This window comes from Ostrinia nubilalis, chromosome 7 (assembly GCF_963855985.1).
Source record: "Ostrinia nubilalis chromosome 7, ilOstNubi1.1, whole genome shotgun sequence".
In the NCBI taxonomy this organism is placed as follows: domain Eukaryota; kingdom Metazoa; phylum Arthropoda; class Insecta; order Lepidoptera; family Crambidae; genus Ostrinia; species Ostrinia nubilalis.
Genome location: NC_087094.1, coordinates 16,165,495 through 16,237,583, shown reverse-complemented (window position 1 = coordinate 16,237,583; position 72,089 = coordinate 16,165,495). Strand labels below are relative to the sequence as shown.

General features: G+C 38.1%; 2 protein-coding genes across 2 annotated transcripts; one reads left to right on the top strand and one right to left on the bottom strand.

The window, feature by feature from the left end:
• The first annotated feature begins 26,223 nt into the window (after nucleotides 1-26,223).
• Nucleotides 26,224-48,477, top strand: LOC135073413 (protein O-mannosyl-transferase TMTC1-like). Its single transcript, XM_063967593.1, has 12 exons — nucleotides 26,224-26,354; nucleotides 28,117-28,293; nucleotides 31,941-32,130; nucleotides 32,560-32,681; nucleotides 32,856-33,020; nucleotides 36,658-36,771; nucleotides 39,468-39,611; nucleotides 40,047-40,246; nucleotides 40,690-40,855; nucleotides 41,423-41,546; nucleotides 42,331-43,409; nucleotides 47,427-48,477. Exons 1-11 carry the CDS (start codon nucleotides 26,272-26,274, stop codon nucleotides 42,649-42,651), a joined length of 1,806 nt encoding a protein of 601 aa, XP_063823663.1. The 5' UTR covers nucleotides 26,224-26,271; the 3' UTR covers nucleotides 42,652-43,409; nucleotides 47,427-48,477.
• A 3,847-nt stretch (nucleotides 48,478-52,324) lies between these two features.
• LOC135073509 (uncharacterized) lies at nucleotides 52,325-53,326 on the bottom strand. Its single transcript, XM_063967694.1, has one exon. It carries the CDS (start codon nucleotides 53,324-53,326, stop codon nucleotides 52,325-52,327), a length of 1,002 nt encoding a protein of 333 aa, XP_063823764.1.
• Nucleotides 53,327-72,089: the final 18,763 nt, after the last annotated feature.

The following is a 72,089-nucleotide window of genomic DNA, read 5'->3' as shown; positions in this document are numbered from 1 at the left end:
TTTATACAAAGCGCATCCCTTTGAGCAATATCTTTCGCGCCCTAAACAATGTTTGAGGCAGCTCTAATTCAATAACACTAAAGACCAATACCGAGTTTAATCAGAGTAATTATTCATCCTCGGAATCAAAGTTTGATGCCTTGACTATCGATGTAAAGTTTCAATTTACAAAACTTACTTCTGGCGAAACTACTGAAGTAATTGAAGGCTTAGCCTTTGAAACTAGAAGTAATACTTCAGCTGGCCGAGTAATTAATACGGAGTGAAACAAATTGATGGGCTATCTGGTAAATTGATCGGCTGGTAAGTAAAGCTTTAGCGTAGGTCACCGTTGGAGCTTGATCTTGCTTTTAATTTAAATTGAAAACTTAAGGTGTTTAGTGGAAATAGTTTTATGCTCGTTTTCACCATCAATCCCTAATTTTTAATTGACCGTATGACAACCTAAAACAGGAATTTTGTTTTCATAGGGATCACTTAAAGATTTTATGGATTGATGGTGAAAACGAGCATTACACTCTTTGTCGTGATCCGGTGACTTTCATGGAATATTACATTTGCTGACTTTCATGAAAAAAATATATTTCAATAATACTAGCTGTGCCAGCTAATTTGAACGCGTGAAAAACCCTTATTATCTAGGGGTATGAAAAATAGTCTACGTCCTATTCTTAGACATACTTACCGAATGAATTTTTTACCAGATTTTATATTCGATTACTTACGAGTTTCTACAATTTGTTTACTTTTTCAGATTTGTTTTTAGTCATGAAAAGACATTAATTTATTAATTACAATTAAAAGGCTACATTAATTACAATAGAAAATACCTTAATATAGTCTGCAATATTATGCTGATTGATCTGAAACAAAAAATATTTTCTTTTATTTCATTTCCCAAAAAACATTACTGAGACATCACAAGACTTCGCAAATAAAATCTTCGGCGTGGAAGTTTCCTAAATCTCACTTAACGACCGCGACGCTAGCGCCATCAGTCATTTATAACCGAATAGCCCACGTCATCGCTCATACTCGGTGCCGTTTACGGCCGCGTTCACAGACGGAGATTAGAGCGGAGCGAGAAAATGTTTTGTTTTTGCATTATACGTCCAAGCAATAATGTAGGCGAATTTCAGTGTTGAAATGTCAGATTATGTATTTAATATTATCATACTAATGTATCAGTTCCCATTCCGGCTTACTCGATCAAGACGAATCAGTCGCGCGTTTGCGATAAACACGGTCAACTTTGATATTATTATTATTATTATTTTTTAAGTATTTATTCAGTTTAGACCACAAGTGGCAATTATGAACTTCATATTTTGTATTAGACTGCATCCCACTTAACATCAGTTGCGATTGTGGTCAAATATCTGCCTTATTATGCATAAAAAACATTCGGCTTTCCAACTGTAGTTTTACCCATGTTGTACTTAAACTTCTATTTACCAGTACTAAACAACTGTCCCTCCTAGGTTGTTTGGCAGATCGCTTTATAGCGATAAGACCGCCTATATTGTGCCGTTTCCTTTTTGTATTTTTACTTATAACTAGATACCTACTAGCCACTGCATGTCGAGCAGTGATCGTCGTTGTCGTTCTGAAAAATCTTATTTTGGTCTAATCCGCTTACGCACCGCTTCACGCTCCGCGCTACGCTTCCTCTGTGTGCCAACCCGCTCTAAGTCAACAAATGGGGTGTGGACAAGTGTTGTTCGCCACTTATTGTTAGTGACATGATTTAGAACGCTCGCTTTGACGTATCGGTGGGTGATGGTAGGCGATGTTGTTACAAGATAGTTTGGCGGAGTACGAAAATACGCTTCTATTTGCAGACGGCCTGTAGGTGTGGGCTACAACTACTCATATAAATATTATTTCTGCAAAACTTGTACCTACGAAACATTTGCTTGAAATAGGTAAAAATCGTTTAGTATGTCTAATAATTGTTCTGTTTAATTACATTACTGTAATATGACGTAATTTTAACTGAGTTAAAGTATGTTTATGAACAGAATTGTAGGAATTTGAGCTCGGGGTCATAAAGTAAGCAATTGTTGATTATGTGAGTAACTCAACGTAATTAATTGAGACTTACGCCCGTATTCACAAACATTACTATGAGGTCTCACAGTGCGCATGGACGCACAGGGTGACACACGAATCAATCACAGAGCTCTATTCAACGTTGTGCGTTCGATTTGCTGCTTCACTTACGCAAGCATCGTTTGTGAATACGGGCGTTAGTTATAAGAGATAAATTACATATAAAAGAATACAGTAAGGATGAACAAAACTGAAAGAATTCCCTCTACAACGGATGGAAAGCGTGCACCCCTTTGCATATTTGCCCCACAGCAAATTGACTTGAGACCGGCCGTTGGTTAACAACGCGCCCGCCCGACCGGCAAATTGTATCCACACGTCTAAAACAACGCGCGCTCGGCTTGCACTCGATTCTCTCGATTAAGTTGCACTCGATTCTATCGATTAGGCAATGAAAAAGCTCGCTGATTGCAATTAGAATCGAAACGTTAGATCGTTGTCTTGTTTACGTGCTTTGCCATGTCAATGTTTAAACTGTAACTTGATGCATTTTACTGAAAGAAAGAAAGAAGACCAATTGCTTTGGTATTAGAGTTGGTTCATGGTTAAGTAAATCTTTTAAAATACACCTCGCCCTTATTCACATATCCTATTTACGACTAGAATCATGAAATTAAAGATAATATTCCTAAACAACTAGGTAAGTACGTCTAGTTACCTTAATCTAATATTAAAAATTATTCAAATAAATATAATAATAAATAAATAAATAAATAAATCTTTGGACAATTTCACACAGCGCCAGCTAGCCCCAAAGTAAGCAACTCAATGCTTGTGTTATGGGTGCTAGCTTAACGGATATACTACTTATATACTTTTTTTTTTTTTTTTTTTATTTAATACATACATATTATACATATTTACACCCAGACCCGTCACAGAAATTAAAATTCATCATTTCAATTTCTGCCCGGCCGGGAATCGAACCCGGGACCTCTCGGCATATTAGTCCGTTCTGAACCACTACACCAAACGGCCGACAAAACTGTGTCAATATTCAAGTTAATCTTAGTATCGTAGGCTTGAATCTATGCTTGTTTATTAATGGAGTTTTGAGTGTAGTTTTTCATTAAGAGCCTAAGTAGGTAAAGTAAGTTTATAACCTCTCGCTTATCCCTAAGAAAATTAAGTTCGTAAGCACCTAATCTTAGCTTTTCGTTTATTGTTTATACCTCGGTTACCTATTTCCAATAATACGGTTACAACTTTGAAAGTAATCAGAGCGGCCAGCCACTTATCTTTGTTTGTAGCGAAACTTTTGTGATAAATCGACAAAATTAAAGAAACTTAAAATTAAAACAAACTTCTATGGCGGCGCGCTGGAGTTAATTAAAGTTTATTGGTCAACACCAATTAAAAATTTAAATTGGCCGTTACTAAGTTGGCGAAAGTGATTTTTGTGTCGTTGTGGTCTTGTGTTATTGTGGTGCCGGTCAGAGTGTTGGGTAAAAAACACTAAAATGTTATAATAAAGACCTTTGTGAAAATAAAACCTATGTGCAAACACATTGTTGGAGTAAGAAGGTAATTATCTAGCTCCCTCACACATTGTTCCAAGCTGGCCACAAAGAGACGCGCAATTACACACTGGTTATCTCAAAAGAACAGAGGCAAAGGAAGATATTAAAAATACGCGGCTGTACTGTCTGTAAGTCTGTGCATTTTCAGATTTTCTCGGTACCTACTCATTTGTATCGTTGTGCCGGCTAAAAGACCTAGCAGCCGCCCGCGACTTCGTACGCGTGGATCCCGTTTTATCCCCTTAGGGGTGGAGTTTTGTAAAATCATTTCTTAGCGGATGCCTACGTCATAACATCTACCTGCATGCCAAATTTCAGCCCGATCCGTCCAGTGGTTTGTGCTGTGTGTGTTGATAGATCACTATGTCAGTCAGTCAGTCACCTTTGAGTTATAATTATATTTAGATAGATACAGTTTGAAGAAGATATACAGGTTGTTATGTAAATGGTATATCAAGCCGACACTAGCCAAGTTGACCATGTGCATTAAATCTATATAGTTCTAATTATAATATTATTATACGTAACGTATTTTCAGGTTTATCTGTCACTTTGATGGCTTAATCCAGAGGGACAGTGATTGTTCTCGAACTTATGAAAACCCAGAACCAAATTTTGTAGATTCACTAAAATAACGCGAAAAAAATTCTTGAGTCTTGAGTTGGAATGTCTTATGCCATAAATTTGAGTTATACCTAATTATTCGTCTGCGCACGTTTTTGCCAAAAAACAAAATAAGAAAAATAAATAACTATTTGAAACAATAATAACATAGCATCTAACATGTATTATGTATAAGCTGTTGGTAGACCTTTTTTATAAAAAATAAAATAAATAAAATAGCATAACAAGGGCAAGCCGGCGGCGACGAGACGCGAAGCAAATACATTTGTTTTTTCGACATACGTCTACAAAATGTTGTTGTGGACGAAAAAAGGGTAGATACCAACGTTTACAGGTTTGTGACCTTCCAGGTCTGAATATTAATAGTCACGTCGTTTATCAAGCGAAGCCTCCACACCCCGAAACAGAGCTCCTGCTGCTTAAGCTTACCTTGCCCTGAAAAATAGTTTCGCGTTCGGCCCGCTGCGTTACTCACGGATAGATAGTTTACTTTGACGGTTACCTTATGGTATATCACTACATTAACAAAATCGCTTCGCTGTCTGTCTGTCTTATACTAATTTTATTTTATTACTAATTACTAATTTTATATTTATTTACACTGAAATTATTCAAAATCATCCCACTTTTTCATGTCAAAATGTCTGACATCGTCCAATACCGTGGCGTGCTAAGTGTGAAACCATATTTTCAGGCTAATCTATGTTTCTTTTGAATTTTTCATAACTTTAAATAGAATTATTAGGTTCACATGAAAACAATAGGTACCCTAGACGAAGGAGCTGTAAAACCAATAGAAAAAATGGCTAAATGCTCACAGCGATGCAAAAACTGAACACAAACCTTTTAAAATCTGATGAAACTTGAATCGGAACTATAACACGAAAACTCTATTTTTAGGACAACATTTTTATCAGTATTGCAACTCACTCGAGCGCGGAGCAGCCGAATGACGAGCGGGTTTGGTACCGGACAGCGTTTGACAAATGGCCGACGGAGGCCTGCCCCATGCATAATGCCGCCTTATGTTTTATTTAATGGCCTGACAGATACGTTTGTTTTGGACGTTTTGTCTGGAAGATACCATTCCGACTGTACTCAGTGGACGCCGAGGAGTATGTAACATCGATTCGGCGTCCACTTCAGAATGTTGTAACATCGATTTGATGTGCACTGGGTAGTTAGAAAATGCTAACTCATTTTCTATTATAAGCTGTGCTGTGCTAGTTGTAAGCACGCCCACGCTTTCTCACAATTTTTATCTGAACAGTGTATAATTAAATATAAGTCTGTTGAAATATTTAACTATTACGTCATTATGTGACTGTTTGGGGCAATGAAATTGGGGTCTTCGAAAATTGACAAGGGCGACTTGTAAGCTTGTAAACTGGTATACAAGCTTACAATTATACAGTGTGAGTCACGTTAAAGTGTACATATGAAAATAGATGAAACTAGACCTATTTTTGTCGACAAAAAAGAGGTCAAAATTTTTTTGAGATTTTTTTTTAATTTTTTATAGAATTTTTTTTCTTCCAATTACTTATTGTAAAGAAAACGTAATAACTTTTAAACTAAGCGGTATATCCTGATAAAATAAAAACAGTAATAATGCTAAATAACAGGCGATACTAAAAAAATACATAAAATACACAAAAAATGCCAACAAATAATAAAAAATGATACTTTTTGAAAAAAATCTGCTTTAAAATTCGTGTTTTTTTCGTTATTTGATAAATTTCTCCAAAAAATGCCCCTATAACCGGTGGTTTTTATTACTTTTTATTATTCTCTATCGTATTATCTTTGTAAAAGCAAAAATCGCATGTCTCTATCCCTATCACAACATTTGCTATGAACGTTTGAACAAAGGCCTGCCACAACATTATTCTCCGCTACAGGTAGAGACAATTTTAATTTTAACTAAAATGCTTATTTTTCTTCGAAATCTTTTGTTTTTATTTGAAATCTAACTTGTCTTTATCAAAATTACAAATCGAGAGTCATTTTCAGTTTCGTTGATAACGAAGCTTTGAATGGCGCGCCCGGAGAGGCTTAGTTCAAACGATCATTGCAAACGTTGTGATAGGGATAGAGACATGCGATTTTTGGTTTTACGAAGGTAATACGATAGAGAATAATACAAAGTAATAAAAACCACCGGTTATAGGGGCATTTTTTGGAGAAATTTATCAAATAACGAAAAAAACACGAATTTTAAAGCAGATTTTTTTCAAAAAGTATCATTTTTTATTATTTGTTGGCCTTTTTTGTGTATTTTATGTATTTTTTTAGTATCGCCTGTTATTTAGCATTATTACTGTTTTTATTTTATCAGGATATACCGCTTAGTTTAAAAGTTATTACGTTTTCTTTACAATAAGTAATTGAAAGAAAAAAAATTCTATAAAAAATTTAAAAAAAAACTCAAAAATTTTTTGACCTCTTTTTTGTCGACAAAAATAGGTCTAGTTTCATCTATTTTCATATGTACACTTTAACGTGACTCACACTGTATTTAATTGGTTAAATAAATATGTACTATAGAGCAGCACGGGATGGTGTTTTGTGACGTCAAATGTCAGAAAGACTTCAGACTTGTAAGCTTCGTCACGTCACCCCTCCCCTGCCACATCCATATCAGGCACTTACTCAGATAATGACACAGATTATGACTGACGCATATTATACGCAAAATAGGAACCACAAATTATCAATTCCAATAAGCACTTCAAAGTTCGACTTCAGAATACGGCGGCGTTATTTAGCCTCACAATATTCGTAATAAAAGCTCGTTTTCGTGAAATAGAACAGCATTTCCATCGGGCCATCAGCGCGACAGTGGCTCCGCTCGGTTGATAAATGGAGCGGGCGCAGATAGCGACGGCACTTAGACTTTATAAATATGACTGCCGGCTCATAACTTGAGCCGTATTGACGAAAAAATGGCCGGCCGTTGTCTTGGGACGTAGAGCGATTACGGTTCGGTGCGACAGTTTTAATTTGTTTTTTCCGTCTATTGTTACAAGACCAGATAAAATAGGAAAAGTTTTGAGGAACGATTTATTTTTATAGCAAGTAATGTAAAGGCTAGGCGATTTTGATCGCATATAAAGACAGCACATCAATGTAAGGACTACGGCATCTTACTTTGTGTCGTGTGTATGTGCTGTTAACTATGATTGTTCACCTGGGAACTTTTTTTCTCTCATATAAACTCGGAACCATTTCACCCAGGTGATATCACCCAGTGGCCTAATTCACGTATTTTGACACAGTCAAAATCTCGTTGACGTTTAGAAGTCGTCCTATTGAAAAACAGTTCTAAATTCACGAGGGTCATTTCGATAGAACGATTACTCGATAGGATTGCAACTCAGCGATTGGTTGTCGTTGAAGTTTTGTTACGTGAATAAGGCTACAGGTGAATTGATCAGACTAAAACGGTCGCCTTACATGAAAATGAAAAATAAACTTTGTAAACTTCGCCTTTAACTTTACTAACCGACTGCCCTGGAGAAATGCTTGGAACGCAGCGTTTCCAATCAGCCGTAATATTGCACTCATTGTTTCTTCAGTTAATATTTTGTTGCTTCCTCGGTCGCGAGTTCCGATTGAAATCAATGGCAATGGAACTGTGCTACTGTAAATCGATTGTTTGACATTGAAAAGAAACTGTACCCTTCTTTAGTTATTATTTTTTGTGAACTCTTTTCCATGTTTTTCCGCCTCATAGCTTTTAGAAGTTAAATAACACCTGAGCACTCTCTTAGAAACCTGCGTGCAAACTACTTACTCTACGAGTATCTATTATTAATATTTAATACACATTTTGTCAACTAATGTTTAATATTGTACTTTTGGCATAGAAGAGCAATTTCCTTCTTGTTCTTGTCGTGTCGACAACAAACCTACACAACGTCGGCCCAAAACTCCGCCACAAGAATGGCGTTGTCAGTAGCATTTTCCTATCAGACAATGTTGACCGTCTGGTCTGACTCTCTAATCAAATAGTCCTGCCATCCTAAACATTAAATTAAGTGCTATATTCATAGTAATAAAGATATTCTTATTCAGTGCAGCTAACAACGCGTCGCTAACCCGACACCGGCTAATTCATCAGAGCTTGCTAATTGGCTGTAACCGAAGAGCATTTTAATTCGCCCGTCTCGCCATGGCGAAACGACCAGTAAAACTTCTTCGCAAAACGCCATTTTCGTAATGCAAACACTGCACCAATTTTCGCGGCATTCCGTTACCAAAAAGATCAAGTTGCTAAGAGACAAAGTGGAATAAACCTAGTGCGTTCACACAAACGTTTGGGTAAGAGGAAAATTGAATTATCAATGTAAACGTTAGATGTTTTATTATTCGTCTTTTACTACAGTTTGCTGTAGACCGTAGAAAATATGCAGGATTGAAACACTGGAAAATAAAACAACAATTATAACATGGTCAGTTTACTTCTAAACTAAAGGCAAACTTAGTAGTTTCCTCATCAGCCAGAAAGTTTTGACAGTTTCAACTCCTTGCCAATCTTTTTAGGGTAGCTGCCAAAGCCACGATGACCCAAACTTCATGATCCACCAACATTCTAACCTATATTGGGAGCATACGCTGAAAAACTTTCAGCTTTTATAAAATGACGTAGGTCTGGCGTTCATCAGCTCTTAGTCTCATTATTAGCTACATGGCTACGTATGCTACAGTTCTCGTAGCAGCCGTAGCACTTCTTGCTACGATAGAAACGCTACGAACTACGAAAATATTCAGACATTTTCGTAGTCGCAGAAAGTTGTGATTCCAATTTCATGTTCACAAATATTATGAGAGCAGTCAAACAGCATCCATGTACAAAAAACAAGAACGATCAGAGTTGAAATTGTAAAGCAATCGTTATCATTTGACAGTTCATAACGTACGATTATTCTGTCAAACGCTTTGTTTAACTGACTTTATAGAAAGAAAGAAAGAAACATTTATTGCCATATCGTACGTTATGAACTATCAAATGATTACGGTTGCTTTATACAATTCCACCTCAGATCTCCTTAAAAATAACACACTAGGCCTTTTTGTTGAAAAGAATTCATGTGAAAGTGTAAAAAATAGTTTCATTCCACGCCATCAACATAGGTAACTACCACATAAACATTCTATAATAAACGCACGCACCGCTCCGATTTATTTCGGCTTACGCATCGAGATCCGAGTTACATAGACATCGATAAGGGATCGGATGAAAAGTCGTCGAGCACCCATGACTTATCGGCGTTCGCGGCCGAAAACGGCTGCGCTCTATCAATGTACCGAATCACCACGCGCTTGCGAGAATGTATACGTGGCGTTACTGTGAGCCTAAAGGTGTTTGAGTTCTAAGGTTAATTCGACCAAACAAGAGTAAATATTAATCTCGGAATAAACTTGTCATTTTGACAAATTTTCACTATTGAAACTGTCAATGTGCCAGTTATACCAGTGGGTCTAGACAAAGTGCAAATTATAATCGCAAACCAGTCGATAAGTGGTCGAAAAGCCCCTTTTTTGTATGGAGTTTTGACGGATTCGATTTTCGATTCGATCAAAAAGTGCGTTTTGTCTAGGGGGGCAGGAGTTATTCTCAGATAAAAGTTTAGTCGAATCGGGCCTATGTGATGTAGGCTGAATAAGATTACGCCTTCGCCTGGTTTTGTTTTTAAAAAGTAAAACGTCACATTCATTTTCCACAAAAATCGTTTTAATTTTGTTTTTTATTTGCACGAGGAAGTTACACGTGTTGAGGCTGAAGTCAGTTTCTTGGCTTCCCAATTATTTAATGTTTTTTGTTTATCTATATACACTTGGTGTTAATAATATTCTTACAAAAAACTTAAACAGAACTTTCAAATTCAAATTCATATTATTTATTTGCTCAAAAAATACTTACTTTTAATACCTACGTGTTTAAAATTACATTAACGCCCGTTTATTTTTTGTAATAAGCCCCTATGTGTTTAATAAATGATGAAAGATTTTTTTTTGCTGTTGCTGAATGAGCTATCTATGCCTTTACCCTGTTGATAATCTATTCCTACTATCTATCCTTTTATTTCAAATGAATCTCTAAGCACAACTGTAAACCTATCAGCTTAATTAACAATTAAAACCTCTAACCCCTTCTACTAAAATCGTCCTTTGTCCAACGCCCGTAAGCTCTAAAACACGAATGGCTATTAGAGACCGACCACAGGATATAAACGGGGACATTTTACATAAAACATTTACGGTGTTAACAAACCTAAATAAATCCGAACGCTAGTACTTGAGTACGCAGTTTGCCCGCCAGGGGCACCGCCGTCGGACCATTCGTCCACCGCAAATGGACCACAAAATTGTACGGGACGGTTTGAACAATGGACATTATAGTAGTTTAGTTAACGACTAAATCCTATTCGAATAATGACTAAAATATTTTATGGGGTTCGCGGGTTTGTTATAAAAATTCTTTGACGCTTTTGCGGGGTATAGTTGTTGGTTTACATTTTTGTGTTTGGAGTTTTTTGTTATTTTGAATCTGTATCTTATGTCCAACTAGGGTAAGGTCAGTTAATGTAGTTTTGGTTTGGAAACCATTAGTTGGGTTCAAATAATTTCCTGTGTGGTAAGTTAGGTAGGTAAGTAGGTACGTACCCACTGGTGATCAAAATAAAACTCAAAACTTAGTTTGTACAGCATTGCTTTTTCGTTTTAGTAAACTCAAATAACCCTAACAATGGCCGTTGCGTTGTTATAACCAGCACTACCTACTGCGAGTGTAACTCAGAAAATTTAATTGAAAAGCCAATCAGTGATGACAACCGGACGCTTTTTCGATCACGACAACTGCGGACGTAGGTCGTATTTAAATCACTAGCGAACTAGATTCTAGTAACATCAAAGCTACCCTAGGCCAGGCCTGGCTCACTCCGCGCGGTACATCCGATAATTACCTACAGCGAAGCGCCCCGCCGGCGGGTATTATATCAGTCGAGTGTCACGCGCGCGCTCGTCAGGACGCTGGCGTGCGATTTGAGAATGTTACTAGGTATGCAAAATCACTTGAAACCTATGTTACAGTTAAGCTTTTACATTTACAAATACATTAGTTTTTATTTCATTCAAAAATACCCAGTAGTTATGATTTTATAGGCATTCAAAGTTCGCTTAAATATTGAGTCCCGCCGACGGTCACGTGACCCCGTGTGACGTACATTCACAGCGTCCGCTCACTAGAAAACGGATATAAACATACTTAAATATTTTTTTTGTAAATACAAACTTATTATACATATTAACACCCAGACCCATCACAGAAATTAAAATTGAACCAAACCCAAACTTGATGCGATTGTGTCGTTTTATTGCGAATTACCTTCCAGCTCCATCATTAGACCCCGATTACTATATAGAATTAAAATACTCATCAATACAAAACGAACGAGCCCAAACTCGATGCATTTAAGTCGTTTTATTATAGAGTTCCTATGGCCACCTTCCAGCTCCATCATCAGATCAGCTCCATGTCATCATAATATTGCATGGTCATCCAAATCACATGTGTTTGCGAAATTTCAGCTTAATCGGTTGCCTGGAAGTGGGTCTTAATTCAGTTTGCAAGATTCCACCCATACAAATATGAGCCAGTCGTTGTAATATGACGTCACGCGCATAAAATGGCGGGCCGGCCGCCGCCCGCACTTTTAAAATTCAATATCTTGGAAACTAATTGACGTATCGAAATAATTCTTTCACGTGTATTTTTTATTTTTAACAGAGAATACAGAAAGCTAAAAAACAAAATTAGTGAACATTCTTCATTCTATGATCGAAGTATTATTTAAAAATGGACATAAAGAGAAAGAAATATTGTGCGGCGTTCGGGTGTTTAAATTCGAAAAGTAATCTACCGGATTTATCTTTTTTTTTCGCTTCCCAAAGATGCTAAAAGGTATGTTGGCCATGTAGGTAATCAATAATTCTTAGGATAGTATAGGAACCTAACCTGCTATGACTACTGCTCAGAATGCGTTCGTTCGTTTCAGCCAAATGACGTCCACTGCTGGACAAAGGCCTCTCCCAAGGTTTACCATAATGAATGCATACCTACTTACCTACATACGTAGGTCATTACAAATAAGTAGATTAATTATTTTTTCACTAGACAGCAACCCTAATAGCGTAAGAAGAGTTCCGAGGCACGCGATAGAAAGAGACAAAACTTGTAGGTGAATAAAATTGTAGGTACGTAGTGCTGTGCGAGCTGAATTCCACTGTATCGCGTCGTAGCAAGACTCGCATTTATTTAAATCGTCTTGCGGAGTAATCCTTCTGTACCTGTACTATTACTTATTCTGTGCCTAGGCTTTAGTTTTTAAGATCTGGCTTGAGTATTGCACTTCACTCGACGCACAAGAGTCATGGTAGATAAGTTGTCAGGAATAAAATTGTGCCATTTATCGGTTACTTAAATTAACTTCAAGTCACGGAAAAAACTCATAATCTTCTATACTTATAATAAATCTGTAGAGAGGTCAATTCTGTACATGAAATATATTTTCAAAATAACTATCAGGGGGTGATTAGTGATCGATACTGATGCCAAAAATGCAATAAGTAAAATTTTTGTCTGTCTGTCTGTCTATCTGTCTGTCTGTCTGTCTGTCTGTATGTTCCTTATAGAAACAAAAACTACTCGACGGATTTTAACGAAACTTGGTACAATTATTCTTCATACTCCTGGGCAGATTATAGTATACTTAGGAATTCCCATGGGAACGGGAATTAGCGGGAAAATCCTTTTGTATGAAAAATCTAAACCGCTTAAGTTAGACGCTTGAAATTTGGCATGCAGGTACCTTAGTAAACTTAAAGCTTAGTTACAACAGGATATTGCAAAATTCCCACGGGAACGGGAGTTAGCGGGACAAAACATTTGTACGAAAAAATCTTAACCGCGTAAGATATAGATGAAGGGGGTAAAACGGGATCCACGCGTACGAAGTCGCGGGCGGCCGCTAGTTATAAATAAAGCGCTACCATCTTACTAATATTATAAATGCGAAAGTTTGGATGTCTGGATGTTTGTTACTCTTTCACGCAAAAACTACTGAACGGATTTTGATGAAACTTTATAGTATTATATTATTGTTTATGACCCAGAATAACAATATATAGGCTATAATTTATGACGATCAGTAATTAATGACTAAATTTCACGCGGGCGAAGACGCGGGCAAGAGCTAGTGGTCTCATAAAACCATTTATAAGTGTTATTTTGGTGATTACAACTTTCATGTTGTTCTCTCTTACTTTTTTCAACAAATTACAGCTCACTACTTATCTCAGTTCAGCACAGTCTATACTAACACATAGTTGGCAACTACCCGCTTCAAACTAGGTTTAAAGTTGCCCGAACAAGTTCAAAAATCCTTTGTAGCTCAAGTTGCGAGCTTTCGCAGTCGCTTGCACTAGCGATCGGCGTTGCGTTGCAAAAGCAATATTCAGCTTCCATGGGTGAGATTCTCCACTTCAAATTCCATCAATTAGTTTTGTACCTTAAATTAAAAATGTAAGGTTTAAAATCCATCGAGGAAAGATGTCTGGACGTGATAGGTAGATGTGTTGAGTTCCAAATTGGTAATCTATTCGATGCCCAATTTACGTGAGAATTACTACTTATAAGTGTTTTTTTTTTCTGGCAGATAATTTTTGAATTCAAATGATAACAGAATAACAGCATTCATAGAATAACAGCCCCAAACTTAATAAATATTTTTGTATATCCACTTGATTGCCTAGTAATTTAGTTGGCATTGACATTAATTGGAACTTACTTTCATTATTAATAATATTAAATATATTAATATCGTTGATTATATTGTAGGTATGTCATTTAGTAATTGAATTGACATTCATATTGATTTCAACGTTCCAAAAGACATTTTATTTCGAGATACGACGACTTATTTATCATTCAGAATGATTCTGTAAAAGTATTTTCTGAAAAAACAACTTTTATGTATCTGAACTGAGCAACGCAATCGAGCAATTTTCACTGCCAAACGTGTAAAATCTATACAATATGAAAACATTAAAATCAACATCGATACAATACCAAGTAATTTGTGATTTGATATGATGATAGTCAATTCATATCAGTCACGATCAGTAAACAGTATCATTTCTATGAATCTATAAATGCGGTATTATTGCATGCTACACAGTTATCTAGCACAACATTACAAAATCGCGTGCATTTGAAATTAATAATTAACAGTAAAAGCTTTACATATCAATTTTTAGACTGACGACATTTTAATGTGTTTTAATGCTCCTATGAACAATAATTTTAAATATTTAAGCCTAATCCTAATCATTTATGAAAACCTTTTATATGTTCGCAAAAATATAGAGCAATTTACTAGAAAGAGTGATTTACACAAGTTCAATACAAGAAACAAAAATAAACTTGCCGTTCCAAATTTCAGACTGCACAAGATTGGTAATTCATTTATGGGGAAATGTATTAAACTTTTCAATAAATTACCACAAACTGTTGTAGAATTGCCCATTCATAAATTTAAAGCACATATCAAAAGCACCTTAATGAAAAAGGGCTACTATAAAGTTGATGATTATATAAAGGATAAAAATGTTTGGAATGTTTAACTACCTAGCTCGCATCAATACTTATGACTATAATTTGTATATTTTAAAGACTGTAAAACCTTGAAAAGGAGGCTGACAATAGTGACTGAGTTTCTTGCGCTGCTTCTTCTCAGCACTGGCCCATTTATTGTCCCGAAGCAGTGGTAGGGTTAATATTGGGACGTGTAAAAGCGCTTTTTTAAAGCCTATTTGCAAAAATAAATGAATTTTATGAATTTAATTTATTTTTAATTTTTAATGCATGTAATTTGGTGCCAAATAAACATTTTTTCTTTCTTTCTTTCTTTCTTTCTTTCTAATTTAATGTTCGTAGGTAGGTACTTTATCTATGATACTTTAGTGAATTTGTCGTCAATGAATAGTCAACAGCAATGTTTGTTCTATTAGAGCACCTCTCGTCACTTATAATATTTTTAGTTTTGGAATTTGTATGCTGTGTTTTTACACAAATTACTGACAATTATGGTGCCAGATAGACGTTTTTCTATTTCGTTCGTTTGTTCGTTTTAGCCAAATGACGTCCACTGCTGGATAAAGGCCTCCCCTATTCTATTTGCATTCTTAATAATCGGGACCGTGTCCCATTTTATTATTTACCTTCAATTCAACCTGATTGTATCTCTTACGACGGTAACAGTGATCCATATGCCCATTGGCTTCTTTTTTGCATACCGCAGCAAACTTGCTTTTTTTAATGTTACAAAAATGACATTTTTTGTACGATTTTACTCGTTTACTCTCATGTTAACTTTAGGTACCTAAACTACAAGAACTTTGAACTCACCATCTCAATCACGTTATTGGAGCTGAGTGTAAAAAAACCTTAATTAACAATTCCACTGCAGTGCTGCACATTATCGCCTTCCCTCGCGTGCTCCTAAACGTTCAAACCATCGGGTTTTTCGAATCGTTCTTTCCATTGGCCTTTTTCGATTTCGTTAATTTGCGGCAACAATTTGCTTTCGTTATTTTTGGGAATAATAAAATGAAGCTGCCATTTTAATTGCGTTTTCATTTCATTTCTGCGGGAGAATACTTTTCCTAAAGAAGTTGTAAAATAAGGAAAAGAACTATTATTTTGTTGAACTCATTACGAGCTTTTACTATCTAATAAGATGTGATTTTCTTTTTTAGCTCTCATTTATTTTTATCGTTATAGTTTGATTTTTCAACCAGGAATATTGTTCAATGAAGAGACACATTCAACAGCAAAATCTGTCTTACTTCTCTCACATTACGAGGCAGTACTTCAAGCTACCATTTTCAAAAAATGTCAGTGTCATTACGTTACCAAGTTGTTTGTTTCAAAACTCAATCGGAATGCTATCGGACAATCGTGGAAAACATCGCGTGCTCGCATTAACGATCGGGATTTTTCAAATCGCCGCGTTTATTGGCCCTTTGTGTCACCGGCCCAAAATAGCCCATTACTGAGATGATAATGCCACTAAATTTTTACGACAGCCCGATTTACGTTTTTAAATACATTTCCGAATAAAAAATGGCCGCCATCGGCGTTCGGTTCGGTCATTAGCTAATGGCGCGGTTGAAGTCTTACAATGGATTTAATTGTCATTTGATACGGTTGAAATAGATGTTTTAAAAATAATAACATGCTCGTGTTTCTAGAAGTTGTAAAAAGGAAATGGAAGGGAAACTCGAAAATGGCATTAGATCTGCTGATTTGATTTTCGAGACGGTCAAAAGAGAAAAAGTCTGGTAAAAGTACTTATTGCCCACATGCACTTAATCTAAATACATAAATAACTCAAAGGTGACAGACTGACTGACTGACATAGTCATCTATCAACGCAGAGCACAAACCACTGGACCGATCGGGCTGAAGTTTGGCATGCAGGTAGATGTTATGACGTAGGCATCCGCTAAGAAAGGATTTTACGAAACTCCACCGCTAAGGGGATAAAACGAGAACCACGCGTACGAACTCGCAGGCGGCCGCTAGTTGGTAAATAATAATAAAGATGGAGCTTACTCATCATCTTGGTTGATTTTAACACAAACAGCTAAAAATACAAGTAACACAATAAGTCAGAACTGCTCATAGTTGATTGATTTATTTACTAATAATTACACAAACTTATTAATATTGGCAGATTATAATTAAATAATGGTTGTTTAATGCACAACGTGTAGTAACGAGACCAATCCTGGAATCAATCTAATGTATAATTCTATTAATATTATCACTCCATAGCGCTAAGTGCCCACACGTACGTGCATAATAAATGAATGTAATTAACGATGAATTAGACAAGTAAACCTCATCAACCTGTGCGCTATGAGTGCTCAGAAAATAATTATGTCATCAAAATTAAGTCAAATATTAATTAGTTATGTGCCGTTGTACATGAAAGTAAACATTGTGACATCTTTTGTGGTACGTTTTTGCAATAAAAATATCGGATGTGTTGTCGACAGTATAAAACCAAAACATGAGAAAGAAAAAAGTTTAAACTTCAAATTATGGGTTCTTAGCAATCTAATAGAAACGACCTGATGATGACCAACCAAATGAAGACACAAGCACAGCTTAGTGCAGCAGCCGCTAGAAAAACGGACTATTTATAAACGTTTTGTTGGCAAATAAAATACTTTTTACTTTTAATAAGCGAGCGATATTATACTTTACTAAGATCTCGTTCTTAAATTAGATAGTACAACTATCAAACACACCACCAAAGTCCCTTCTTTCAGCAAACAATTAAATTGAGCTATTGTACCGTAAACGCAAAACCTAATTTCCCCCGCGAATGGAAACGTCTGAATTGAGTCGTGACAAGACGCTGGCAGGCGCTCGACAGCCGCCTGCCAACGGCGGTGTTACTCAGAGTCAAGACCATGCTATGAAACGAGACTCAAGTATTGACCAAATCAAATCATATTCGTTCGCGTTCGTTCGCTTCAGTAGAAAGACGTCCACTGCTGGACAAAGGCCTTCCCCAAGGATTTCCACAAAGACCGGTCCTGCGCCGCCCGCATCCAGGCACATTCCGCGACCCTCACCAGATCGTCGGTCCACCTAATGGGAGGTTTGACCACACTACGTCTTCCAAGTCTCAGATCCGTATGCCATCACAAATCATATAAACGAAGGTAAAATAAGGTTTGGTGGCTGAGGAGAATAGGTTAATTCTGACTGTTCCCGTGGATGTCGTAAAAATCAACGTCTGAATGGAGCCGTGACAAGACGTTGGCAGGCGCTCGACAGCCGCCTGCCAACGGGTGGTGTTACTCAAACAGAGTCAAGACCGTGCTATGAAATGAGACTCAAGAATGGAAATCAAATATTTTAGACAAAGGAAATAATAAGGTGGCTGGAGAGAAAGCTTCATTCTCACTGTTCCCGTGGAACTATAACCATAACCGGTGTTTTTTGTATGGAGTTTGACAGAATTTTGACGTTTATTAAAGTTAAAGTAAGATGGTGCAACCCAGGCTTAAATAAACTTATGTTCAAACTGTAGATTTGACCTCACCTCACAAAGCTTAATGTCAAAATGTATTTCTGTTGAAGAATTAGGATGCGAACTCACTTCGAATTTTAAAAGGTTTCGCTACTCAAATGTCGTCTTACTCCAAAAATAACCGCTAAAGACATTTAAAATACTTTTACGGACTAAATTAGCGGTACTTACCAGAAAAAACAACAATATTTCGTATATGTATAATCTGCACAAGATACTGAAATGAATGTAACATGACGTCAGAGACTGTCGTAATTTCTTTTGAAAACAAATCGGATAAAGTTTGTTTGACAGGTTCATCCTGGAAGCCTAGAAAGACAATTTAGGTGCTGCTCTTAGGATTTGTATTTTTATTGCTCTAGAATTCAATTTGCAGTTTTTTATGGCAGCTACATTCAGCTATAGAGAAAAATAAGATATTATAAGTTCAAAATCTAACTTCGACTTCTCATAATGGACGATACCCACCTGTTTACCAACAGCTGTGCAGGTTTGATTCCCGCGAGGATCAAAAGTGAGTGTGATGAGTACGCGTACTCGTAGGTTATTCATAGCCGGATGTTGAATATCAATATTCAATCTAAGACTCTAAATTAGTCGACAATCGAATTCTACAATCACCAAATGCCAAAGCTAAGTCTGCACTTCCCTGCTGCAAATTCTAAGTTATACAAAAGTCCCAAAGTACCTATATCTTTGTAACGTAAAAAAGAATTTTCCTTGCCACAGCTGATAGATTCCCCGGAGCTTGAGGCACGGTCTAATTAAGCGCGAAAATTGCGACAGCAAGCATTGTGTGCTGCAGGACAGACTATTAATTTCTCTGCGAAAAAGGAACTGAACAAAAACCTAATAGGACCCTAGATCACGTATCGCAAAATGAGAAGCACGTACGAACATCGCAAGCTGGTGGCACACTGCGAGAACTGCTGTTGGATTGCATAAAACTGCACCGTTTTACATAAAAACTCATTATTTTTCTTGCATTTTAATTTGATAATATTAAAAATAAACTCATTTAACTTTTTTCTTCTGACATTATGCTAGGTTGAGTATTGAGTAATCTGAAAATTGTGCGGACATCTTAAATTGTGTTATTAAAATAAAAATTTTGATTATTTTTATATTAGGTAGTTCCTATTAAATTTTTATAAAAGTAGGTACAAGTGTAAGTATAATAGTAACGCAAACGCAAAAGGCTTTGTCAAAGTCAAAGTCAAAGTCAAAATTTCTTTATTTGTTTACACTAATAAATATTATAGTATGTACTTACAAATCGTCATTTTGCTCTTATGGAGCCTCTACATGTCTCATAATCTTTTTACCCTACCAGCGCTTCGAGACCAACATTTGGCAAGTGCTGAGAAGAAGCGCCGCAACAAACTCAGTTACCACTGACTGCCGGTTAATATAAATAAATAAAAATAGCAGTAGTAGGTACATTTGATTCAGGAGCAGTTCACTGAATTTACCATGCATTCTTGTATGGGTTAGTAACAAAATATCTTTATAGCATCGCTTGGAATATCTTCGCCCGCGCTGTCCCCTGACTTTGGGCAGCAATGTCTGCGATCGAGATGGCTATTAAAAAGCAATCAGAGGGGGTGGGATGTTACAGCGACCCAGTGCGGACGCGTGTCAGCGCACGCGTCCAGTCATCGCCGTCTTTGAGTACAGGAGTAGTTGAGACTAACTGATGAATCAGACATTCAATTGTGGAATAGCACCATAATCATGAAATTAGAGTGTTTAGTATGATATGCTGTTATCTTTACTGATCTTCTTCTTCTTCCTCGGTACCTCACTGATGAGGATCGCGACCACAGATCTTTACTGATACTGATCCAAAAAGTCATCAGAAATATCTCTAGAATTAAACCAAAAGTTTCTTAAAGGTACTAATTTTGAGTGATGAATATTTGGCGCAAGCAAACATTTCGAAAAAGAGGCCATTTCTTGTCTCAAGATCTGCAGATTTATCATCTGTGAAACCCAACTACAGATGGTTAAGTTTGCCCCAGAGCCAAGTCTTCTATTATAGGACTCGCAACAGAAAACAATCACAAATATATGCATAAGATTGAATCTACTTGTAAACCATTTGAAACATAAACAGCAAACAAAAAAAACTATACCCACATTTGTCTAACCTACACCACAGTAATAATCATGGACAGAATTTAATTGTAGCCTTTTTCATATCCAATTTCCACCCTCAAATTTTCCATCCAGAACAATCAAATCCAGCACTTTCCCTATTCCGGCCGAGCGCTGCAGCCACGGCCATTAACTTTGACTCTATTAGTTCCGCAGTGTAAGTGAAGCCCAAACATGCATCCAGCTGTTTGGGCGAGTTTAATCGCTGCAGTTGTGTGCGCAGCCTATTCCGACGATTTTTGGGTGTGATTTAGACCTAATTTTCAGTAAATTAAAACCAAACGAGAAAGAAAGAATGACAAAAATATACAGTAAACTCAGTTCTACTCCTGATAGTCTTTCTTTCTCGAAAATTAACGCAACATTTTTTTTACTTTACAGGTTAGGTGTTATCTCACACAATTAGCATCTAACACTTAGACTGAGTTGCACTACCTAACTTTGATCGAAACTATAACGATGACCGGTGCTTTTTGTATGGAGTATGACAAATTTTTGACGTTTGTCAAAGTTAAAGTAAGATGGTGCAACCCAGCCTTAATTTAGGATTTACAGTTTTCATTTTGATTTTATACGAGTAAAAAATCTAAGAAAATCTAAAACCTTTGTGGATTGTATAAAAACTTTGATTAATCCAACACTGCAACTGCCAGAAACCAAATAGCTTTGTTTCGTTATTCGAAAACGAAAGCATTCCCCAACAAATGTAAATCAAAGATCACCGCAGTGTCTGGCGGAGGCTGCAAAGAGGCGAAGAAAGGGTGTATTTTCGTCTTCCTGCTTTTATAAGGAGCGGTGGCAAATTGCCGGGAAAAAGCCTGAGTGTAGTTCCCGAATTACACGAGCGCGATTGGGACGTACAGACCGACATCTGTGTTGATTGTTTCGCTATCGCCGTAGCTAATATAAAAGCTGTGCAGATACTACAAAAAGCTGGGCATATACCTACTACAAATAACGGGAACTATTAAAATTGAAACTGAAGTGTAACTTACCACTGATTTATAAATGAGCAACTGTCGATTATGAACCTGTAACAAATAATTTACCTCATGAATCAAAATTTAAATTCTTAATGAGTTGAATACGTAAGGCTACTTACAGTGTGAATCACAATAAAGTGCACATATGAATAAAATAATACCACCTGTTATAGGGGCATTTTTTGGAGAAATTTATCAAATAACCAAAAAAAAACACGAATTTAAAAGCAGATTTTTTAAAAAGTATAATTTTTTATTATTTGTTGACATTTTCTGAGTATTTTATGTATTTTTTTAGTATCGTCTGTTATTAACTGTTTTTATTTTATCAGGATATAGTTACCTCTTAGTTTAAAAGTTATTACGTTTTCTTTACAATGAGTAATCGGAAGAAAAGAAATTCTGTAAAAAAAATTCTTATAAATTATTTTCATATGTACACTATATCGTGACTCACACTGTATAATTATGTTACGTAACTTCCTTCCTTATACATGCATAGCTTGCCCTATCACCGCTTCGAGGAAATAATTCACTAGACTGATTGGTCAGTTCTTGACAACACAAATGGAGATTTCAATTTTAGATGCTTTTATAATAAATACGAGTACCTAAATTTATTTTCAATCCCGAAATATCAGAAAAGATCTATTCCGATCCAATAAAAAAAACAATACCATCATCTAATACCAATGGTATTTTTTTGGTGATCAACTCGAAACGAAGCCACGATAGCCGAATGGTGAAGGGGTCGGACTGGCCGACTCGTGATCCGGGGAACGCGGGTTCGGTCCCCGCCGCCGCTCGACTATTGTGGTGAGCTCACTCGTGTCGTGACACAAGCATATTTAGCTTAGTACGAGGGGCTAACGGGAGTATTAGTAATTTGTGTAATAACAAATTACTAATAATCTTTTAAAAAAAAAAAAAAACTCGTATAATAAACAGCTCTGGTCCATATTCTGCCCAAATAAACTTTAAACAAATAATTTAAACGATTCCTGAAATATCCGATGTTCGGCTCCTCATATTACGTGTGCTATTAAATATTGACTTTAATACCTTTGTCCAAACACCCGCTTTATCATATTCAAAAACATATTTATTGGTAGAGTCAATGTAGGTACCTACTCGTTTAACTAGCATTTCGGAAATTAATACAGATTTTTCATTTGGCATGATCGGAACTTGTTTTTTGTGTTTAAATATTTATATTTTTAAATTGCAGTCTCAAACTATTTGAACTGTTATTACGTATAGCGTAAGCTATCGTAGCTAAGTACAACCTTGATAAAGTTATAAAAAAATTCCGCCACCTTTTCAAAAGTTCTTTTACACAAAACAAACCTTCCTATCTCCCGATTGGTCAACAAAAAACTCTTCACAGTTACGATAACACTCAGTTTTTTACGGTTGATTGTATCGCTTTTTGTGTCTGTAATAAAAATAATAATGGATAACCTTTGATTTTCCCGTCTCTGTTTACTGTTGCTCTGAGACATTATTTCTTGACAAATCCCTTTCGCTTCCTGAGATAAATATAATGTCCCTCCATAAAAAACGATTCCCGTATTAATAGCAGCTGGCTGTGCGTCCTGGGATTCTCTATGAAATGCGCTATTATTGTCTGGAGCGAAAACAATGATAATAAAATTAGATATCGGATTGTGATGCTTATTTATAGAGATGATACTTTTCAATAGTTTATACTTTACTTAGGTTTATCCGTAGCAGTCCTTAAAGCAGGTTTATTAAAATTTACTTCTTTTGTCTCTTCATTTGAATTTAATTAATGTCCTTTTTCTTAAATAACAACAAAATATTTAGATGCCATGCCAATTTTATATGGATAATGGTGTATTAATTTGTCTTTGGTGTTTACAAAAAAGTCAAGCATTTTCAATAACAATACATTAACAATAGCAGGAAGGCGCTGGACGCTGGCCGCTACCAACCGGGCAACATTGGAGGATGCCTATGTTCAGCAGTGGACGTCTTATGGCTGAGATGATGATGATGATGATGATGATGATGATGACATTAACAATGAGTTGTTATAATCAATTTTGCTACTTCCTCAAATTAAGTATTAATTGAACAGCTAACGCTTAGCTCTTGATCTAAAAGCATCTGACAGTAACATGCGGGCACTATTTCTAGAAAATTACTTTAAATGGACTCAACATTTTCAATTTAGGTCTGTCTTTATTAAAGCGGCCATATTTGATTCAACGCTCGAAGGCCGAGCCAAGTTAAGCGAGTTGCGAATAGATCCGGGACAGGCGTGATTAATCACGGGAGTTTTATTATTTAACTAAAATGTCAGCTTGGGACACTGACGTGTTGCTTAACAGAGCTAACACGGGATTTGTCTATCAAATTAGCACAGCTTTTGTTTATTTAGTTCATAGCTTATTGTTGATTAACCTCTCTTATGGAGTGAGCACAGATCTGTGCATGACACAATGACTTTCGCATTGTTTTCTGGATCGGTTAATAATGACACAACAAGTTTCGGTATTTTTAGATCGATCCATTCTTTTGACATTTTGTTTACTTTTATAATTTGAGTAATTAAACAACAAAATTCAAAACCTAAGACCGCTGGATCAATTCAGTTAATGGTTATCTTTAAACATTTGCTTAAGTCTCAGGAAGGTCTTATAAGAAAAAAATAATAGGAAAAGTTTCCTGGTTCATTTATGTTCCGGGAAAACTGATCATCCCTTTTGTAAAGTAGCTTTTTCTTGTGTACCTAAGGGTATTTAATAACAGGACGATGTTTGTCAGGTCAGCAAATAATTATTTTTCAGTACAATTTCACACTGACTTTATGTGGATAAATGAGTATGAATATTATTTCTTTAAATATTTAAAATCTGCAACGTCAGCCTGTATGAGGTAGACGCTGACGACTGGACACAGTTTTTGACTAATGCAGTCGGGAACGCTACAGTGTTTCTGTATCTTCTTCTTCTCAGTCGGTACACTCTTGTCAGAGTGGTCGTGGTCATCATTTTGAATCACGATTCAGAGTGATGTTCCTCGTAATACGGCGCCATTCCTCGCGGACTGCAGCTTTCCGGGTACTTTCGCTAACCGAGCACTTAGTTGCGGCCTTGATCTGGTCCGTCCATCTCATTGGTGATCTACCACGTGGTCTGGTGCCCTCAACTTTTCCCTGCACTACGAGACGCTCTATGGAGTCATTACTGCGCCGAGATACATGGCCAAAGAAGGTTAAAATGCGTGACTGAACCTGTTTGACTGAGCGTGTTTCTGTATGTTAGTTGTTTTTGTTGCCAATAAAGTTGTATTTATTATTATTTTCGTCTATTGTTACAGACTGAACTACGCGCTGGCTGGCTTACGGCCGTGGTGGTGGCACGCGTGCAACGTGCTTTTGCACGCGGCGTGCTGCGCACTGGTCGTGCGCGCGTGTGTGACGGTAGCACGACTGCAGCGGCCTTTCGCTGCTCTGGCCGCGCTGCTGTTTGCGGTGCACCCGGTGCATACGGAGGCGGTAAGGTTTTGGAACTATCGTTCGTTCGTTTCAGCCTAATGACGTCCACTGCTGGACGAAGGCCTCCCCCAAGGATTTCCACAAAGACTGGTCCTGCGCTATCCGCATCCAGGCTCTTCCCTCGAACTTCACCAGATCATCGGTCCACCTAGTGAAAGGCCTGCACACGCTACGTCTTCTGGACCGTGCTCGCCACTCGAGAACTTTTCTGCCCCACCGGCCATCGTCTCTACGAGCTATGTGCCCTGCCCACTGTACCGCAGTGTCTCAACAAGTCTTTGACCAGTGTGTGCTGCCGGTGATGGTTTATGGATCTGAAACGTGGTCACTTACCATGGGCCTCATAAGAAGGCTCAAGGTCACCCAAAGGACGATGGAGAGGGCTATGCTCGGAGTTTTCCTGCGTGATCGAATCAGAAATGAGGAGACCCGCAGAATAGCTAAAATCTGATGAGTTTACTTGACACATTATGCTTATATTGCCTTTGATTTCAGTCATAATTATAATTAGCAGCTAGAGCACTTTTGCAGTAATTTTATCTGACAAATTGTACGGACGACATTGCATTACAGTTATTAGCTACATGGCTACGTATGCTACAGTTCTCGTAGTAGCCGTAGTAGCAGCCATAGTAGCTTGCTACGAGAGTAACGCTACGAGCTACGACAATTCAGACATTTTCGTAGTCGCAGAAACTTGTGATTTCAATTTCATATAGTAAATTAAGTTAAAACAATATGGCGTAATAACAAGGCGTTGTAAGTTAAAATTTCAAGGAGAATAACGTATAATATTTGTTGACAGGTAGCCGGCGTAGTTGGCAGAGCTGACGTGCTCGCCTGTATATTTTTCTTATCCTCGCTATTAGTGTACCATAGGTAAGTACAATAATGTTTGCTTTTTAATGTAATACTCTACTTAAATACTTTGTTTTTCACTTTGAAATATTCCATGCACTCCACAAAGATATTTTATTCCATTTTAAGCAAATTGTCCATTTGAAAAGTCACTTCATATTCGATGAGCGTTTCGATTCGCATAAAGCATCTAACAAGTTGATTGTTTTACAACAAATGATAGGTATTTTTTTATCATAACCACCTCAATTAAAACGTTTTATTGCAGACCTACCAGCAGCAAGAAGTGCGTTTGGCTCAGTATCACCCTCGGGGCTCTTAGCATGCTGGCCAAGGAGACTGGCGTCACTGTCCTACTGCTCAACTTGGCCTTCGACTTTTATAGGTGCTGGCCGTTTGTCAAGAGGTAAGAAGATTTTTCTTCGTTCGTTCGTCGTTCGTTTCAGACAAATGACGTCCACTGCTGGACAAAGGCCTCCACCAATGTTTTCCACAATTAATGGTCCTGCGCTGCCCACTTTGCACTGGAGGGAGCGAAACTTAACTTCGAACTATATTCTTCTGATTAATTTCGTTGCGGGTCTAATGACAGTTCAACTTTCTTCGGGACAAACTTGACCTTCACTGGTTGGGTTTTTATTGGCTTTAGCTATAGATCCTGGCTACACAGGAGTTGAAGCAGTGGTAATGAGAGGTGGGAATAGTCCCGTTTATCAGGGAGTTACTAGAGAAATAATAGAAGAAGCATCCAAGGACGAAATTACTATAATATTATTGTAGACAATAGGGATGATGACTGGGTAATGAAATCGAAATTCTATTTAGTCCGTCAGACAGATAATTAGAAAATATTAGACTCATATTTTTTAATTTTTTCCATAATCGAATAATTACAGTATTATATTGAGTTGAAATGTCGCGTGACGTCACTTTTGAGTAAAAATTCTACTCAAGCGTGACGTATCGCACCATTTCAACTCGATGTGCTACATCGATGTTATTATTTAATTATGAAAGAAAATAAAAAATATGAGTCTAATATTTTCTAATTATCTGTCTGACGGACAAATAATTGAAATTTTGTCATCCAGCCTATTATTGTAGACAATTTCTTCAACAATATATGTATATTATACTCCAAAATAAACTGCAGGTACATTGTCTCATTTAATTTATAAAGTTTTATCAACAGTCTTGACGCTAGACTTCTTTTCTGCTCAACCCAAAGGTAAACTGGTCGAGAATGCTTTAGCGCATTAAGTTCGCCTTATGTACAAATTTATTTTGGCATTAAAGTTTAAATAAATAAATAGACTCTAATGCCGTAGACAATTTAACAAACAATAATGTAATTTTCAGTCAAATATCTAAATTGCAGTTCAAAAGTTGAATGGACCAGGTTGATTGAGCTCGAATTATATATCTTCGTATATTTAAGATAATCTAATATAACCCTTTTAAAACTTTCCGTGCCTTTTGAGAGATGAAATATAAAGTGATTACGCGAGTTCGGGGAGCCTATAACAACATTTGAACTTCTTGTTAAGCCCTTGCTAAGTAATGTTGCGTGGATACAAATATTTAATCAGATTATGGAAATGCCCAATGTGTTTGCTAAATTGTTCCTAGTTGTTAGCATAAATAAACAACTTTACAAATAAAACTATTACTAAACCCTTTTAAAGATGAAAAGGGAAATAAAAAAGCGAAATATTTAAAGCTTTCTAACTAATTAGTGAAGCTTGCTTGGGAATGATTTACATGAGAATAAGATTCGAAGAATGAAAAGGCCTACCTTGGTATTATTCCCACCTCTCGTTCCCACCGCTGCAACTCCTGTGTAGCCAGGATCAGCTTGACCGCCATAAAAACCTAACCAATGAAGGTCAAGTTTGTCCCGGGGGACTTAAAAACGCCTACCTGTAATTATTTTAGTTTATGTAACGCAGACTAAAGACTAATTGAAGTGATATTAAGCTGGCCATTTTAAATACAGCAAAGGCGGAAATTACTCGAATGAAGACTGTGTTCTTCAAATTAAGACGTGTTTTAGAAAATGTAGTGTAGGACATCCACTTACTCGAAGGACCATCGACCTAAAAAAATAGTAGTTAGTGGTTGTTGAAATGATGGTGGTGATGATGAATAACTTTAATTTTTGTTCACAGGTCAATATGCTCGTTAAAAATAGAGAAGAAGTGCACCGGCCTATCAATACGAACGATCAAGGTGGTGGTGTCTCTCGCGCTGCTCATCTGTCTCAGGCTGGCGCTACTTCAGGGGACCTGGCCTACATTCTCCTCGCAGGACAACCCGGCTGCGTTTCATCCTAGCTTTTTTGTGAGGTTAGTTTCATAATTATCATCAATTCAGGTCACTTAGGCCCGGAACAGACGGTGAAACGCAACTGCAACGAAACTGGAACTTTCTGATGATTCTTATGAATGAAACTGAAACTGAAAGTTTCAAACTGGTCGCTTCATGTGTGGTCTCTCAACGGACGCTATGGCAGAAACTTAACTTAGATGCAACTCAAAAGTAACTAGCAGTTGCAGTTTTGTTGCAGTTGCGTTTCACCGACAATGGTGACTGAGTTTGTTGCGGTGCTTCTTCTCAGCACTTGCCAAATGTTTGTCTCGAAGCTGGTAGGGCAAAAAAAGAATGAGACATGTATAGGCTCCTTAAGAGCATTTGACGATTTGCAAGTACTAATTTAATTAGTCTAATAAACAAATAAAGATAATTTTGATTTTGATTTTGACTTTACCGTCTGTTCTGGGCATTAAGGTCACAGCACACTTATTAACCCGGAAAGGGATTAACACCGTATCCTATACGATAATAACTGAGGCGAGGCGTTTACATTATGGTGTAGATAAGTGTGCGTTGCAGTTCGGAGTTTCATACGAAGAATACTGACCACCTCTTGTTGATACGGTTACGATTCGCTTCCGAGTTGATAAGTGTAATTCGTCCTTTAGTCTCCTGTCATCCTGCAGAAGCAGGACTACCCTTTCTAATGTACCAGAGGAAAATGGATGATTTGGCTCCTCACACTGGCCAAACGGTTTCAGGAGGCTGGAATGATGATTATGTTTAACTTAAATGTATGCTTCTCAATGTATTCATATTACACTCGGCATCAAATAAATCGCACCTCCCGCAACAAGCACTTCTCAAACGTATGCATCCCCACTTCCCACCAACATTGGTTCCATTTGAAAGCCTAGTTCTAAGCTTCATTTCATTAAAGGAAAGGTTTTTATCCTAAAAATGTGTTTTTAGAAGGATCCAGAGTCACTTCTTCAAAAAATAGGTAGTTACGCTTGAGCTAACTTTTATGGCTATAAAACTGTTAAATTGGGATTAATCGCTATCCATCTGTTAAAAAGGACACGTAAGATCATTATTTGGTTTTATAACCACAAAAATTGGTCTAATTGATCCCAGAGGTGAGCCCCAAGTGAGGCCTCTTTTCAAGTCACATTTATAGTACCTGTTAATTGTTTATAAAAAAAATTAATGTGTTTTTCTTTAAGTTTATTTATTGGGCTTTCAAATAACACCAATATTGTTGGGGCACTATGATTGTGTCAGAAGAAAATCTTTAAAGTTCGCGTCGCGGAAGGTGCGATTTATTTGATGTTGAGTATAGTTTGTATAACCCTCGTCAATGAACTTCAGAATGAAGAACTTTAGAGAAAACTGGCTAAGTGTCTAACTCGACAGATCCCGTGCTTTTGTAAAAGTTTCATAAACCTCCTACAGCAACAGTTACGTGAAAAAGAATAATTTTCTTAACTATTAACGTTTTTACAATGAAAAACTTTGTAAAAAACTACCTCAGTAAAAAAAACAGTAAAGTTATAAAGATAAATTTATCCGAAATCATATAATTAAGCAAATGCATAAATGTTGTATAAATTTAAATATTCGATTCCTACAACATCTCTGTAACATTGTAAAATGCATGAAAAAAAAAACCGGCCAAGTGCGAGTCGGGCTCGCACACCGAGGGTTCCGCCGTACAAACGTAGCGGTTTACAATTTATGACGTATTAAATCAAATTACTTACTTGATTCCGTTGCGAGTAGTGGCGAATTTCAAAATATGCGGTATGATTATTTTTTATTTATTTATTTTTCCTATATTTGCATTATAGGTAGGTACCTACCTCAGCGTTTTGAATTTTTGCGTTGATTTAGAATTTCTCACAGTTTAGAGGCAATTAGATTTAAGAAGTGTTTGATATGAATTTCAACTTTAATATCTCTACGCGTTCATGTGAAAAAGGGTAGGTAGTAAGTTTATAATTATTAAAAAATATTTTATGTCATGTAAGCAAAAATAATATTTTAAATTTTATATAACTTCAAATTTATCATTTTCGCAATTTTTCCTTTATCTGTACTATATAACGTTGCTTCGTGCCGAATTTCAAGATTCTGAGTTCACAGGAAGTACCTTGTAGGTTTTGATTCCCTAGCGTGTGACGGAAATTCGTCTAAGGTGTCGGTATAAACTGCTGTATCTTTTGATCGCGTTAACTTAGAAGTTTGATTTTTTTACTTCTTAAAGGGACAATAGATCTAGGTATTTGGTATAAATTTCAATTTGATACCTTTATTCGTTCGTGAGAAATAAGGTAGTAAGTTTCATTTTATTAAAATATTTTTATTATATTATATAACTAAAAAAATGTAATTTTCGCAATTTTTCCTATATTTGCATTATATGACAATGCTTTATGCCAAATTTCAAGATTCTGAGTTTACGGGAAGTATCCTGTAGGTTTTGATTCCTTTGCGAGTGTCGAAAATTTGTTGAAAATATCGACATAATCGGCTGTATCTTTTGATTGGCTTGGCTTAGAAGTTTGATATTTTCACAGCTTAAAGGGACAATAGACCTGAGTATTTCATGTGAATTTCAGCTTGATACGTTCACGCGTTCTTGAGATAAAGGGTCTTGACAGACGGACGGACAGACGGACAACAAAGTGATCCTATAAGGGTTCCGTTTTTTCCTTTTGAGGTACGGAACCCTAAAGACGAGCGGTCGGGGGGTCGCAATATATTTTTTCATACTAGGGGGGTCGCGTCATGAAAAAGATTGAAAAACACTGGCATAAACAATTACCACAGATCTGCCCGCGATAAATTCACTCGTCACGCAAACAAATGATCAGCTAGCTAATGTACCTACGCTAGATAGTCGTTAGTTTTTATCTATAATGATGACAAACTTTTATTAATATTAAAGTTGTGATGATTGAGAATTAATTTTCTTTTTCCATGTCGTTCGTGTCTGTCAAAAGACAAAGTTACGGTGGTTGAAATTAAACACTATATTTAGGTCTAAATGAAAATCAATTACATGTTTGAGGTAGCCATTATGATTTCGATGGAAAAATCCACCGCATAGTTAAATACAAGCTGGGTACTTTTAAATTACAATAGTATCTAGGTAAACTTTTTATAATACAAATACACTAACGGGTGTAAAAAATATGAAAACTGCTTTAGTCCAGTATTCTAAAAACGAAACAAACAGACCCCCTTATTAAAAAAAATTAAACCCGGGACGAACACTGGTGACATTTATGGAATTTATGGAATTGACGTTTATAGATGACCCACGCTGAACTGTCCCACCAAACTCAGTGATAGGGGGGCGCTACCATCGTTCAACTATATGGTTTCCAACATGGCAAAAATCGGAACCAGCGATCCGGTATTGACGAGGCGCCCCACTATCAATGTCATGGATAGGCCAGTTCAGTGTTTTGGAACTATAGTATGGACTAAAAGTCAATTTACACCAGAGTTCAACCAGAGTCTAACTTTTTGTAATAACCGCGGGGAGAGAGCTTAACAGTTGAAAGTTTAATAGTACACGTGGGAAACAACAATATAAAAAATACGCCAAAAAACGAACGATGACACAACTATTTTAAATCTCACTTTGGCCTAACTCCAAGCATCCTTCCAGGCTGATGACCTTCTGCTACCTGGCAGCGTTCAACTGGTGGCTACTCCTGTGCCCCTGGACGCTGAGCCACGACTGGCAGATGGGGTCGGTGCCGCTCATCACCAGTGGCTGGGACCCTAGGAACCTGCTCACTTGTGCTGCGTTTGGGGCACTGCTGCTGTTGTGCTATAGGTGCATTGCAGACTTGGAGGTTGGTATCGCAAACACGACTTTTACTCGTAATGCCTTTTAGGGTTGACGATTGGGTACAGTTTATTGTATTCGACAAGGCAGTCCAAGAACTATAATGTAACTATTTTACTATGCACTACCTAAACGACACTCATGCTATGATTTGAAATAAACCTGTTGCATATTAATAATGCTACTCGGTGCCAGAGTGCTACCAGAATTAAACATAAGTCATATGCAATGGTTAAGATTTAATTGTATGTCTAAATAAATAAAAAACTTAAAAGTTTCGATGACTTGTAAAGTTATTGGTAATGACAAACTTGATAATGTTAACGCCTAAAGGCTTAGTTATCACGTTTCACTAGATTCCAGTGTTCACTATCATCTGAACATTAATTTGTCAGTTTTTAGGAATCCATCAATGAATGACTTCTTTTCTCACTAGGTACAGAGGCACACGCCAGCTGTAATCGGTCTGCTACTGCTCGTGGTGCCTTTCGTGCCGGCCAGTAACCTGCTCGTCACCGTCGGCTTCGTCATCGCAGAGAGGGTGCTGTATATACCCAGGTAAATATAACTCCTGTACAGCCAGGATCTATGGTTTAGACGCCAATGAACTTGTTGCTAAGCTGAAGTATGAGTCCATAAAGAATTCAGATTGAAAAGGACTAAAAATTCTGCAACTTATTGAGATTGTAAAGGACTAAAAGTGCTCTCCTAACGTTTGTATTTTGCCCACAGTGTAGGCAGCGTGATCATCACAGCCTACGGCGTCCAGCTTATGTGGTGTTCCAAGCCGGGCACCAAAGCCATCCTGGTGGTGGGCCTGGCAGTCCTCGCAGCCAGTAGCGTGGCGAGGACCTACCGAAGGAACGCGGATTGGCGGGACCGCGCCACGTTGCTAAGGTAAGCTATTGTGTATACAGTGTAGGCAGCGTGATCATCACAGCCTACGGCGTCCAGCTCATGTGGTATTCCAAGCCCGGCACCAAAGCCATCTTAGTGGTGGGTCTGGCTGTCCTCGCAGCCAGTAGCGTGGCGAGGACTTACCGAAGGAACGCGGATTGGCGAGACCACGCCACATTGTTAAGGTAAGATATTTTTAGACAAACTACAGGGGAATAAAGGTCGCGGGAGGTGCCTGGATGCGAGCGGCGCAAGACCGGTCTTTGTGGAAATCCTTGGGGGAAGCCTTTGTCCAGCAGTCTTTCGGCTGAAACGAACGAATGAACAGGCGGATAGTTAGGTCGGGCTCTAAATCGATATTTTTATCGGCCTGTTTTGAACAACGTTTTTTATCTGCCTATTCCTCATAAAAATTAGAAGCCAACCAAACTATCAGCCGATAAAAAGTGTGTAGAGGTAGTCTGCGAGGACGCTTAGTCAAGGGCTTCGTCGTTGTGATAAAAATTTGAAAATAATTACTTTACAGAAGCTGAAATATAAATCCCACCAAAAAAATTCTGTAAAAAACTAGCCAAGTCTCGATGGAGCTGCTTGTTTATCTCTAAAAAGTAATGAAATCTAGACAAAGTCGTGCCAAGTCTATGGTTCTTAACTGCGATTTCTTTATTATTATAGTTAATGTTGTGTGACTTGGCCGTTGAAGGGTACAAAACCAGGTGCTCCATGACACCATTGCACCAATCTGTTGCCAGAACCGCTACCCATTGACGATGGAAAATTGCCACTTGGAAAACGTTGATTTAATAACCAGTCAATTGTAGGCTTAATAAAGCTGCGTATTTCAATAATACTTATGAATGATTATTGATTATCTTAATAAAGATTGTTCAACGGCCAAGTCACACAACATTAACTATAATAATAAAGAAATCGCATAGAGTGAACTTCTGATGTCGATTCTGAGATCTTTTCTGCTCCACAATAATAAACGTAAAATAATATTAAATATTATATTATTACGAGAATACCATCAGTTTTATAATTCAATAGAGCTCGCTGAGTATAAACTCCATAAAGTCGCGTTACGAGTTCTTCCCGGTCAGAAATACAAGTAAAGCCAAGACCACACTTGGCCACAAGAAATTCATAAAGTAATTTTTGTGACATTCTAATATTAGATTTTTTGCCCTGAGACTGTTGTAAAGGTAACGATTGTTTTATACACCACAGTAGAACTTCAAAATCACAATAGTTTTTTTAAGAAGAACAACACGTCGTTGAAGCAGACTTCTATCGTGTTTTTGAGAGATATAAAACGAAACGTGTCGTCTTCCTTTAACAATCTTTATTTCGTTTTAATAAAATCGCATTCATTGTCAGTTTTTATAATTTTTGGACGTACAAAAGCACAATACATTGTAATAATATTTTCAATCCTATATAACAATTTCTATCATTGTATCTCGTGCCTCACTTTAAACACCAATGTGAGTCCACCCTTACACCGGACCCCGTAGCTTTATGGTTCAATTTCATCACTTCTAATGAGCAGTTATTGCATGTTTATGGCGATACCTTCCCATAACGGTTTCGTTTAAGGGGGGAGTTGTTCGTTTATTCGGCTTTGATAACTAATCATTGTTCGGGCAATATTTTATGGGAACAGCTAATTGGCCTGTCATCGACACAAAAGTCCGCTGCGGTCGATACTATACAGCTTATGGAATATTTGTTCTTTTGATACCCTTATATGCGTTGTTATTTTCCTGTTATTTTGCTGTTAATACCGTTATAAATGTATATTCAAAGATATATTAGGTATGTTGTTTTACATTTAACGTAATAAATAAGATGTATAACTCCTGTTGTTAAATTCCTATCTACAATGCTAGCGACCCGCCCTTACTTCGCACAGGTACAATGTATTATACTTACTTTTAAAAACTTTCCTCTAGCTAGAATCACTCTAACTATTGAAAAAACCGCATCAAAATCCGTTGCGTAGTTTCAAAGATCTAAGCATACCTAGGGCAGACAGACAGGAAAGAGACTGTTTTATAATATGTAGTGATAGTGATTCAAATTATTTATTTTGGTATACAAAGGTTCTTACATCTTCAACTACATAAAAAGAGGAAAAGTCTACCGATTGATAAAAGACCCTAACCAATAATAAATCCTTTAGGTGCCCTACCTACAATTTATCTTCTACCTACACCTAAACCCTACATAATGTGATTTGAATAGTAAATTGACTGGTAAAAGGAATGCTAGGGTTTTATTTAGAACCATTCAAAGTAGAATTTTTAAAAAGATTTTCTTCAACATACCTATGTACCTACAACCCACTACCTATACGCTTGAATACTGCTAAATAACTTCTAAGAATTTGGGCCCGATTCCAATTTGTATGAAGAATCGGCCGGTACCAAATCGGTGTAATGTGCGCACTTTCATACATGTTCATACTGATTAACAGCCCGACAACTATCGGCCAACAAAAAGTCTGTAAGTAGTCTACAGCTAGGCTAAATCCTGGAATTGAAACTTGGCCTACTGGATGCAAGCATAAGGGGGCGTCCATTAATTACGTGAGACAATTTTGTAAATTTTGCAACCCCCCCACCCCCCTTGGTGAGATTTGGTGAGATTTTTCTAGACCCCCTCCCCCTCCCCAAAATCTCACGTGAGATTTGTTAAAATACATATTTGCAATGTAAATGGGTCATATCTATGCTTCGATTACGATTTAATTTAAAAAAAAGAATAATTTATTTCATCATTATTATCTTTAAATATATTGATTTTTTTAAATTTAAAATAACCCAGTTTTCTCGCAATTTGAATATTTTTCTTGCTGAAAAAAATTACGTGATATTTGTCGAGACCCCCCCTCTCCCCTACGTGAGATTTATAGACCCCCTCCCCCCCTCTCCCCCCTAAATGTCTCACGTAATTAATGGACGCAGCCTAAGAGAATTCTTTGTTTACTGGACGACTGACTGCAACGTAGAAAGTTGCAAGAAAAGCTTACTATTAAGCTACTATTATCCCAAAACTATACACAATTTTTTTTTTTTTTTTTTTTTTTATGTGATAGGAGGCAAACGAGCAAACGGATCACCTGATGGTAAGTGATTACCGTCGCCCATAGACACCCGCAGACCCAGGGGCGTTACAGGTGCGTTGCCGGCCTTTAAGGTAAAGATACGCTCTCCTCTTGAAAGCTTGCAGGTCGTATCCGTCCGGAAACACCGCAGACGACTTGCGATAGTCTTTCTCTACCCAAAATCCTCGGAATACAAAGACCAAAATCCTTCTAGAAACCAAAACTTAGTTATAGACTGCTAAATGGTTTTTGTTTAATGTTTATTTTGCTTTGTATCTATAGAAATAAATAGCATTTAGTTGGTATTTTACCCATTTGTTTATTCCAAACTCCGCAGCGCATTCAGAACTTTTCAAATAACGAGTAATACTTTAACACTTTAAACCGAACATGAAAAATTAAACTGCATAACGGCTGTTTATTTAAAACACGTCGCAAACGCTTACCGCGCCTTACACTTTGCAATATTCGCATTGCCGACGCCGCGTTAGCTCTAAATTACCTCTAAATGTGTTTTGTTTGTTCCAGGGCGGATTTAGTGACTTTGCCGCAGAACGCCAAACTGCACTACAACTTGGGCAACTTTCTGCGCGAAACTGAACAGCAGGAGAGCGCTATCAAACATTATAAAGAGGCGTTGAGGTAACAAAGACGTTCGCCGTAACGGGAGGTACACAGACTAAGTTAGGCTTTAGGGTTGATTAATATGTAGGCATATGCAACGAAAGTTAATTTAATTGTACAACTGTAACTTGTAATAGACAGTTTAACTTTTCCCTGGGACAAACTTGTCCTTCACTGGTTGGGTTTTTATTGGCGGTCAAGCTGTAGATCCTGGCTACATAAGAGCAGCGGTGGGAACGAGAGGTGGGAATAGTCCCGTTAGTACCGTGTAATAATGTATGTTCAAAATACATACTTTGACAACAAACTGGAAAATCAACCACGTATAGTTTGAAAACATTGGAAATATCTACAGGAACATGAACAAATGAACATATAGATTTTTTTACATAGTTAAAATCGTTTGACAGCCCTAAGTCATTGTAGATAGGGACATCTAAATTGACGCGTCAACCAAAGTTGAAAAACATGCATCAGTTTTGTCAAAGCATTTCAACGTACAGTCAACGACAAACATTGTTTCCTTGTTAGAAACAATTTTCGTGGGGTGGTAAAACAATTTGAACGTGCAGATTTTTGCTTTATAGAATTAACTTTTATTTTATAAGCCAAATGGACGGTTTAACGTGCCTTATGATTATGATAGACTGGAATCTTATTTCCTCATTCACAATGAAGTTGATTTAAATCAAAATGTCCTAGCCAAGCAATTTTGCACTGACGTGTTCCTCCTAAGAATTAAACCCAAAACCTCTGAGCCTAAATCACTAACGACCGGACTACAATGGTGTTTTTGCGTAGAATGTTTTAAATTGAATTATCTTTCAATACGTCTATGGCTTACTCAGTCAGTGCCTGAGATATGAGAGTGGCACGTGACGGGTGACATTGACATATTATGACATGACAGAGCATACAAAATCACTTTTGAAGTGAAGCGGTGTTTCCGGACGGATACTACCTGCAAGCTTTCAAGAAGAGAGCGTGTCTTCACCTTAAAGGCCGGCAACGCACCTGTAACGCCCCTGGGACTGCGGGTGTCTATGGGCGACGGTAATCACTTACCATCAGGTGATCCTTGGCCTCATAAGAAGGCTCAAGGTCACCCAAAGGGCGATGGAGCGGGCTATGCTCGGAGTTTCCCTGCGTGATCGAATCAGAAATGAGGAGATCCGCAGGAGAACCAAAGTAACCGACATAGCTCGCAGAATTGCTAAAATCAAGTGGCAGTGGGCGGGGCACATAGCTCGTAGAGACGATGGCCGTTGGGGCAGGAAAGTTCTCGAGTGGCGACCACGGGCTGGAAGACGTAGCGTGGGCAGGCCTCCTACTAGGTGGACCGACGATCTGGTGAAGGTCGCGGGAAGAGCCTGGATGCGGGCAGCGCAGGTCCGTTCATTGTGGAAAACCTTGGGGGAGGCCTTTGTCCAGCAGTGGACGTCATTTGGCTGTAAACGAACGAACGAACGAACAGGTGATCCTTCTGCTCGTTTGCCTCCTGTCACATTAAAAAAAAGTCTCGCTGACGTTTGACGACCCAAAATCCCGTGCCGGTCCCATACCTCAGGCAAAGAGCTAGACCTATTAATAAAATTATTTTATGATTCTATTCTTGAGTGAAATCCCAAGCAGCAAGGACTAAGGAGCAACTTGAAATAGTTTTACTCGTCTCGCGACTAATTCCTTTCAGCGAACATTTTAACATAAAGTGCAAATTGTTGCGTTTGTAGCATAGCATTAAAGTAGTTAAAAATGTTACAATTATATTCAAACCTTAGAAGAGATAATTTACTTAACCAGCTCATTTACTTAACACTGCACAGTGCCATAATAAAAAAGAGAATGTCGTTCTAACATAACTGCGTTTTTCATTGTTAAGTCATTCATGAGTTCAATGCTACCTCCGAGCAATTTTATTCAATTCAACTCTATTCTTACGTCATCATAACTGTCAAGGCCTATTCAGACCTAAGCGGTATTCGCTACCGTCTGCGGCAGAGAAAACCCAGTGGGTATGCGGTAATAATATTGTTCAGACCTAAGCGGTATTCGCTACCGCGTGGTATGTACCTCTACCCACAGCGGCAGCGAATATCGCTCAGGTCGCTCTAGCCGCGATACTTGATACTAAATACCTGAGCGAAACCCGCGCGGTATGTACCTCTACCCACAGCGGCAGCGAATATCGCTCAGGTTTGAATAGGCCTTTATCAAAAAGAGGGACATTCAATGCAAAAAGTTTTCGTTTGTTTCAATTTGGTTTCAATGACAACTTTGTTCAGACCGGGACCTCACTGCCAGCATTCAATAAACGCTTTTAGTTCAAACGAACGAACATTGAATACCTACCCAACTTTTTGAGTAAAGTACGGCCAACGAGAAGCGATACCAAATGTAAACAAACCTAATGTCATGGATGAACACACAAGATGGGAAGATAAAGATGACCCACGCTGAACTGTCCCACCAAACTCAATGACAGGGGGGCGTTCAACTTTATGGTTTCCAACATGGCAAAAATCGAAACCAGCGATCCGGTATTGACGGTGGCGCCCCACTGTCAATGTCATGCATAGAACAGTTCAGTATTTTGGAACTATACAGAATATATTGTCAACTCGACAGTCGTATCGACCTTTTGTATCGCTGCTAGTTGGCCGTACTTTAGACGAACTTGTTGAAGTTTTGGCTGATAAAATATTGGTGTTATGCAGACTATGGCCAAGCTACGCCAGCGCTCACAACAATATTGGCACCCTCGTGACCGGGTCTGACAACGCCGAGCAGCACTTCTTGCAGGCCATCAAGTTCAACAAGTACCACGTCAACGCGCATTACAACTTGGGGAAGCTTTACAAGTAAGAAAGTAATATTATTCGTTGGCAATAATGTGTTTTTATACAGGTACTGAAAGATGGCAGATTGAGATATTTATATAAACTTATGATAACTCCTGTTTGTGAACTCATATTTACGAAGTTTTAGAATTTTTGATTTATTTTGAATTTTGTATGAGTAAACAATCTTCGCGGGAACTTTGGTCGGTCACAAAGGTTTAATTATTACCAGGATTAATATCACTAGCAATAGTAATGATAGATTCAACATACAAATCTCCAAGTTCTATTTCACGCCTTTTAAGATTTTTTTTGCGACATAAGCTTGCATATTTCCTGTCCTTAGGTCCCATGTACCATCATTCTTTAGGTCATCACTAACCTTTATAAATCTTCGAAGAATCCAACCACAGAATATATCCTCAAATCGTCACTACAGACTGATTATATTTTTAGAAAAAGCGGGCGCACCTCACAAGCAGTTGCCATGCTAGAGAAGTGCATCTGGCTGCAGCCTCGCTTCGTGCAAGCTCATGTCGAGCTGCTGACCCTTAAGCCTGAGAGGGAGAAGCACGCCATCCTCGTCAAGCTGGTGGAGTTGGAGCCTAACAACTGGGAGCACTTCATGCTTTACGGGGACTGGTTGAAGACGAAAGGCAAGTGATATTGAATGCTGATTGAATTACTGTTACTTCCCACAGACTACAATTTTTTAAAAATAGTTGGTGGGGTACTGATAAAGGAACGGCTGATACCAAATGTGCGCATTTTCTTACTTTTTCATATTGATTAACATCCAGACTATATTAATGGCCAACAAAAAAATCTGTAGTCTACGCTTGTACCTTACTAATTAGTAATTTTATGTTCTTACATCGATATCCAACCAAATTTCTAAAATTCTCAATCATTAACTTGTAGAAATAAAAAAATTACGTTGTTAAGTTACAATACCCCGTTACTTTCACCAAATACTAAGAACTCGTTACACCTTAATTCTAAAACATCTAAGTATCTTTGAAATCTTGGACTTTACAATTCCCAAAATTCAAATATCGTCCACCAATATCGACAATATTCCAACAAATTCCATTTTCAGGGCTCGCGGCGCCAGCATCAAAGTTCTACCTGGAATCACTAAGACTGAGTTTTCGGAATCGCAACGTGGAGAAGCCAATCCGAGGAGACCTAATCTCGTTCAGATCGACAGCTTTAATGCTAAGGTCGTTAGGACAAAAGTCTAGGATCCTTCAGGTCCTAACAAGGTAAAAGTCTAATACAAGTTTGGAAATTGTGTTTCGACTGTTCTGAATATGTAACAAGATGTAGAGTGGATACTGCGGTGTAATGAGAAATGACAAACTAGACCTTGTGATACGTAACTTATATTACAAGTGATTTACTTGGTTGCGTATTAATCTGCCTTTCAAATTGAATAGTATTGCGAGCGTTAGATATTCAGTGAATTCTTTCAGGTTACAATACAGTTGCATTTGTAAGATTCTTGCAATTTAACTACTGTAATTAAACTGGAAATATTTCATTTCTGCCAATAGTGACGGAGTTTCTTGTGCGAGAGTGAAAATAATCTAAGCACTTACCACTTTATTGTACCAAAGCAGTACCTAGTAGATCCCAAATTAAATTGCGACGTGTAAAAGCGCTTTTTAAAGCTTGAGTTTATTAAGGCTGAGTTGCTGATGATGATGATGATGATGATGATGATGATGATGATGATGATGATGATGATGATGATGATGATGATGATGATGATGATGATGATGATGATGATGATGATGATGATGATGATTATGATGATGATATGACTTTAGATGGCACACATGGCGTCGCGGCTGGCCCAGCGCTGCGGCGGCGCATATGTATCTGAGGGACTGGCGACTGAAGATGGAGCTGGAAGGCCGCGTGAGGATATACTCGCAGGCTGTCAACCCTACGGTAGGTCCTAACATAAGGTTAACAACTAAACAATATTGAAACTAAAGAATATTGTGGCCGTTTGCGAACGCATACGTACGGGTATTATACAGGGTGTTAGGTAAATGGGTATAGGTATGAGCCGACACTAGCCCATGTTAACATGGTCATATAAATGGTATAGTGAAGTCAGAAAATTGATATCTTCATTTTAATTATTTTACAAAATAAATTTTATAAAATGATATGTATGAAAATTAAAATAATTAAAATGAAGATATCAATTTTCTGTCTTCACCATACCATTTATATGACCATGGGCTAGTGTCGGCTCATATACCTATTTAGTTACCTAACACCCTGTATTAACACGAGTACGAACAGAAATGACCCATAAGTAGTTTAAATAAAAAAAATATTAACGTCGATTCAATCGTTGACCGCGCTTGATTGCAGTCAAAAACGTCATAATTTTAATAGCGCTTTACTTTGAATGTTTTTAATAAAGATTCTTTAAAAAGCTTTTATGCCATTTTTAATCTATAAGTTTTTGTATTCGATCATGACTTTGCATCGTTCCCCTATATTTGTAGCGAACTGATAGGTAGTAGCGCTACTATTCAGTAGACTGCTGACCTAGTTCGGTTTCCTGAAAACCGCTAAATGCAAACAACTCAAACCCTTTCGCTGTGACCATCTATGAAGACCAAATTTTAGCTATAGACTTTTAAAACACCAATACAAATAGTATTTCCGATCATATTTTGTGTTATTTTTTTAATAAATTAATGTTTTTCCCGTACAGAAATCAACAAAATGCTTCGACCACACGCAGCTCTCAATCGAGGAAAAGCAAGAAAACAGCCCGAGCCCGGAAGAGAAACGCCACATAGATGCGCTCAGTCGCGTCAGTGCAAGTGATATTAGTGAGACAAAATCGTGCGAACAAAAGACATGCGGGACCAAAAAACGCAGCCTGTCCATCTCAAGCCAAATAAAGACAACGCATAACAAATCAGAAATTGGACTGAAAAAAAAGTGTGTGCATAGAAAAGACGATAAGGGGAAGGGCGTGATACCGAACATTGCGGCGCCTCTCGAACACATACTTATGAAGACATTTTAGGTTTAACAAAGTGTGATATTTAAGAGTGACCGTCTGTTTAGTTTAGCAAGGGTGCCGATGCTACAATCATTCGATTTTGTGTACACAATTTCATTCATATTAGAAGACACTAGAAACATCTGCTACTTCTCTGTCCCATGAATTAAATATCTCTTTTTTATGCCTACGTTCTGAATGCTAACATAAATAAGTGTTCACCTAATTTATATCTGTCATTGTAGATGATTTTTTTATTAACTTTTTTCATAAACTACATTTTTGTCGCATCTCTGTGGCACCGGCGCCCACTGCCCAGCGTTTGAAGTAGTCAACATTCGCTTGCGACTTTTTTTATTGATCTCAGGGACGTTAGATGTAAATGCCGACAATATCGCGAGGTTACTTAGTTAAGGCTAATCTAGTCGGTGGGTAGTATTCCATTACTTATCATCATATTTTCAGCTAGGTACATCATTCATTATATTTTGAGTAGTTAATACACGACGATGACCTCATAAAGGTAGCAAGAAGGCGCTTGATGCAGGCCGCAACCAACTGGCTATTGTGGAAATCATTGGGCGAGGCCTATGCTCAGCAGTGGACGACTGGACGTCCGATGGCTGAAATGATGATGATGATGATGAGTTGACACACTGTTCATTTGAAATACCTACGTATAAGAACTGTCAAAATTATGACTCTTGACTGAACTAAACTCATCAGTTCACGAACCCAATTAAACTTATTTATCAACTACCCAATTACATTATTACATATGGGTATGAAACGTGTCGTTTAAGAAAGAACTTCGTTTGGTTATACCACACCTTTTATTTTCACAAAATCATACAATGCCACACAGTGTTTCACAGTATTTCACTTACGACCGTACTAATCGACCGCCAGTGATCGAATGCCCGAGCAGCCAGAGGCTGTTGAGTCTAAACAGTGATATTGGGAGGGGAGAAAGTGTTACCAGTAGTGAAATAACGATAACGGAAACGTTATCGTTATTATAAATATTCCGCAACGCTATTTTGTTACAGTTGCCAGTAAAATAAATTGATAGTGGTATTTGGAATATTTGTAACAACTCGGCCATCCGATCACCAACGAGTCCCTTCGTTGGTTAATAACCTTTGAATAAAAATAGATATAATCAATATAAATCTATAACCTCCACTAACTTATAATTCTATACACATCTGAAAATAAGGCTCAAAATGAAAATATTTCATTTATAATAAATATTACTAAACACGTACGTTGATGTACTGATGTTGGTGTACCCACTGGATGTGGGCAGCGCAGGACCGTTCATTGTGGAAAACCTTGGGGGAGGCCTTTGTCCAGCAGTGGACGTCATTTGGCCGAAACGAACGAACGAAACACGTACGTACCGTCGTCACTACATCCTAATAATCATGTCCTAACAATCAACCAACAATCATAACCAGCCTAACAATCATGCCATTGTTTATATTACTTTAAATTAAAATAGAGATATTATCAATATAAATCTATAACCTTCATCATCGTCATCATCAACAGCCCTTTACAGTCCACTGCTGGACCTTACTAACTTATAATTCTCTAAACATCATAATTAAAATAATTCATTATATTAATCATTTATCCCTGGGCGGGACGTCCTTGTCCCAATTATGGCCATAGTCTCTAAAATCAAAAATACGAGACACATCATTGTTCCCGACCTATATCATTCATAAGCTTAGGGACTCGATCCCATGTTTATCACTGGTGATTGATTTTCCTTAGGCGGCACATCCTAGTGCCCGGCATGCCCACAATTACCAGCTTTACAATCATGCCATTGTTTACATTAAGCTCGAATCCTTTCGGGCCCACTATGAACACATGGACTTAATTATTCAGACTCGATCCCACGTTTATCACTGCAAGGACTGGCTATTGATTTTCACTAGGCGGCACATCCTAGTGCCCGGCATGCCCACAATAACCAGCTTTACAATCATGCCATTGTTTACATTAAGCTCGAATCCTTTCGGGCCCACTATGAACACATGTACTTAATTATTCAGACTCGATCCCACGTTTATCACTGCAAGGACTGGCTATTGATTTTCATTAGGCGGCACATCCTAGTGCCCGGCATGCCCACAATAACCAGCCTTACAATCATGCCATTGTTTATATTAAGCTCGAATCATTTCGAGCCCACTATAAACACATGGACGTTTAACCTTCTGTGATGGCTGCAATGTTCACTCTGACTCCGGCTCCGCGGCTCGACTTGTCGTGCGCTGCGACACGCAGTGCTGTACCTGCCACGGCGTGGTAACGGATCCCGGCTACGGCTGCGATCCTCGCGGCTCGACCGCGCGCCCAGCCGCTTGCTACGGCTGCGATCCTCGCGGCTCGACCGCGCGTCCAACCGCTTGCTGCGGCTGCGATCCTCGCGGCTCGACCGCGCGTCCAACCGCTTGCTGCGGCTGCGATCCTCGCGGCTCGACCGCGCGCCCAGCCGCTGGCAGCGGCTGCGACCCTCGTCCCATGGAAGACGATCGTGGTGACGCCTTCTTACTGGACGACGAAGATAGCTTCATCGGCTTGGCTCGCTTATTTCGTCGTCGGCTGACGGGCGTCCCGGTTGCTGTACCGGTTTCATCTTCAGACGTCATTGTCCTCAACTGTGAAATAAAGTTCTCGACGGAATAAACTGTACGACAAGCATCAACTCAACATTTTATTGGGGCTATGTTCACATCATATTAAACTCAAGTTTGATCCAAGATCAACATTAGAATCTAATAATCTATTGTTGGACAATTATTTTATGCTCTTTGTGCAAATCATGGTAATTCTACTGTTACATGTAACTATTTTACTGATTCTTCACAAATAAAGATTTTATGTTTGTGTTTTACTCAGTGTAACCTTCATACACAACTTTTATGTCGACTGGATGGCTCGCTTGACATACCAGCAAAATCTTACTGGAAGTCTGCAAGCACACCCATTACGTCTCCTAAATAGGCATACATAGCCCTTCAATATTAGGCGGGTATTCATTATATAAAAACTGAATAGGCTAAAAGTTAGTCATCAAGTTAAAAATAGAAACTAATACCAACTATGGACGCACCTTCACGCTTCATAATTAAAATCAAGGACGCATTGGCCCATCGGCACACTTGGCCGCTAACACTTCATAATTAAAATCAAGGACACATGGCCCATCGGCTTTAAGACTATAATATAAATCATTTGAAGAGCGCCGAAAACAAAGCCAGTGGTGCTAGCATTACAAAGCTTAATGCCAAGTCAGCTATCATACAGGCCACTTGCCGACGTGACCTCAATAACCATCTGCGTAGGATATGTGATGAATTGGAACAGCACTCCGATAAATATCAAACCAAAGATCTGCATGATAAGGTGCGATACATTACACGTCAATATAAACCTAAGTCGTGGGCTATTGAGGACATCGTTGGGACAACGGTTACGGAGTTATAGGATATCGTGAATGTGTGGAAGGAATATTGCCAATCACTCTTTTCCAGCCATTTGGCACCAAAATTTACAGGTTCTCCCCACAACATACGTCATGACCGTGAACCCGAAATCATGCGGGATGAAGTACGAGCAGCAATTAAACACCTTAAATGCAATAAAGCCATAGGTTGCGATGAAATCCCAATCGAGGTCCTCAAGGCGATGGGAGAATCTGGGGTTGATGTCTTATATATCATCTGCAGTAAAATATGGGAGACCGGAGAATTACCAAGAAGACTAAAGTCAGATTGATGAGATGCCTTGTGTTCCCAATCTTTCTCTATGGAGCCGAAACTTGGTCTCTGAGATTGCACGATCGCTGTAAAATCGATGCATCAGAGATGTGGTGCTGGAGACGCCTCCTAAAGATCCCGTGGACGGCATTTCGCACCAATGTATCCATCCTCAAAGAGTTTCCATGTTAAAGACAGACTATCGTCAACTGTGCAACTACGAATACTGAAATTCTTTGGTCACGTCTCTAGAAATGAGAACTCGATGGAGAGACTGGTAGTTCAGGGCCAGCTGGAAGGCAGAAGAGCACGCGGTCGATCGCCAACCCGCTGGATAGACGCCATCACAAGTACCCTTGAAAGCACCGATCTTGCACTTGAGATTACAAGTGAGTACACTCATTCTATACCAGCACTGCTAGCATAATTCTAGTCGTAAAGTGCTTTATTCAATAATACAAAGGGGAATGAGTAAACTGAATATTCTACTTGCTTAAATGATCAAGTCGCTTTGCCACATTTACCGGGAGTATCCCGGCCAAATTCAAAAAAGATCTTGGATCACATAAGGGTAATATAGGTCTTGTTGTGTTTCTCATGCATTAATATAATTTTAAACATTCAGTGGGCAAATGGGCGATAACAAAGCAACAAAAAAAAAGGGGTATAAAAACTGTTTACGTACCTTGTTACCGCTATCCCGCTTCTGAGATGAAACGTGTCGTTTAAGAAAGAACTTCGTTTGGTTATACCACACCTTTTATTTTCACAAAATCATACAATGCCACACAGTGTTTCACAGTATTTCACTTACGACCGTACTAATCGACCGCCAGTGATCGAATGCCCGAGCAGCCAGAGGCTGTTGAGTCTAAACAGTGATATTGGGAGGGGAGAAAGTGTTACCAGTAGTGAAATAACGATAACGGAAACGTTATCGTTATTATAAATATTCCGCAACGCTATTTTGTTACAGTTGCCAGTAAAATAAATTGATAGTGGTATTTGGAATATTTGTAACAGGTATAACAGCAAAAATCCGTTCAAAATAAGTGTAAATAAATAAATAATGAAAAAAAACAACATTCACTAGAACCAAATAGAGTTGTCAAGTCAATTTAAAATGCTCATCACAAATGGGTAGCACAATTCCAATTTCCAATAACAATTCAATTATTGCGTACTATTCCATATTGGCCTTTGTTTGGAAATACAAAGCTTTGGATCGTTTATGACTTTATGATAACAGTACGGTTTTAATTGCTTGATACTTAAAACAAATTAAAGAGACTGGCAACTAAGAATTAAGTTATTAAATGTCAACTTAATAGGTGGTTTTGTAACTATACGTCCATCAAACATTATCTACAATTTGAAGCAGACGTTAAAGTTATTAAAGTATAAGCGACATAATAATATTATTCTGGAAAAGAGGACTTCAGTTTCATAACTTTGAACAAATAGGGTTGAATAGAGTAAATACAGGGTGGGCCAAAAATGTTTGCAAATACAACGCTTGATTTCTCGAAAATGATTCGAGGTAGAGACGCGTGGGTAATCGGAAACTGTGCATAGATTCATGCGTTTTAGTCACTATGGAGCGCTTCATGAAAAAACATCTTTTTGTGTATTTTTTTTCCTAAAGTATCTTTAGAACTGAAAACGTTTTCGAGAAATCAAGTGTTGCTACTTGCAAATATTTTTTGACCCACCCTGTATACCTACTGCAAACAATAACCCTGTATACCTACTGAAAATATTTACGCTATATGATTGGTAATGGAATACCAAAACCGACAAACTTAGATAGATAACTAATTTAAACTATTTGTAGAGATTGAAATGAGAATATATTTTTGTCAAAGTTGGATTAGGTGGTTTGTAATAAACGCGCACTAAGTTTTTACGCTAGCGTTAGAATATCGTTGCTCTGTGTCGTCAACATAGAAAAAAAACAAAAGAGATTTAACAAAACAAAAAAACATCGCATGTGAATGCAGTAAAACATTCAATAAAGTTCATTTTTTGTGGTTTTAGCAAAATATAAACAAAAAATATAACAATAAAACAAAAAAACATCACAATGTGAATGCAGTAAAACATTCGATAGAGTTCATAGTTCTGTGGTTTTTCCGATTTATCCTCAAAACGATTTTATTCTACTACAGTGTCTATTATTAGTTTCTCTGACTCATACTTAAATTGAATGTACTAGACTATATGCCTCTAATACAATCTTAAGTATGCATTTGTATAAAAAAACACTCGAAGAACTGGTATTATTAAACGTATTTTGAAAATATGCTCAAAATTCACCAGTAATAGATTCAAGCATATTGAAAATGAAAATGAAAATGAAAATGAAAATTTTTTATTGCTACACTAAAAAATAAATTACGTACATGTGAATGGGTACACAGAAATAAAGAAAAAAAGAAAAAGTTATAAATAAAATTTGAATCTTATGATGTTACACTTTTGTAGGTAGGTAAGCAAAAGGTACCAGTCTCAGCATAATGCTGAGCTACAAGCTCAGCGCTGATTTTCAGACTGGCCCTGAAAATGGTCGGTTGGGTTGGGAGGATAGTGTGTTTTTTTTGAGGCACATGTTAATTTTCTGTGGCGGTGTAGGTGTTTGAGTGTTTTCTAAGTGTTTTGTGTTGTTGTTTTGTGTTATTAGGTGTTTTGTGTTTTTTAATATCGAAATGCAAGTTAGGGTGTGTGTTTCGTGCGTTGGCGCTGTGGGGGTTTTGCATAGACCAGTGACTTCTTCCGTTGCTCAACAAGTAAGTGGGAGCGGACAAGTTGTTTGAACTTATAAAGTGGCATTGGTTCTCGCATTGGTGGCGGTAAGTCGTTCCACACTTTGCTAGCGGCGAATTTGAATCCCCCCCTGGCCAACACAGTTCTGTGTTTAGGTATAATGAGACTTGTTTCTCTATGGCTTCTCAGAGATTTACCATGACCGTCTTTTACCCAGTCCAGTTTGTCAAATAGATATAATGGTCTCTGGTATTCTATTATTTTACGGGTAGTGACAGCAAGGTGTAACAGTCTTCGATTTTCCATATTTAGCTTTCCTTTGCTATTGAGGTAAGGCGTTATGTGTGCTCGTTTGGGAATGTTAGTTATGAAACGCATGCATGCATTCTGAACCCGCTGTATGCTTCTCTTCGTCTGTTCCAGGAGTCTCGGTCCATACACTATGTCACAGTAGTTGAACTGTGACAAAACCAAGGTTTCTGTAAGAATCTCTCTGGTGTTCTCAGATAAGTGCTTTCTTAACCTGTACAGTGATTTAAGACGATAGAAGGCATTTCTGATCTTGGTGTTAATGTACTCCACATAACGCATCTCTCCATCTACAATCATTCCAAGGTTCTTAGCGTGCTGCATCCGTGTTATTGGCTCGCTTCCTATGAGGACTTTTGGATCCTGTTCAATTATTTTCTGACACTGCCACTTACTACCCATCACGATGAATTGCGATTTTGATGGGTTCAGAATCAGGTTGTTGCTATTAGACCATTCGGACACGATTTTCAGATCACCGTTTATGCGTTCTATAGAGGAGCTCAGTTCTTGGGGTGAGAAGGAGTAATACAACTGCGTATCATCGGCGTATAAGTGAGTCTCGCAGTGCCTCAAGTTCCCCACAAGGTCTGCAGTGTAGAGAATGAACAGCAACGGGCTTAGTATCGAGCCTTGGGGCGTGCCCCTGCTGATCACTTTCACATCTGACTTTATAAGTGATCCATTGTCCGTTTGCACCTCTACGTATTGGCTTCTACCTGTGAGGAACGATTGGAACCATTCACAAGATTCTCTGGATATTCCGTAGTGTGCCATTTTGGATAGAAGCAGGTTTGGGTTAAGGCAGTCGAAGGCTCGTGAAAAATCCAGTAAAACAAGGATGCTACCCATTCCCCGGTCCGAAGCTATAATTATATCGTCGGTCACCTTAGCTAATGCTGTTGCAGTTCCATGTTTACTTCGGAATCCTGACTGACCAACTGGTAATAATTGTTTTTCCTCGAGATACTTGGACAACTGTTCACAGACCACTCTCTCTATCACCTTTGAGAGTACCGGGAGAATACTGATCGGTCGCAAGTCCTTATAGTCCTCAACCTTGCTCGTTTTCGGTATCGGTCTTACTTTTGCCAGTTTCCACGCACTTGGGAAAACAGCAGTCTCTATGGATGAGTTTATAATATGGGTAATTATCGGCAAGGTTATGTGCAGTGTAAGGCGTAGCATATCAATTGATATTTCGTCATGTCCATATGCTTTTGTCTTTATTGAGGTGATAATTTTCTGTACTTGACTATCCGTGCATTGTTTCAGTGAGAACTCTCGCTCAGTATGTTTACTGCCCTCAAAATACGCCTGCGTTTCCGGATCGGTATTTGTGTTACCAGGTATATTTAGGAAGGACGTATTAATATCATCGGGGTTACGTAGGTGTTTCGGGATCGTAGGTTTATCCGAATTACCCAAAGCCGAAGAACGTCTGAGATGTTCCCACATTTGTTTTGGCTGGTGTTTATTGTTATTCACATAGAAGGTGAAGTATGCCGATTTTTCTCTCTCCAATGCGGCACTTGTGTAATTGCGTAAGCTTTTGTAGTACTCTTGGTGGGCCGCAAGTTTTGTTTTACAAGCTCTTGCGTGGGCAGCATCACGGAGTTTCATCATTGTTTTTATGTTGTCTGTAATCCATGGGTAGGATTGTTGGCTGATCTTTATTCTTCGCATTGGGGCGTGCCTATCAAATAACGATAAGATTAACTGGTTGAACGCTAGTACCTTTGCCTCAGTTTCAGTGTAATCTCGAATCGTCGCCCAGTTTATCCCTTCCAGGTCTTCCTCGAATTTGTCCATGACTATTTTGGTCAGCGATCTCACAAATATGTATTGGGGCATAAGTTTTGGTTTCTTTATTGTGAGCTCTGCAAGCACCAAGGCGTGGTCACTTATGTCATGATTGTGATAGATTTGTACTCCCTTGATTACATTAGGGCTGTCCGTTACAATTAGGTCTAGTAGTGTCTCTGAGTCACTTGTTATTCTGGTCGCTTTCTCAACTATTTGTTTTAAGTTACGGTGAGTCATAAACATAAGAAGCTTTTTTGCGTTTGCCTTGTCTGGTGAAAGAAGATCTACGTTAAAGTCAGTCAATAAAACGACACGATCACAATGAGCAAAGCAATCGAGTGATTCGCCAAGCGCATCAATAGCGTCTTCCACTAAAACTGATTCCGGTCTATACGCTGTGCCGATTGCCAGACGGCCCACGCCATGTATGTGTAGCTCAAGCCACATTTGCTCTAGTGATGAAGCCGGGTGTTGCTTTACCCGCACATGAAGGCCCTTTCGGATGTAGAAACCAGTTCCACCACCTCTACGGCGATCTAGGCGTGGGTTATGTTTAAGTGTGTAGCCCGGAATGGATGGAATTAATTTTTCTTCTCCTGCTTGTAGCCATGTTTCATTCAGTGCCAGGATATCCGGCTTGTGCCTGTCCATAGCAGCGATAAGCTCATCCTGTCCTGTGTTTAAGGAGCGCACATTTAGTAGTCCCACGGTCAAATTGTGTGTCTTGTTATGCATCATTGCGTATCTTGAGGAGAAGGGCAGAAAGAGGCGGAAAGAGGGGATAAAACGGTGACAGGCGGATTATTATGTGCTTACATGATGAATTCAGGACAAGTGATAAGGAGGATGAGAAGCCTACAGATGAGACTGGAGGACAGTACATGCACATCAATACAAACCGGAAACATACGTTAAAAACCAGCATAAATTTTGCACAAAAAAGTATTTCTCTCTTACATACAATTACAATCATCACACTCACAGTTTTAGATTTAACATTTTCAAAAGTAACTTTAAATATATACACATAGTTGTATTTAATTTTATTTACTATCCGAGACATTAAGGTCCACACCAAAAACACGTTTAATGTCTTTTTCCGATTTGATTTGAACCGCTCTGCTCTCGCCGCTGTCTGTCCGCCTGCTGAAGATACGTCCCTCCTTAGTCCAAACAAACTTCCAGTTTACAGCTCCGGCGGCCAGTCTTGCCTGGTGGAATATCCTACGGTTAGTTTTTGTCAGTCGTTCGTTGACATAGACGCGGGAAGGCGTGCCGTCTGGTAAACCGATGTTCTCAGTAGTGAGACCACGTCGCACTCTTGCATTCCGCAGTAGATCATCGCGTATCGATCGGCGGGTAAGCTTTACCACCAGTGGTCGGGGGCGCGGTTTTGTGTCGCCCTCTGCACCAACCAGGCGCTTCGGGCCCGCGCGGACTACGCTAACAATGTCTTGTTCGTCGATTGTCATACCCAACTTTTTTGCTATTGCTTGAACTATGTGTGTACTTGATTCGGACTGGTATTCTGGCACGCCGGTTATCTCGACTTCAGTTAAAAGTAGGGTCTGTTCTCTTTCATTAAGTTCAGAGTGCATTTGGTCAATAATGTTCTGTAGCTCTGATGCACTAGGTTGGCAGCTTTGGTGTTTTTTAATAGCTACTATTTCTGCATTAAGACGTGAGTTTTCAACTTCCAGGACTTTAACTTTATTATTCATTGTACATAGTTCCGCCTTGAAGCTCTTAATCTGTTCACTCAAAAAGTCGGTGGTATCCGAGAACTCTTGTTTTATTTGATCAATGGCTTGTACAAATTCATTTTTAATTTCTTTAGAAATCTCCTGCTTCATGGCACTCAACCTTGAGTCGATCCTCACCAAGTCCTGCGCCACTGGAGCCAGTTTGGTGTCCAACATCTGTGAGAGTTTTTCCATAATATAGCTCGAACTTGTGTCCACAGGTCTACTCACATTTGCGGTGTGTAGAATGAAGCCGTCGTTACTACAGGAGTCTTCATTTGCCGAGTCCTCGCATATTGACATTTCGGTGTTGCCCATCACTACTGTTGGGGGGGACTGTTCATAGTGTTTCCGGACTGGAGTTTCCTCGCCTTTGCGACGTCTTGTGACGTTAACACACGATGGGCACAGCCATGTTGAACTTTTATTCTGTAATTTCCGGCTATAATACTCATGTGGAATATTTACACACGTGTAGTGATAAGTACCTTTACAGTTGGCACACGCTAGCAGCACGTCTCGGTTGATAACATTTTTGCAAGCCAAGCAATTCATTTTGCATTCCATAATGCTCCTTGCTATGTAGTCAGTAAAGTATGCTTAATGCGTAGGCGCAATGCGTAGCGAACGTCGTAGCGTTTAGTAGGCGGGGCTTACGGTGCTTCGTAGCTTCGTCGTAGCCGCGTAGCTCCACGGCGCGTAGCGGGCTCGTTTGGGATCGGCAGTGATCGGTGGTATTCGCCTGGCCGCGGTCAATGACCCCGGTCGACACAGCAGCAGCGATGACTCGTGAATTGAGCCAACGTCCGAGTTCGTTATTATTTATTTTGAAATTCTTTTTGTTGTTATGTGAAAACGCGTGGTTGGATTTTGATTTGGTTTTCACCACTATTTAGTGTACACTTTCACCTTTAAAACGATACTAATAACACTTAGATACAGTGTTGTTTTACACCCGATTAGATAAAATAACTACGGAGCGAGCGAAAAACGATGTTGCCTCGTCGAGTGACGGCAACCGACCGATTATTATTATTTAGTTCAATATTACTTCAATATATTCTAAATGAATCCTCGTTTTTATAATACGTTAGTCTAACTGTTTTTGTGTGTATTTGTATTTATGTAAGTTTTAAAAGCTGACGACACAGCAGCCAAAAATGTGCCACAACCAGCTTCCGGTGTCGCTTGGCCTTATGATCTGGACATCAATACGAGTGCTTATAGTGAATCGATTTGGGTAATACCATGATTTGTGCAGCGATTTAATTACATTTATCAATATTATTCCCACTTTGTGTAAACTTAGATTTCAATCTTCAAGAAATAACATAGAGATATTTATTTAATGTGGCTCCAAAAAACATGTTACCGATTTTTTATTTAGTAGTAATTTGAAAAAATAATCTTGATAAATGTGATTGGTTGTAATATTGTAAACCTAAAGGATGGCAAATTTTATATAATCGAAAGTGCATACTTAATACTTTTGGACCCATGAATAATGTATGAAGAGACGCCATGGAATAATACTTTTCGTAAGATGTACATATTATTAAGATAGACTAAAGGCACATGGCAATGCTTTGAATGTACTGAGAATAAACAATGGAGTATTTTTTGTGATTTTATTGCTTTCCTAAGTGCCTTTTACCTGTGATGCGGATTTAAGGACGTCGCACATTTATCAACCCAAAAAGGGATCGTAACCGTATCAACTCGAGGCGGTCAGTTTTCCATACAACGCACACTTGTCCGCACCGTGACGTAAACGCCTCACCTCGCAATTGACAGCGCGCGAAAGGCGTTATGGCGTTTATCCCTTTCCGAGTCGATAAGTCTGCTATGAGCTTACATCCGCATTTAATTATTTCACACATGTTTTTCCTATTACGCGGCTTACACGCACGCGGAACTGGGATTGTTTGCGGGCACACAATACGAAATCTTTGTCACTGCAACCAGCAGCGTGATTTCACACGCAAGCGTGCTGAAATCCGCATCACCGGTAAATGCAATAAACCTATGTTAATTACCACAGATCACAGAAACTAAAGGGAGATGTGCCAAGGGGGCGTGGCCGGTGTCGCAGCAATATGTCCAAAAACAACACATTTCTCGTGAATGAAATGATGACAGCAGCGACGTCATAATGTAAACAGTCTACATTTGCTTGCGTAGTACTAAAGATTAATCGAACGATGAGTAGGTAGGTACTGATACCGCAGTGGATAATGAGGACATATTTTGATTACATTGTGTGCGTAAATTTCTAATTCGAAACTGAGTTTCGAACTCAGCGTATTATTTGGCATCTCTCTATATCTCTATGTTAATTACCAAAAATAAATACACAATTATTTGTATTAGCTTTCATATAAAATTTTATCATCTATAACATTTTTCCTAATTTATCGAAACCAATTTGGATCTGGAAATCAAAATTAAACCATCCGAAGCTGTTAACGTTAAGGGAGCTTCAACAAAATACATTTTAACAATTACTTCACTCCAGTTTCAATATTCATTGTTTCCAGGTACCTCTGCCACTAATTGAGGGTCCAATTAGAGTTATCAGAGTTGGTAACAATGATTTTAATTTAATTAATATAGTTGCGATTCCTGAGACAACTCCTTGGAACTTGAAGGTTAAGTGCGAGAAGCATTAGCGGTCTGGTAACTGGCTAAGTTTTCTTTACAAAGGCCAGTTTACCCATTAACTGAAAAACAGTTTTAAGTTTACTATAAGTACTAAAACTTCATGGTTAATAGCAGTAAGGTACTGTACTTGCTTTGACACGAACGTTCCCGTTTTAAGTAGCTCTTCGACTTCGAAATATTTCTACTACTTATATGAGCTACAGTGTGTTAATTCATAAGAGGTGTCATTACCCTTAATATCTTGAAAAGAACTAGTTCACGCACGCAGTTTTTCAAATACTTTGGTCTTATTTGTTTTAATTAAGACGAAATTAAGAAATTTCACCAAACCTAAAAAAGATGGTCGTTTTATGAATTTTAAGAAAAGTAAATAAAACATATAGGATTCACATAAACCTATACAAATAGATATAATATGTCCATGTTCGCTGCTAGGAATATAAGCAAGCTTTCATTCTATTCTCGTCAGATTCCTTGAGTAAAACAAATTACCCTTCCTTCAAGTGAAAAGAAGTAATTAACATGCCCGCCCCAAAGTTTAAATGAAAGTGAATAGTTTGCTCACATGGCGGAGTAATCTGCGCGAACTTCAGCCATTTGGGAGATATTGTGTCAATGCATCTTGAGGAATTGCTTATCGAGGTTTGCATTTTCTGAAGCTAATTTTATGAAGCATCCAAGACTGCATCTCACTTAACATCAGGTGTAATTGCGTTCAAATACTTTCCTTGTTAAGCATAAAAAAGATTAAAAACAAAAACTTAATTAAAACTGAAGTAAGAAAAAACGAAAAAATAAAAGCGTGTGACCTGTGAGATGAAGAGAGATACCACATGGGCGTTGACGTTGCGGTACGTCAACGCATATTATAACTGTTAGATATGATCTACGTGTAGTACATCTCTCTTACAGACATGCAGGCTGCGTTTCCTTTAATTGTAAGTATGTCACTATGTGTATTGCAATATCTATAGAGGTAAGTATGAATAGCCTTTATACCCTTTATATCATATCAAGGGGCTACTTTGCTACAAAAAGTAACCTAATCTAATCTACTACCTATCTAATGTGTGGTCTTTACGTCACGACAAGAAGAAAGGGGTGTTATCCATATCTTTTTAAAATAAGGTGAATTAATTAAAACATTCAGTATTTTAGATTTCAACACTATACCTACGTCTTAGGTCTCTCATTTCTGCGAAAAAGATTCAGAAGTGTAAGCGGACACGCAATTACCTTCAGTTACCGTTGAGAAAATAATTACCTAAGTATAGGCATTTTTAAAAAGAAGTTCAAGAGTAAGCCAACTCATAATAGAGCTGAAGACTTGTTAAAAATTATACTACAAGAACCCTTGATATAGCCACATGTATAGTGTATACCTACCTACCTATGTATGTATGTCGCTACCTATATGTACTCGTATTGTACTTATATACTACTACATTTGAACCTTTGTGTTACTTTGTATTCCATAACACTGGGCCACCAACCTATAAACAATCTACAGCATCCTTAAAACCTCAGAGAATTACATCTAAAAAGTCAAATAGAAGCCGATACTAGTAAATGACTAATTCCCCTGCGGGTTTAATGCCGCGAGAGATTGCTACCGGACCGTTAACGGCGGTCGTAAGATCCGTTTACGGCTTATAATCGCTGTAAACCAAATAATTGTGAACGAAACCCGTAAAAAGTAACAGTTGTTTAGCCGTTAACCTACAAGCTATAAGTTTGTATAGGTACTAAATGATTGGAATGGCGAAACGTTAGATAACACGTTCTACGATTACGACTCCAGGTGCAACTCCAGGAAAAGTTTTCTTTAATCTAAACATGAAATAAAACAATACTATTTTAAGTGCCTACAACAAATAACTTTTTAACACACAAGAAACACAATTACAATTTATTATAACTGGTGTATCGTGATTACGAGTAAAAATACAGGGTATTTTTGAACTCAAGGTAGGTATAATCTTCTTCTTGTCGTGTCAACAATAAACCTACACAGTGTCAGCCTAAAACTCCGCTACAAAAGTGGCGTTGTCAGTAGCATTCATTTTTCCTGCGTGCAGTTGTCTGGGCACGCAAGGCACGATATCATGAGCTTCGTCAAGATATAATTATTGCTTATTTATATTCTAAATATAGCTTGCTCTACATATTATAATCTGGTACTAAGAAGAAATAGCGGAAGAATCCAGGACATATTTGTTAGCCTCATGCTTATTACAGGAAACTCAATTTACAAGGTAGACAGTAAAGTAATCAAATCAATTCAATTCCTGGTAGTTGATTGAGCTGGAACTTTGCACACAAACATACTCGAATGTCAGTCTGAAATCAATGCAATATTATATTATACAGGGTGTCCCGTAAATTAAGGACAACCTTACTACTTATATCACGGTGAAAAACGTTTGTTCTGTGACTTTTGCAAATTTGCATAAAAATAACTCATCTTCCCATACAAAGTTATCAAACAACCGATTGGATTTGCATAGAATAGGTAATAAAAAAATTAATAATGTGACAGGAAGGTTGTCCCCAATTTACGGGACACCCTGTATACCATGTTATAGCCGCATAAATGATGGTTGACAACTAAACAGACAAGTAGTACGTTTTTCATACACATCTATTCTGTAGAATAGTATGAAAAACGTATTTGATGGATAAAATCCCCAATATTTGTGTTATTTAGTTGAGTGTGTTTTTTTAAACAGACCTTCCTGAAAACCCCGAATGTTTTAAATCAACTTTCCATTCAGTAGGTATTTACTGTCTATACTCGTACCAATATTATGAAGCTAAAGAGTTTGTTTGTTTGGAACTACCAGTCCGATTTGAAAAAATCCTTTTGTTAGGTAGTCCATTTATCGAGGGAGGCTTTAGGCTATAATTTTGCAAAAACGGGAAATATAATTCAAACTATTTCACGCGTAAGAAGTCACGGGCACAACTAGTACATGATGTATGAGAACAGTTCCACACTTGATCCCCATAATGCTTGTTCCTAACTTAATTTTTGATGCATCGGCTTTAGTTCGTAGCAAAAGACAAGCGATGCGGCACAACTTTCAATTCCGAACACAGTTTGCCTGTTTAGTTGGTGAGCACAGGGACGGCCCTGTGTGTTGATTTACTTATGATGAATTTATTTCTTGATCCTGACTACGGAGTCAGGATCAAGAAATAAATAACATCTGTAATAAACTTCTTTTTTACTGAAGATCAATAAAATTTAAAATGTAGGTATGCAATAAAAGATGTAAGCTTACTTTCCATAATGTGAAATGTCATTAACTAACATATCGTCTACCTAAATACCTCCAAGTAAGTATCTTGCGCTACGCATAGAAATTCGGGGATTAATTTCCAACTGTGATAAAAAAGCAAGTCAATAAGCAGGACTACAATGGTAAAGTAACTTTAAATCCTTAAAGATACGGTACCATTTATAGTCCTAAATCGATCCTAATGATTAGAATTATTCGATTGTCCGGCCCTGCCGCCGGCCCATGCAACGGGAGCACCTGATGTTCGAAATAAACTTCACTCCTATCACCCATGTGTGGGTCTAAAATGGTCTGGCGTTAATAATGTACAATCTGGCCGACCATAAACTGCATTGCATAAAGCTTATTTTAAGTATGAACTGTAAAATCCCTGGTGCCAAACTTAGAAAACCCTTAAGTGTTTCGTCGGAAGCACAGAATCGTAAATCACTCTTTCTGATTCCAGTCAGCCAGTCAGGAACGATGTAGAAGCATTCAAACATTGCAAGGCATCACATTTCCCAACAATTTATCAACTATGAGAGCACACGGTGCGTATCTAGTATCTAGTAGCCTCACACAGAGTATGAAAACTTGAAAAAAAAACACCACTGCACTTGTGCCTCGTATGCCAGAAGCTTAAATTAAGGCTCGGCGCAAATGGGCCACCGACCACAGCCACCATTGGCCGGCCACGGCGACTTAACACACTTTTTGTAAAATGGCGAGTCGCTGACACTACTGTAGCGAGTGGCCGCCACCGAATACACGTGTTCGGCTTCTTTTTCTTATTCGTTACGCTCTTGGCAGAGCGGTCGTGGTCACGTTGAGGCGTTGTTCACATCGGTTGTAGAGGCGGATACAACTCTCCGCACGATCTCCCTCCATCTCTCTCTATTGGCAGACTGTCTGGTGCAGTCACACACGCCGTCTCCGCGCGTTCGGCGCGTCTATACAAAATGTATTAAAAAGTGTGTTAAGTCGCCGTCGCTGGCCACCAGTGGCTGTGGTCGGTGGCCCATTTGCACCGACACTAATTATACTAAAGCTGCATATCGCATATACGAGAATGTACGTATTGTACGTACTTAGAAAACCTATTTCCACCCCAAAGCTGTGAACTGAAATTGCCTCTTGACTTCAGAGCGTAAAGCGAAACAATATTCAAATTTTAATGCTCCCAGACTCCTACAAGATAATGTGTGCACTGCGAAAGCTTGAATTTTCTCGGGTACTTCCCCTTCAAATGAGAACGCGACAGCGGGTAGTTCGCTGCATCGCGCGCGCGCTTGCACGGGCACGTACACACTGTTTTTATAATGGACGCTGGAGGGGAATATGAGGTGGCGCCTCAAGCGTTTCTTTTGCTAGTTTTCTTAAGAATTGCTTACTGCGAAATTTGTTTGGAACATGACTCTGAGAGTATGTTAATGCCATAGTAATGCAAATAGTGCAAACTGAGTCTCATAACTCGAAAACACCGTAAAACATTGAAGACAGCTATTTTCTCAATTCCTGTTAAAATAATTAACTTGAGTAACATGTTATATGAACTATTTAACACACCAATTACTAGTTATCTACAATCCACAAATTTATAACTTACTAAACTAATTTTAACAATAATAATTTAACATAAAAGTAAGAACGCTAAAATAATCGCTCCTACAAGCTTTCTTACTTTGACATAAGAAAACTTGAACTAATTTCTTGAAGAATGAAAGTGATGCGAAAGCTAAAAGGAGTGTGTAGGCGGCTATTTGTCAAGTTCTAGTTAAACTGTTAGTTATGAGCCATTAAGCACTAGGTATCAAAAATACTGTACTTTTCGGAACACAAAATACTTTAAGCTTTTGTGGAATGTACAAGTTTGTGCTAGTCATCGACCGATATAACTGCTGCATCTGCATTTTATTAGCCACCTAGTGCATAGGTAGCATTTTGGGGTGACTAGCTTTCCACCCGTGGCTTCGCCCGCGTGGAATTTTGTCTGTCACAGAAAAACTTTATCGCGCGCGTCCCTGTTTCAAAAACCGGAATAAAAACTATCTCTTGTCCTTTCCCGGGACTCAAACTTTCATCAAAATCGGTTCAGTGGTTTAGGCGTGAAAACAAGACAGACAGACAGAGTTACTTTCGCATTTTATAATATTAGTATTAAGATATTCAACAATATCAAAAACCATTCAACATCCGAACCGATAGTCATAGTTCAGTGAAATCTAAAGGCAATCAAACTTTCGCTCTCGCTCGGAACACCACACTCCATCCCACTTCAGCGCGAGAACGCTTGAACTAATTCCTGGAGGAATGGAGGCGATGCGGATCGAGCTGTGAGAGGGCTGTCATTTGTAAACTTTTATTTAACTGTTATGCAACTAGGATGATAGTACCTCCTCACAGCATCCGTCTCAAAGGACCATGTTTAACCCTCCCATTATCACTCACTCCTACCTACCACTGACTGGGGTACTACTAACTACTAGTGAATGAAACACTGTCTTGAGGTCAACTGAATTCAATGCTTTATTGCGTCCCGGTCGCATACTGCGACGCCCCGGGGGCGCCAACTGACAGTTACGCGTCTATGAATCCACGTCCAGTGAACCGCTTATAAACTTGACCTTATGCCGGGCAAAAAATCTGGACACCGCGGGCTAAGAATTTGCACATAAAATACAAGTGTCATCTATTGGTAAAACTATGTAAAGTTAAACACAAACATAACACGTGGTGCCATCTAGTGATAGAACAACGAACGAACTTTAAACTAACTCTAAGAGTAGGCGCACACCGTTGATTTTTAGTTGGCCGATAGTTTAGTCGGGCAGTTGAACAGTATGGGCATGTATGGGAGTGCGCACACTACGCCGATTCGATTTGGCCGATTCTTCATACAAATTAAAATCTGGCACAACTATCGGCCAACTAAAAATCAACGGTGTGCGCCTACTCTAACAGTTATTAAACCTTTGTTTGTCACCTGTCATCCGCATTGCAATGGAGGGAAGTCGAACCTTAATTTCGAACTCCTTCTATGTTATTCTGATTAATTTCGTTGCGCGCCCAATGACAGTTTAACTTTCCCTCGGGACAAACTTGACCTTCATTGGTTGGGTTTTTTATGGCGGTCAAGCTGATCCTGGCTACACAGGAGTTGCAGCGGTGGGAACGAGAGGTGGGAATAGTCCCGTTTTCGCTCTCGCTCGGAACACCACACGCCATCCCACTTCAGCGCGAGAACGCTTGAACTAATTCCTGAAGGAATGGAGGCGATGCGGATCGAGCTGTGAGAGGGCTGCCATTTGTAAACTTTTAACTGATCTCTTGAATTGTATATTGTATACGTGGAATAAAACTGATGTAAATTGATGTCTACTTGACATTCTTCTCTACTACTACTCTACATTTTTTGTCGAAAAATAGCGCCAATTTAATGTGTTTTGTTTTTGGAATACGTAAGAAGCTGCAGTAGTGTTTACATTGATGTTCTGTTGTTTGTACTAATGTTATAAAATAATGCAATAGTAGGTAACTTGGTCAGTTTGTTGGTAATGTTTCTTTCCGAAGTACAGAACAATAATGATGCCTTTTCTTATCGAGATATAGCAAAAGAAGGACCCATTTTCTAGACAAAAGGCCATCTTAGAACTCTTTAAAAATATCATAATCGCCATCACCAGGCATTCAGTTTCCATTTATTGAAGCACGATTCTCTGTGATTTACCAAAGGCATAAGGAGGATGTGGAACCACAATGCTAGACGGATTGGAGGAGGTAAGAATACATCTATATTAAAATATCGTGAGAGAAAAAGTTTAACTCCACTGCAAACACGCTAAGAATGGGACTCGGTTTATCAAACAATAACAGTTAACGTTTTTCTGTAACATTAATATCGTGTTCCACCCGTGTTACATCCCCCATAGCTAACAATACCAAGTTTCGCCGGCAAACGGCCTACAAGTAAAGAACTAACTATCTCCGACCATAAACGGCGAGCTAAGCAAATCGCGCGCGTCACGCCACCGCCGTGGGATAACCTGGAGAAATTAACTGCTGTGGTGTGTATTGTTGCATCGAACGACTTTAATTTTATCACCGCATTTTTCTCTACACTTTGAGTTATTTTTAAAGAATATTAGTAATTTTTATTGCACAAAATACTAATAGTCCCGTTAGCCCCTCGTAGTAATCTAAATATGCTTGTGTTAAACTTACCACAATGTGGTGGACTTACCACAATAATCGAGCGGCAGGGTTCAAACTTCAAACCCGCGTTTATTCCGCGAACTTTGTTATCATTTTACATCATCACAGCTAGTAGTAGCTAATCTTGCGAATTTTGAGAATGACTATGAGAAATACACGTACTAAAAATATTTCTTTTATAAAATCATGACACGTCAATTTTTACGTAAAAATGACCACGGCAAATAAGCAACAGCATGTGTTCAGATTTCAAATCTAACAATATTGACAGATTCCAGATTACTCGTAGATTTGGATTGGTTGACGACATCAAATTCTCTAGATAAAAGTAACGTTAAGTAGTCGTGACTGACCTCATGAAGCTTCTTCGATCGAAGTTATTACGGAAATTTATAAGTACAACTTTAAATAAATAAATATCCTTGGAAATTTTTACACTGCGCCGCTAGCCCCAAACTAAGCAAAGCTTGTACTATGGGTACTAGACAACGGATATAAACGGCCTTTTTTTGTAAATAAATACTTATCATACATAGAAAACACCCAGACCCGTCACAGAAATTAAAATTCATCATTTCAATTTCTGCCCGGCCGGGAATCGAACCCGGGACCTCTGGCATAGTAGTCCGTTCTGGACCACTACACCAAACGGCCGACGAAGGTGCACTTTTAAAGAAAACTTATGTAAAATTTTCGAGCGATTCCATAATAGCGACTCCCACTAAAATGACATCGTTGCATGCCTAGCCGCCATAACCAACATGGTACCACTGTCTTCGCCGTGAGCGGATACGATTTATTATAATAATTCAAGTTTTAAATACCCGCTGAAGTTCAGTGGTTCGCTTACCGTGCCGGGTGATGAATTGTGGGAAACCTTTCTGTTTGAACACGCGCCCGAAATGTAAGCGAGGGGTTTTAGAATTTACCCCCTAATTAGGTAGAGTTTAACCAAATTCAAATATTAATATGTATGCGAATTTGATATTTTTTGATATTCCAAGTTTTTTATTAATATTGAAAGGCAATCTTAATTATTTTTTATGATGACAAAGACGGCTTTGGCCACGAAGAATGAGTTCTTTGAATCATCTGAGTTCTAGGAAATCAGGAAAAGCAATCTAGCATTATGGCTATGATCTGGAAGAATCACTATAAAAGTTAGAAAACAACATTTTAACTAGAGAGCCCGTCGATTTCGTTATAAAAGTCTCAAGGGTAAGGCAGGTAATATCAACAATTTACATTTTTTGCAATAAATAAGGCATTGATACACAAATGTATTTGGCAGAATTTTTATCACGTATCGTGAAATACTTTATGCACATACTAACATAAAAATGTAAAGGGAATTAATGAATACGAAATCGCATGATTTTATTTTACATACACCGCGGTATCGGCAAATTATTAATTTAATGAATAATAAATCTTCACCAACCAACGAGCGAAGGAGAATACAGAACGCACCACCATTAAGAATATTGTTTAAAAGAATACAATACCAATTACACTGCTGTATAATAATTAATTTTGCCGTTTATAATTTGCAAAGAGGGCCTCGGGCAATGGGTTTTGTAGTAATGGTTGGGGTCCATTAAAATTGAGCGTTTTTTTCGCGGCGTTAAATTTTCAGTCTGCCCGCGGCGGTGCTACTGCAGCCGAACAACGCGTATCAGGATTTAAATCTTTTTTAGTTTGGTTCCAGCTTTATCTAGCTAGGCAAATTAATAAGGCCTCGGGCGAACGACGCGTAGTGGCTATATGGATAGGCATTTTATATGGGAATACATAAAATAAGCAGTAAATAAAGCTCATGATCTCTAGTCATAGAAATTCTTTGTCGAGCTTCATGCGATCAACCATCAAGGCTCTATCTACGTAGAAACTATGTAGACACAACGGAATACCTAGTTAGGGTATAAATAAATAAAACGAATAGCTAGCTAATAGCTGCATAAATAAGACGAATAATACTCGTAAACTAAATATAAATGTAAAACTTGTCTTTCAACCACAATACTGAAATTACGAGTAGGTATCTTCTAGACGCCGATTTTGAAGACACCAGCCAAAGCATTGCTATTTTTATGTATGGTAATTTACTATAATATTCTGATGCACTAAATACCAAAACTGCTCACTAGTTCTGAATTTAAACTCCAAAAACGCCTCAAAATCGACGAAACTAATCATTGTTTAAGAAAGTAAGTACATTTCTTTCAAAATCTCATAAATTCAGGCCATTATCGTATCAACTAGAACAGTCCATTACGATCGCAGTCGTCAAACAGTTAAGAGATGCGGATTCGAAAGAGATCGGAGATCCCGCGGGAAATGGAAATGCACTTAATGCATACGTAATCAAATTATCTCGCGAGTCCGCCGGCTGCGTTTACACCGATGTTATACTTTGTTATTTATTTATTTTATTTGGTGCACAAGAAACAGGGATACAACCATAACATACAAAGCGTTTAAAGCACTTTGTTAACTTTGTAGGTTTTAAGTGCTGAAAAAGAAGAGTTGATAGAAAAAGTATTATTCAATCAATCGTTATTCGATCATTCATGATTTAGGCCTAAGTTGTATATCTTTTTTACGACAAAATATTGTATTTATGGACAAGTGGACGTACTCTGGCGACTAAGCGATTGAGTTAGAATCGGCAAAAAAAGCGATTAGGAGTAAAAAAAACTAGACCCACAGTGAGGTAGAGACAGGCAAGTTACTTGATTTATTTGTACAGGGTGTCCCAAATAGTAGTGTCAAGCCGAAGCCCAGAGGTAGAGCATCACTAGGACTATCTTTCTGTGCTTGACACTACTTTCTGGGACAAAATTATACAGGGTGTCCAAGAAAGTAATTCAGTAATCTAGCAAGACAAGACCCATTAACATCGGTCAAGTCACACATAACTCGGTATCTCGGAGCTAGCTCGTGGCGCTTGTCACGGTGCCAAGCCGAGCTGTTCGCGCCATGCTCACATAAACATCGTCAAGACGCATGCCTTTGGTATGGCCACGTAACGAGTTTGTTAAATGCGACATTAAGATCGGTATGCTTTTTATGTTAATTGGACTTTGGAATAGTAGATTTATTGTTTGTTTTATTTGCTTATGTGAATAGTTAACTGTGGAATAAATTAAAAAGTGTTTTGTAATAAAACTTTTAATTACCTATACATTTATTTCTTGGAACCTCGTGTTATAAAATTTGTAATTTAAATAAATAAAGATAAGAAAAGTAAAATATTAGAACAGCAAAACACCACCGTATAAAGAATTGTTCCTGAAAATTGATAATGAAAGACGTATCTTGCCAAATGTGCTATAGACTTGTGACTGACTGTAAACTCTGAAAGACTGTAAACCCTTGAAAAGGAGGCTGACAATAGAAACTGAGTTTCTTGCGCTGCTTCTTCTCAGAACTGGCCCATTTAATGTCCCGAAGCAGTGGTAGGGTTAATATTGGGACGTGTAAAAGTGCTTTTTAAAAGCCTATTTGCAAAAATAAATGAGTTTTATGAGTTTTTAACTTAACCGTAAATCTAGGAAGCACCAGTAATTTATATATTTTTTTGTACCAATTAATGTATTGTTTTAATTTTTGCTCTCTGCAGCTGTGCCTTATCAAGAAACAAAAATAATCGCCACGGTGTGACTGTCGTCCGTCAGCGCCGTTAACCCGTGCCGCGTTAGGCACAACCTGTCAGATACTAATGAGGGCTTGGAACGTGGAACATTACTTTCATTTGCACGTTTTTAAACCGTCGCGTGCTAACTTTGACAACATTAGATATGCACACAGTGGGCTTTCATAGAGAATAAAACTAACTGTCGTGAAAAGAGCAGAATTTGGCACAAAGCCTACTCGCATCCAACTGAAATTCTAGGGCTGGCACCATCTTACTTTAAGTTTGACAAACGTTAAAAATCTGTCATTCTCCATAGAAAAAACACCCGTTATTGTTATAGTTACGGTCAAAGTTAGGTGGTGCAACTCAGCCTTACAGTTACAAAAGAAGTTAAAAAAATTATTCCCAACTCGAGATTAACATGTCTACTATGGTCGGTCGTAGTAAACGCGCTAACAAACGAATTTAGACATGCAGAAAAGCTATGAGCCGAAAGAACTTTTTTTTAACTAATATTTTTTTTATTTTTCAAAATACTTTGTGCCCATTATGGTACATAGCAAGCCTACTCTATCTATCTCTTGCTTTTACCAGAAAGAATCTCTATTTATAATGGACTAGAAATTTTAATATACATTAGGACGAAAGCGACTAAAATCCACACGTCAAGTTTCATTTCGTTCCCGTCACAGTCTGGCATTATGCATTTAAAAATGCTTTGTGCATTTTCATTTGCCAAATAAAATAGTCAGCTTGAAACGTGTCTTGTTGATGAATATGAGTTTTGTTAATCATTCACAAAGTGAACTTAGGTATGCATTTAATAAATATACTTACGAGCAAAAGTATGGAATCACCCTCTTGTGTTTTGTTCCCAACGATCTGAAGAACTCAATGACTAACTATGCATCAATCATCAATATTCATCAAGTTAAAGTTTGTAATGTTACCTTTAAACTGGTACCTAGAAAGATTACTTAAATCGAGTGTAGTTCATTTTCTACAGGGTAGGGGAGAGTGGGTAACAATGGATCACTTTTTTTTTCAAGCTCCACAAATCCCAAGTTTATGCGTAAATAATTAATCTATGATAATTAACCACAAGATATGTCCCTAATCTACAAAACCAGGTGCAATTATTGGTAAAAACGGCATAAATTTACAAGTTATAACAAGTTTTTTAAAAAATGGGAAATTAACCACTGTGACCCGTGGATGGGTCACTTTGGATCTTTTCATGGGTGACAGGGAATCGCTTGGGGTACACTGGATCTTTTAAAAAAAAGTTCAATAAAATACCAATTTTCTTCATAATTATTTATTTATTTATATTCTAAGACAGCCTTCTATCACAGTCTTATCAAAAATTAACAAGTCTTTCAAATTATGCTGGTATAAAGAGACCTAAACTAATCAAAATTTTGTTTAAATAAACAACAGTTCTTCTCCTTTCATTTCCACAAAGTTCTCTTCTCTATTCAAATAAACATATTACTTCTTCAGTAATCATTAACACCTTTGCTGCGGCAGTAACTTTCTAATACTTTCCATTCCTTCGGTACAAGGTCATTAAACCTGGTATTAAAACTTACATTGTGGCGGCACAAGGCTTAAAGACCTTGTAATATTTAAGATATATTAATTTTATTTGTGGCTTCATGTTAATAGATATTGTGTTTTTTTACTTTGCATATTAATAATGATGCATTTATTGACATACACCTGAAGGCGTTCGTGAATAACTTGTTTAGTATAAAAATTATAGCTATATTCAAAATACAAGGCTTATGCACCCTGTGCCGCACTGAAGTAGGGAAGTCTGGTGGTTATTCTAGGGATGTGAAATACAAATATCGATAGTTTAAATTAAGTTTTAATAAAAATTTAAAAAAGTAACAAACAAAGATGTTTTAATAATTTAGTCTAAATATTTTACAAATAAGACATACGTGCATAAATACTTAAATAAGCTATATTTAAAGAAAACATATTATTTAATAACATTTAGTTAGAACTTCAAATGTTTGTCACGAAAAACATTATTTTAATTAGCAATAAATCATGTAGCAAATTAAATTATAATCAATTTGCAGTTTTGATTCTGTTTGTTTCTCTTGACGCCATGTCGACATGTGCGTTTCTTACGAATGCGAGGCAACACTGGCTGCACGAAGCTAGCGTGGGGTGCGGTACCAGGTGCGCAGGGTACAAGGTGCTTCGACCTGGTTTCGCATTGTGAAGACATTTTATTACTTCCGTGCGGTACCAGGTCTAAAAACCTGGTATTAAGGTAGGTACATCATTGGATTCTATTTTAAGAATACATCATAGATATATATTCATCACTTTCCTACACCGGACCCATTTGAAGTTATGCCTTTCGCACGTCAAGGAAGACTATAATTTTCTTAGCCGCACGGTAAGCGAGACGTACACAAGGTCTATAGACCTGGTTTCGCACTCAACGTGTTAACAAACATTTTAATAAGAATTTTGTTAAATGCTAACTCAACTATTAAACATAAATATATTTACTCCTCGAGTCAATCTATCTATCTATAGCAGCCTTTGGGTTCGCCTTCGAACATAGGCCTCCTCTTCAACCCTCCACCGACTTCTGTCCCTGGCCACACGCATCCAGTTTACTCCAGCCTGTTGCCGGATATCATCTGTCCACCGCTTAGGTGGTCTTCCCCTGCCGCGGGTGTTGTTGCGGGGTCTCCACTCCAGGGTCTTTCTGGCCCAGCGATCCTGGTTCATCCGTGCAATGTGCCCTGCCCATCTCCATTTACGGCTCTCAATCACTTCTACCACGTCGCTAACCCCCGTCTTTTCTCTGATCCACTCGTTCCTTTTGTGATCTTGTAGGGAAACGCCAAGCATCTGTCTTTCCATCCTCGAGTAATCATTAATATAAACTTTAGTTGGAACATTGTTGATATATCTGTTACGGTCAAAGTGATAAATGTGAAAATTATGAATAATCGCCGGTTATTATGAATAATTACCGCATGATTTGGTAAATGTGATTAATATGAGGTCATTTATGTGTGTATAAAACTAAATAGGCGGCTTAGGGGTGGCCCAAGGGCCACCCCCGCCGCACCTTAACCTATTTTTCACTTTAAATCAAAACATTATGTTATAGGCATCATGGAAAAGCAATATTATCCAAGAAACATTCCAAACTCATTATGCCAAATTATATTAATATGTGATATCAAAACGTTCAAAAGTTTGGCTGTACAGGAGCACGTACACAAGATGTTGTTCTTTTTTATGAAATTTGTTAGTACTAAGGTTGAATTATTAAATAATCACTGTTAAATGTGATTAATTTATCACTTTTACCGCGACTGTCGGTAATTATTCATAATAACCGGTTATTATTAATAATTTTCAATTTATCACATTAACCGTAACATATCAACTATTAAAAATAAAAATTATTACTTTTTCAGTAATCGTTAACAAAATATAAACTATAAAAAACAATATTTTCACAGTCCGCTGTGACCCAAATGAAAATTATTCACTGTGACCCATAGGCCGGTACGACACAAAAAAAATATTCAAAAAATAACTACTTATACCCAAGCCAAAATTACATTACCCACAACGGATTTATCAAATAACAAGTTCAAAACATACGACTATCATTTATATTTATTAAAGGATTGGGAATACGACAAATTTCTAAATTACGTAAAAAAATACTTTCGTACTTACCTACTGGTCTGTGTGTGACAGCACGTGATTCCGTGTGGCGAGCGCGGCGGCGACTGGCACGTGAGAGGGGGGTATCGACGAGCAGTAGCCACGCGTTTGCTTGTGTGCGTAAAGCATCAGACGTAAGAATTATAGCGAATAATCCGCTGTGACCCGTGATCCGCTGTTACCCACTCTCCCTACTTATATCTTATTTTACAGCTATGTTTAACTATGAGTTGAGAACCCTATTTCAGTAGGTACTTCTTACTTAATCTACTATATCGCAATTTACGATACTGATGAATTATTAAGAAAATAAAAATAACAGGACAATTACCGAATTAATAAATATTTTTGGCTGATTGGTGTAGTGGTTAGAACAGACTACTATGCCGAGAGGTACAGGTTCTGCCCGGCCGGGAATCGAACCCGGCCTACCACCACTTCGGGACATCATAATGAGCTAAAGCCCGGTCTCCCAGCACGTAGAATTTTGTCGCACACTCACTGCGGGCGCCCGTCGCACAGTCGCGACAGCAATATCATTACGCGCGAGCGATAAGGATGGGTAGCTTGGGGTCATTGGACAAAATTCTACGTGCTCGGCGACCAGACTATAGTGCTAAAAATAAGTGGCGGAAGATACTGAGTCACCTTTGTCAGGAAGATATAACAAAAGTTACTTAAAATGTTACTTAATTAAGACGCACCCCAAGCTTATGAATAAGAACGTAACCGTGTTTATACCACACGCGCCATATATCGCCGGTTAGCGTTGAAACGATAAATCCCGGCGTTTAGTTCACAACGCGAAATAAAAAGTACGTTTAAGTTTGCAAACTTTGTTTCGTTATAAATCACCGCAAGTTCGGGCGTAAAACGCACGCCATCGCGATCCGCGACACTTTAGGTGACTTTAGTGCGCCAGACGGTTTAGTGGCAGGGAAAATTTGCGAATAAAGCCGGGGGCATAACTATGTGCTGCGGTTTTTCGTTGTGTACTTAAAATGAATATCCATAGAATCTCTACACTTAACAATAAGTTATGGCAATAGGTAAATATAAGTTAAAATATAAAGAACCAGAAAGAAAAGTGACTAAATAAGAATGGCTAGCATTATTATAGCATAAGTATAGCATACTTATATGGGCAAAACTTTCGCAGTATCCCACAAATAATTATAGCCCTCCAAACAAAATAACCAAGAAAATAGAAAAAGCTTAAGAAATCAGTTACAAAACGCATAATCTTCAACTAAGACATAGGCAAGAAACGCAAGCAAGTATTTTTTCAAAATCTGACAACTGGACAAAATATTTTATTTTATTTAGTTAATGTGTCCCCAGCTTTAATCTCATGCAACTATAAAACGTCACTCGAAATGATAAACTTGCAACGGCTGTGTTAAAATCATTTTAGAGTAGACATTTGTTTTAAATGTTGTCCAAAACAGAACTGGACAGTAACACTGTAATTACACACTATTCATTAAAACAATAGCTTGATAAAACAGTTTTTTTTATTAAAATAAAAATACAAGATGTAAGTAGACAGTTAAACTAA

Coding starts and splice junctions, on each gene's coding strand:
- LOC135073413 (XM_063967593.1), top strand. CDS start 26,272: ATGCTGGCCAAGGAGACTGGCGTCACTGTCCTACTGCTCAACTTGGCC. Junction 26,355..28,116: donor TGCTGGCCGTTTGTCAAGAG/GTAAGAAGATTT, acceptor TTTTGTTCACAG/GTCAATATGCTCGTTAAAAA. Junction 40,247..40,689: donor GGACTGGTTGAAGACGAAAG/GCAAGTGATATT, acceptor TTCCATTTTCAG/GGCTCGCGGCGCCAGCATCA.
- LOC135073509 (XM_063967694.1), bottom strand. CDS start 53,326: ATGTCAATATGCGAGGACTCGGCAAATGAAGACTCCTGTAGTAACGAC.